General features: G+C 39.2%; 1 protein-coding gene and 1 long non-coding RNA gene across 2 annotated transcripts; one reads left to right on the top strand and one right to left on the bottom strand.

The window, feature by feature from the left end:
- Positions 1-16750: 16750 nt before the first annotated feature.
- On the bottom strand, positions 16751-67897 carry LOC115267280 (zinc finger TRAF-type-containing protein 1 homolog; the record flags this gene model as incomplete). Its single annotated transcript, XM_029874192.2, is given in 6 exon segments — positions 16751-17390; positions 24805-25007; positions 25129-25289; positions 25381-25772; positions 25881-25939; positions 67338-67897. Coding segments are annotated over 6 exon segments (1353 nt in total). The 3' UTR covers positions 16751-17362.
- Positions 45820-52847, top strand: LOC134291754 (uncharacterized). Its single transcript, XR_009999271.1, has 2 exons — positions 45820-46619; positions 52167-52847. It is a non-coding gene; the product is annotated as an uncharacterized LOC134291754 (long non-coding RNA).
- Positions 67898-72089: the final 4192 nt, after the last annotated feature.

Here is a 72089-nt window from a genome sequence, read left to right as displayed (position 1 = left end):
GAGAGGATTCTCCTCAGAGTCCTGAGAGGATTCTCCTCAGGATCCTGAGAGGATTCTCCTCAGAATCCTGAGAGGATTCTCCTCAGAATCCTGAGAGGATTCTCCTCAGAATCCTGAGAGGATTTTCCTCAGAATCCTGAGAGGATTCTCCTCAGAATCCTGAGAGGATTCTCCTCAGAATCCTGAGAGGATTCTCCTCAGAATCCTGAGAGGATTCTCCTCAGAATCCTGAGAGGATTCTCCTCAGAATCCTGAGAGGATTCTCCTCAGAATCCTGAGAGGATTCTCCTCAGAATCCTGAGAGGATTCTCCTCAGAATCCTGAGAGGATTCTCTTCAGAATCCTGAGAGGATTCTCCCCAGAATCCTGAGAGAATTCTCCCCAGAATCCTGAGAGAATTCTCCCCAGAATCCTGAGTAGATTCTCCCCAGAATCCTGAGAGGATTCTCCCCAGAATCCTGAGAGGATTCTCCTCAGAATCCTGAGAGGATTCTCCCCAGAATCCTGAGAGGATTCTCCCCAGAATCCTGAGAGGATTCTCCCCAGAATCCTGAGAGGATTCTCCCCAGAATCCTGAGAGGATTCTCCCCAGAATCCTGAGAGGATTCTCCCCAGAATCCTGAGAGGATTCTCCCCAGAATCCTGAGAGGATTCTCCCCAGAATCCCGAGAGGATTCTCCCCAGAATCCCGAGAGGATTCTCCCCAGAATCCCGAGAGGATTCTCCTCAGAATCCTGAGAGGGTTCTCCTCCAGAATCCTGAGAGGATTCTCCCCAGAATCCTGAGAGGATTCTCCCCCAGAATCCTGAGAGGATTCTCCTTCCCCCCCCCCTCAGAATCCTGAGAGGATTCTCCCCAGAATCCTGAGAGGATTCTCCCCAGAATCCCGAGAGGATTCTCCCCAGAATCCTGAGAGGATTCTCCACAGAGTCCTGAGAGGATTCTCCGCAGAATTCTGATAGGATTCTCCGCAGAATCCTAAGAGGATTCTCCCCAGAATCCCGCGAGGATTCTCCACAGAATCCCGAGAGGATTCTCCCCAGAATCCCTAGAGGATTCTCCCCAGAATCCTGAGAGGATTTCGCACAGAGTCCTGAGAGGATTCCGCTCAAAATCCTGAGAGGATTCCGCTCAGAATCCTGAGAGGGTTCCGCTCAGAATCCTGAGAGGATTCCGCTCAGAATCCTGAGAGGATTCCGCTCAGAATCCTGAGAGGATTCCGCTCAGAATCCTGAGAGGATTCCACTCAGAATCCTAAGAGGATTCCGCTCAGAATCCTAAGAGGATTCCGCTCAGAATACTACTTAAAGGATTCCGCTCAGAATCCTGAAAGGATTCTCCTTAGATTCCTGAAAGAATTCTCCTCAGAATCCTAAAAGAATTCTCCTCAGAATCCTAAAAGGATTCTCCTCAGAATCGTGAAAGGATTCTCCTCAGAATCTTGAAAGAATTCTCCTCAAAATCCTGAGAGGATTCCACTCAGAATCTCGAGAGGATTCTCCTCAGAATCCAGGAAGGATTCTTTTCAGGATTTTTCAAGAATTCTTCGGGAATTGCTCCAATTTTTTTTTGTCTTTATTTTTGAGATTTTCAGCCTTTCAGTTCATCTCACACTCCAAAAATACCTTGGGAGTTTCTCCAGGAATTTCTCGGAAACTCTTCCAGAAGTTCTTCAGGAATTCCTCGGGAATTTCTCCGAGAATTCCTCGGTAATTCCTACAAAAGTTCCTCTGGAATTCCTCCAGAAGTTTCTCTGGAATTTTTCAAGGAGTTTCTCTGGACTCCCTCCAGGAGTTCGCCTGGAATTTCTTCAGGAGTTCCACTGTAATTCCTCCAGGAGTTCCTCGGGAATTCCACATGAAATCTACCAGGAGTTTTCAGGAATTCTTCCAGTAGTTCCGCAGGAATTCCTTCAGCATTTCCTCGGGATCTCCTCCAAAAATATATCTCGGAATCCTCCCAGGAGTTCCTCGGGAATTTCTCCAGAAATTCCTCGGGAATTTCTTCAGGAATTCCTCCAGAAATTCCTCGGTAATTCCTCCAGGAATTCCTCGGGAATTCCTCCAGGAATTGCTCCAGAAATTCCTCAGGAATACCTCCAGGAGTTCCTCGGGAATTCCTTCAGCATTTCCTCGGGATCCCCTCCAAGAATACCTCCAGGAATTCCCCCAGGAGTTCCACGGGAAATTCTCTAGAAATTCCTCGGGAATTTCTTCAGTAATTCCTCGGTAATTCCTCCAAGAATTTCTCCAGAAATTCCTCGGTAATTCCACCAGGAATTGGTCCAGAAATTCCTCGGTAATTTCTCTAGAAATTCTTCCAGGAATTGCTCCAGAAATTCCTCGGGAATTCCTCGAGGCGTTCCTCGGGAATTTTTCCAAGAGTTCCTCGTGAATTTCTCCAGGAGTTCCTCGGGAATTCCTCCAGGTGTTCCTCGGGAATTCCTCCAGGTGTTCCTCGGGAATTCCTTCATGGTTTCCTCGGGAATTCCTCCAGGAGTTCCTCGAGAATCCCTCCACTAGTTCCTTGGGAATTTCTCCAGTAGTTCCTTGGGAATTAATCCAGGAGTTTCTCGGGAAATCCTTCAGGAGTTCCTCGGAAATCCCTCCAGGAGTTCATCGTGAATTTCTCAAGGAGTTCATGTCACCAGGAATTCCCTTTGGAAATTCCTTCAGAAGTTCCTTTTGAGGATGTCCAAGAAGTTTCTCCAGAGGATTGCTTCAGAAGTTCCCTCTGAAGATTCTTTCAGAAGTTTCTTCTGGGAATTTATCTGGAAGTTCTTTTTGAGGATTTCCCTGGAGATCTGCTTGGAAATCTCTCCTTCTGTAAGTTCCTCCAGGAGTAATTTCTAGGAAATCTTGCACGAATTCATTCTTAGAATTTTCCCAGGATTTCCTTCTGGGGATTTGTCCACGAGTTCCTTTTGGAAATTTCTTTGATTTTATTGTAGGGACTCCTCCTGAAATTCTTCCTAGGGCTTCCTCTATCAGTTTCTCTTTGGGGAATTTCTTGAGGAGTCCTGGATTATTCACTGGAGATTCCTCTAAGAATTCCCTCTCGGGAAGAATCGCCAACAGGAACTCCAGGAAGAATCTCTTGAATGAACATCTTCCAGCACTCCTGACCGAGGTACCCACCAGCAATCCTGAGCAACGCTCTAGCTTTCCTTTTCGGAACTGGAAATCATTTTTAAATTTATGTCGGGGAAGCTTCCAGCTATTCCTGCTGTGGAATACTCCTTACTGGGAAATTCTCCGACAAGTCTTTTCGAGTTTTCCTACAGCAATACCTTTCTGGAATCCTCCAGCAGTTTAATCCGTTAGATTTTTTTTTCGTTTAAAAATACACTTTTTAGCTGATCTACAATTTTAGAGTGATTGTATCGACTTTGTGATGCAAGGTCGGCGTGGTCGGAATCAACCGGATGGCAGTGCAGTGCGACAAGCTTCATTCTCTGTATTGTTTCAATCGTTTCAATCGACTCACGTGCGTGATATATCATCGCCTCGCTCCATCGTTAGATGGTGCGCGATTGTAGTAGGCGTATGATGATGATAGGTACCAACACCATCGGAAGTCAGTCGGATTGTGCTGATTACCAGAAATTCACTGTTTACATCAGACCAGCAACGAACGCATGACGCAACCCAAATTACGAGGAGAGCCGTTGATACCGAATTTTCTCCGTATCTTGAGGCCACTTTTACGCATTGAATTTTCCTCCAATTTTTTTTCTTATTTTTGTCATGCGATATTGATTTCCTAGCGCGGAGCGCAGAAGCGAGAAAGAGGAAAACACAAAGCAGGCCACACTATCTGCTGACAACATCACCACTGATACTCCGATGCGGCGGTATGGCATTGGAGGCTGTCCATAAACCACGTGGTCATGAGGGGGGGGGGGGGGGGGGTTCGGCCAATGACCATTTTGTATGGACGAAAAAAAAATTTTGTATGGACTAATGACCACGGGGGGGGGGGGGGGGGGGGGTGTTGAGAAGTCCCAAAAAAATGACCACGTGGTTTATGGACAGCCCCTTGCAGTATGCGGCGCAAAACAGCGTAAATAATTGGCATCAGCCTGCAATTCTCTGTGCTGTGTTCCATCAATATTTTCAACACAATTGCATCACCATCAAAGGTGGCTCTGGCTCTGGCTGCTCGCTCGCCACTGGGTGGCGTGATTCCCTTCTCAGCAGCGCTTGCTGCGATAGTGCGCCCCTCGAGACTGGCCCCAAAATATGTAGTGTGATTCATCGTCAATCTGCTGCAGCCCGATTGGAAAAAAAAATTAAAATTAAAATGCATCGCCGTCAACATAGCAGCAAGCTGTGCTGCGGTGGCGAATGAATGGAAGACAACTGGCGATGACCTTATTTCCTGACAACCGACTGACTACTTTCCCCTCGGTACACACAACACACATTCCACGAAGGAGTGTTCTTTCACATTTCCCTTTGCTGTTCTGAACCTTTCTAATGATAATTACGTCATATTCTTGCATATGAGAATTTGTAACCATCATCGAAGAAGCAGTAAAGATCCAATATTTACCTTGATTCGACGCCTACTCCGGTGCTGAGATTGTCCACAAAACACAGCTGTTCACACAGTATCCAAAACCTTTCCAAGGGCACTTCCCACAAAAGTTTTCGCTCTTCTCGACCGAGTTTTCTTCGTCCCACAAAACCACGCACAAAAACTCCGTACGACCGAAATCACTACGTTCCAAAAAAGATTCGACCGCGTTTTGTGTTGTCACTCGACAGAAATGCACTTTTCAAACCCGCGAACAACGGATTATTATCCTCCGAATAGTAGGCGATTCGATCTGGAAATTCCTCGCTCGCAGCGCACGAAGAAAGTCTCTGCTGATGTGATGATGATCAAAGCGCTCGCTGGCTGATGCAGAATCAAAAACACAAACCACGACGTCTGCGAACCTGATGCGAACGAAGCACTACTCGCGACGACGAATTTTGACAACTACGCGACTGCGACGTTTTGTTTTGTCGTGGCGTCCGTCCGCCGCACGACGATCGGTGGCTTGGTGGGCGGCGGAGCGCGCGAAAGTGTACGCGCGGCGAGTTGTTGGGTGGCGTAGCGTCGTGACGTCGCCTGATGAGGCATTTCGAGTGCAACCGTGTTGGTGTGGTAGTGCGCCTCTAGTTTCAATGCAATCAAGGAAATGACGAGGAAAACAATAAACCATCCTGAACGGAGATCGCCGGAAACGTGTCATCATTGTATGCGTGAGTGCGAGAATGAAATGCCTTGTCACGATGGGTGTGTTGCCAAAGAAACTGTTGTGGTCGGCGTCGGTCGACGATGCGGCTACGCGACAGGCGTCTGGCGATTGACCCGCCTCGACGCATTCAATCTGGTTTTCGAAAATGTCCGTTAAAATTAGTATAACATACCTATTATAATAAATCCGAACATAGGTATGTATTATCAATCCGAAATTATTTAACAAAACATATTATTATTTCGACCAAAATAAAAATCCAGAATTCGGTGCGAGCGATAATCGACTTTTCTCCAAATCCATGCGTTGGACCTAACTCCGGAAGTGGTGCGCTGTGGTAGCACTAAGTAGCGCATCACTTCCGACGCATGGATTTGGGGAAAACGACTTTTGCTCGCACCAAATTAGAGTAAGGTGGGGCAAGAGTTTTTTTTTTTTGTTTTTGAGCTCTATTCAAATTTATTCGGTCGTCAAGGTTGTTCGAAACCTTTTTGAACAAGGATGCGAATGAAATAATCAAAGATTGCCTTGGTGATCCCAACGTTTAATCAGGATAATATTTAATCAGCGGTTTATTAGGCGGTGTCCATAAGGCCGTCCCATATTTTGCAAAAATTGGAAATGTTAGGACATCTGCAGGAGCGTTTCAGTTCTAGTTAAAAAAAAAAAACAAAAAAAATTGTAACTGTCAAAAATAGAACTCAAACATGGGCGTCTTCAGCAGCAGTTCTGAATTCTGCATACTTTTTACGGAAATCGGTAAATTTATTTTTGCAATTTCTCATCGTAATAGGCTGTTTTACCTCACGCAAATCTGACAGGAAAAGGCCTAATTTCCCGCACCAAATAAACAGTGCTGTAATGGTTCATTACAGCACTGAATTGCGTTGCGTAATGAACCATCCCAAGCAACCAAAAGTTCGGATAAAACGGTATGTTTTGGCTTAATCAGCTATTCGAAGGAAGATGAATAGCGTTCTATACAGCTCACTTTTTAAGTAGTTAACCGAACTTGAGTTCACAAAAAGTACACTAGTGCCGCTGAAAGGAACGCTATTCAGCTTAAAAATAAGCTTCCGTAAAATGAAAAAAAGGCGCTTATTCCTCAAAAGTAATTTCTGATTGAGAGACATTACCATGTGTGGAATCCAAATTGACTAATATCTTGAAATACATCTTTGATGTCTTTTTTACTTAATGAGATTTGAACTCGGGTTCTCCTCGTTAAAAGCCGGCGCCTTACCACTACTCCATGTTTGGATTGTTAAGCACTGAGGGATTTTACCCAATGTGCTGAAATAATTTATTAGTGCTCAATCAGGTTCGCGTGTGAACTTTCTCTGAACTTGAAATACTCTGCGAGAAGTCGAAAGTTCGGAACAAGTTTACGTGGAACTTCTTGTGAACTTACACAGTTTGACATTTTCAGTTTGTTTTGGTTCGCAGTTTAGGCAAGTGCAAATCAATAGTGTCAGTGTAATTTGGTAATTTGGAAAAGATTATAAGTTTTCAGTGACTACGATCGCGTTGATCACCGCGCGCTGGTGAGACGGGATGGAAAACATCCATTAAAACTGGAAGACTTTTGTCGTAGCCGAAAAAAAAACGCCGGAAGACTGGGTGGAGCAGTTGCTCGCTGAGAGGGCAGCCTTTGAGCCACACAATGCGGATTCTTTGCGTGTATTTCAAGTAAGTACGTTGAAATATAGTAGTGAAACAAAGTGTACTTGTGAAATTAACACAAGCTGTGGCTGCTGAGCTCGATTGCCGAGTGATTTAATTGAATGTGAACTTCTCCCCGGCTCCGCTGTCGTCGAAGTTCAAGTGAAGTTCACTTTTGGTACGATTAATATTTATCAGATCTTTGAGTAGTAAGTTCAAAACAAGTTCAAAACAAGTTCGGAACGGAGCATTTCAAGTTGTTGTTATATGTCCATTTGAACTGTATTTGAACTTAAGTGGCACGCAAAAGTTCAACATGAGTTCGGTTTAAATTTGATTGAACTCTGCCCTAAAGTTCAAAGTAAGTTTTTTTCTGAACCTTTTTTCGACTTCAATGTCGTTTTGAAGAGAAGTCAAAAGCTTGCGTATGTACTTCCAAGTTCATAAGCAATACATGAGTAACTTTTTGGAGAATCAAGTTCAACGAAACCGAAATTGAACCAAATTTGAACTTCTGAGTTCGTTCTTCAAGTGGAATCCGAACTTTTGGTTGCTTGGGATTTCAGCACTGTTTTCTGGTTTTATCAACTTCTTGATGCTTTCTGGACGCGGTTTTGAAAATTGTGACAACTACACAGCATAACCTGCCATGATCAGATTTTCTTAAACAAGGCTATGAAAATCAGTGTGCAATTTGATGAGAGCTTTCGCATGGAAAACAATTTGGTTCGAGAATCACTCATTGCGTGGCGTTAGTGTTCTTTGGAGCTTCCAGTTCAGTCTAAACGTCCCTATATCTCGCGTTCTGGACCACTTTTAAGGATACTGTCATCGGCAAAGTTGCTCAGAAGACTAAGAGCTTTCACATGAAAAACAATTCTGTTCGAGAATCACTCACTGTGTGGCGCTAGTGCTCTTTCGAGCCTCCAGTTCAGTCTGAACGTCGTATATCTCACGTTCTGAACCACTAAGAACGATACTGTCTTCGGCAAAGTTGCTCAGAAGAGCTTTCACATGAAAAACAATTCAGTTCGAGAATCACCCACTGTGTGGCGCTAGTGTTCTTATGAGCTTCCAGTTCAGTCTGAACGTCGTATATCTCGCGTTCAGGTCCAATTAGAAAGATACTGCCTCAGTCAAAATTGCTCATAAGCCTAAAAACTTTCGCATAAAACAATCTAGTTTGAGAATCACTCACTATCTGGCGCTTGTATTGCTAAAAGCTTCCAGTTTAGCCTTTTCTTCGTGAATCTCGCGTTTTGGACCACTTAGAAGGATACGGCAAAGTTACACATAAAATTAAAGGATTTCACATATAGAATAATTTAGGTCGAGAATTACTCACTACGCGGCACTAGTCCTTTTGGAAGCTTTTAGTTTCATCTAAACCATAGACAAACAGACGTAACACCTTGAACGATTTTCATGGAATTCCATCGCCCAGTTCACACTACCATCACCTGGTGGAAAAGTTGCACGAATGGCTGTGTTGTGCAATATCGTCAACAGAAGGCGCTAGTGTGAAACGTCAAACGCATAGAAAAACGATGCGCGCGCCTCTGGTTAAAATGATCGTTAAAAGCGTGGTCGATGAAAATTTCGCAAGTGCTACGTCTGTTTGTCTGTGTCTAAACGTTCTGAAACACCTAGGTGGATGCTATCTTCGGCAAAGTTACTCAGAAGACTGTAAGCCTTCTCATGGAAAACAAACTTGATTCACTCCCTGCGTGGCACTAGTGTTCTGAATCACTTAGAAGGATACTGCATGGATACTGTCTTTGATAAAGTTGCTCAGAAGACTAAGATTTTTTCACATAGGATACAATTTAGTTCAAGCTACTCACTACGCGGCGCTAGTGTTCTTGGGGGCATCCAGTTTAATCTAAACGTCATATATCTCGCGATCTGCACCACTTAGAAGCATAAGTTTGTGGCAATATTGCTCATTAGACTGAAAACTTTCACATTGAAATCAATTTAGTTCGAGAGCCTCTCACTACGTGTAATTTTTTGGTCTAAACTTAGTATTTATATTTCACGCACGCTCTGGACCGCTTTGTAGGATACTGTCTTCGGCAAAAATTCTCAAAAAATAATAGGTTTCGAGAATCACTCACTAAATGATACTATTGTTCTTGGGGTCTATCAGTTTAGTCTAAACGTTGTGAATCTCGCATTCTGGGCCACTCAGACGAAAACTCACTTCAACAAAGTTGCTCGAAAGAATAATAGTTTTCTAGTAGAAAGCTAGTAGTTCAACATTTATTCACTACTTGGCCCTAGTGCTGTAATGAGCGTTGATTTAGGGCGTCCCATATCTCACGATCTGGATCGCTAAGAATGACAACTGTTGTTGCAAAGAAAGATGTCCAGTTTGGTGATATATCTCGCGTTCTGAACCACTTCGAAGAACACTCCCTTTGACAAAATTGCTTAGAAGACTAAGAGCTTTCATCTGAAAAACAATTCAGTTTGAAATTTGCCCACTATGTGGCGCTATAGTGATCTTAGCAGTTTCCAGTTTAGTCTAAGCGTCATTTATCCCACATTTTGAACCACTTGAAGGAATACCGCTTCTTAAAAGTTGCTGAGACGACTTTCTTCAAGAAAACAATTAAGTTCGAGATTCACTCACCAGTGCTGCAATTTTTCGACAGGCCTCTATGACAGCGATATTTTGTTTTCTCTTTCATTTTCTCCGTTTTGGTTTTCCTTTGGGGCTGTTCATAAACCACGTAGACCAAAATTTGGCAATGCCGGGGCCCGTGGCGTAGTGGCTACACGTTCGCTTCATAAGCGGATGGTCATGGATTCGATCCCAGCCCCTGCACCTCGTCAGTTGCTCTCCCTTCCCGTCATCATTGTCTCCTTCTCTTTCTTTCCTTCGGCGTCGGTCCATAAAGCCGTCCGATGATGTTAGGTTTTCGCTGCAAGCCTCTATTTGAATTTGAGTGCTTCAAATTCAAACTGTGTTTATAATATTAAATTTTCTTGAAGGTTTTTTTATTTGCATGAATAAACATTAATAAAGCTTGTTATTTATCTCAATTACCATATTTGTTGTTTTTTATAACTTCTTCTTAACAATAAGCATGAAAGGAAGCAATCATATACTGAATCTTGGTAATATTTTTTGCCGAAATTCTCGGCAATGTATTACCTAACTACTCGTCAATTTTTTACAGCTGAACTTTTTCAAGTTTGCAGCCTACTCGGCAATTTGAACTTTAATCGCGATTTTTATTGAGCCCCCAGCTGTTGCCGGCTTCGGCAAAATAAATTAAGTGTGTAGGTATTGAAGATATATCAAATTAAGTGCACACTTTTGAAAACTGAAAAAGAATCTTGGAACAATTTCAGATGAAATATTTTTCAATTTCTGTTGATAAAAACTTACAAATCCCTTATTGTTCGGTCTTAATATTGGCAGAAGTTTAAACATGTATGAATGAATTCGTTTTTCATCAATTATTTATAGGAAACAATTAACACAATCCATAACAAGATCTATAAGTTCTTCTAGATAACTTCCAGAACAATTAAATATTATTTTTGCAATTACGTTATGAAAAGTTGAACATTTCAGTTGGCTGAAGTATGCTGAAATGGCCTACTTTTCACCACTAATGCAAGTGTGCCAAAAAGTACTACTTTTCGGCACTCTTAAGAGTGCCGAAAAGTAGCACTTTTCGGCACTTTTGCTCGTACGCACTTTTTACTTACCACCGTGCCTGCCGTAGATTCAGCCTCTGCCTCTTAATCTAATGAGCAGTTTGAATCCGAATTAGGACGATTTCAATACGAGCTGCTGAATCTGCTTTTCCTTTTTCCTGCGGAAAACTGTTTGACAACGGGAGCTCGATAAATAACTATTATCATACCATTCAAGGATATGTTCAATGCCATCGAAGATTATAAAAGACGTTTTTTTAGTTTCTTCTAGGAATTAATTTGGGTTTACAAAAATCACAAAAAAAAACATTCTAAAAGTTTTACCGAGAGGTTTTTTTTTAGTATTCCTACCAAAACTGTTGAGATTTCTCCAGTAGTTCCTCAGGAATCCCTGTAGAAGTTCCACGGGAATTCCTACAGGATTTCATTGGGAATTGCCCCAGGAATTCCTTCACGAGTTTCGCTGGAATTCCTCAAGGGGTTCCTGAGAAATTCATCCAGGAGTTTATCGAGTTCTTTTTTTCCAGAAGTTCCTAGGGAATTTCTTCAGGAGTTCCTCGGGAATTCATCCAGGAGTGCCGCGGGAATTTCTCGTGAACTTTCTTGCACATTTCTCCAGACGTTCTTTGGGAATGCTTCCCAGAATTCCTCGGGAATTTCTCTACGAGTTCCTCAGAAATTCTTCCAAGAGTACCTCGGAAACCTGTTCAAAAAATGCTCGGGTATACCAGGAAAATCCTCCATGTATTCCTGGCGATCCTCCAGGATTTATTCGGAAATTCCTTTAGGAGTTCTTTGGGAATTTATCCAGGAGCTGCTCGAGAATTCCCTCTGGAGTTCATCGGAAATTCATTTATGGGTTCATCTTGAATTCTTCTAGGAGTTGCTCGAAAATTCTGTCAGGAGTTCCTTGGGAAATTCTCCAAGAGTTTGCATAGCATAGCATAGCCAACCGTACACATCCGGGGGAGGCTGTCGATAGAGACGTTTAATGCGCCAGAAAAGTTGCCTGGGACTTGACAAACTTTTATTTAACGAACTCTCGACACCTGGCCCGGTCCTTACGATCGGCGGGGATGGGGAGGAAATGTTGATTAGATATCTACTCAGTATATGTCCAAGAACTTGGCCCACTTCATAGATATAAGAGTTGAAAATTGGATAGGGTTTAATGGGGTGCTTTCCTTGGCGAAAAAGCGTACGAGCATTTCTCCAAGAGTTCGTCGAAAATTCATTTACGAGTTCCTTGAAGTTTCTTCGTATAGTTCCTCGGAAATCTCTTCAAGAGATTCTCGCGAAATCCTCCTGGAATCCCTCGAAAATTCCTCCATGAGTTTTTCGGGAATTCCACCAGGAGTTTCTTGAACATTCTTTCAGCAGTTTCTCGGGAATTCTTTTGTGATTCATCGGGAATTCTTCCAGGAGGTGAACGGGAATTCTTCCAAGAGTCCCTCGAAGATCATCTACACGCGTACCTCGGTAATTCTTCCGGGAGTTGCTCGGAAATCTCTGCAGAAGATTCTCGAGTGGCCTCTCGGACTTATTCGAGAATTCCTCCAGGAGTTCCTAGAGAATTCTTCCCGCATTTGATCGGGAATTCTTCGGCAGTTTATTCGAAATTTATCTGGATGTTCCTAAGAATACCTTCAGGAAATCCTCGAAACTTTCCGAGAAACTCCTGGAGTAGCTTATCGGGGAAACTCACGAAGAAAACACGCGAGAAACTCCGAAGAAATTTTCGTGGAAATCTTGGAGGGACTTCCGAGAAACACTGAACTCGTGGAGAATTTCCCGAAAACCCCCAGGAGGAATTTATGGATCCCGATGAACTCTTGGTGGAACTCCCGATGACTTTTGAAAGAATTCCTCACGAACTCTGGAACTGGAAGAATTCCCAGGGAACTCCTGCAGAAATTCCCGAGGAACTCCTGAACGGATTTTGAAGGATCACCTGAAGGAATTCCCGTGAAACGCCTGAAGGAATTCCCGTGAAACTCCTGAAGGAATTCCCGAGGAATTCTCGGAAGACATGTCGTCTATGTTGCCTACTCGGTACATACTATAAATACAATTCGCTCTCGCTTGTATGATTAGATTGCACAAGAGATGGAATTGTGAAAATTGGAGTGTTCATGGTGTGGGCTCGGAGTTAGTTTGGCATTTTATTCCACAGAATTGTTACCCGGGTTAAAGCGCCGGTCTAGCGAATATGGAGTCGCTGATTTGAATCCCAGCGGAACGCGATTTTTTTTTACAATTTCATCTCTCAATTTGCCAATTAATCAACATTCTGTGTATTCCAGTTTTCAAGTTTTTCCCAGTATTCTTAGAGGAATTCCCGAGAAACTATTGGAAGAATTCCTGAGGAACTCCTGGAGGAATTTTCGATGAAGTCCTAGACTGCCCCTATTCGCATAACAGTCCCATGTTTGCTGGGTTTCCTATTCACATGGGACTGTTGTGCGAATGGAGGCAGTATAGGAATTCCTTACGAAGAACTCATGGCAGAACTTCCGAGGAACGCTTGAAATTCTCTGGAAATTAATGGATGAATTCCCTATGAACTCCTGGAGGCAGGGATGTTTTCGATCACCTGACAATCGTTTGACTCATTTGTCCATAACCAGAGCCGTAGCGTGGTTCCACGGCGCCCTTGGCAAGCATCCTGATTTGCGCCCCATAGTAATGTCTATTGTTTTCATTTTTATAAAATTTCTTCAAAAGTTGTTTTGTTTTGATATTTTGGTGACATTTTTTGAGAAAAAAAATTTTTTTTCGAGAATTTCATAGGGTCTTGTACCATTTGGGCAGATGTACCTATTTTGGACACTTACCGCTATAACTAATTGAATTTCAAACCGATTGATTTGAGTTTTTGTATAGAGTTAGATACTGTACGTGAATAACTCTACACAAAAATTAAAATCAATTCGTTCGAAATTGACTTAGTTATAGCGGCAAGTGCCCAAAACAGGTACACCTGCCCTTGCACCATTTGTTTCGAATTTCCATTAAAAAACTGTTTTGAAAGCATTGTATTTAGTTTGTTGTATTTTAAACGTTATATTTTTTGAGATATTTAGACATTCATCTGTTTATTTCTTCCAACCTGTTTCACATGTTTTATTAGGTATTCATTCAGTTTTTTATATCACTTTTCAACACAACTTCAATAGCTTTTTTAACAGCATACTTCCTTAAGTTTATAAGTATCCTGGAGTCCTCTAAGAAGCCTCACATGATCCATTCTTATATTTCCGTGAAAAGTTCATTCAGTTTTGTGCGTACCACAGGTAGTAGTTAATTGCAAAAGTAATTGAGATTGGTAGGGGCTGTTTTTCGAATTAGTTGCTCTAATAACAAAATCTATCTTATCAACCTTAACTTTCATCAACTTATGTTGATTCGGGGTTCGGGGGCACAGACTATGGAAAGAACGCTTGGAATAGCCAATAAATTATTTAAAAAAAACATAACTTAGACAAACAACTTGTAGCCATACAGCTAGATTTTCACAGGAACCATATTTATTGTTGAGATCAAGTTTTAAAATGCAATCCTCAAGATTTTTTGAAATGGTTGAAAATATATTTGGAAGATAACTTGAGACATAGTGAGAATGCTGATGGATTTAATAAAACTTCTACAGAAATTGTGATTTTTTGAAAATTTACACAAAGCTTCCTATTTTTATTTATTATTTTTTAAGATTAAATTGCGAAAAATTTAGAATAATATCTTAAAACGGGTATTCCCAGGAAAAACTATTGTAAACATTCAAAAGAAAGTCTGAACAAATCTGTATATGGAAAAATGCTACAACAGCAAAAACATGATAACTGTGGGGAGTGAAAATATGTGTGTTTCTGAGATACAGTGCATTAGTTTGAATCTTGTTAAAAACACCATACCATTCCTTCCAGCCTTTGGCCAATTTGGCGCCCCTCTGAGGCTGGCGCCCTTGGCGGGGGCCAACCTGGCCAACCCCACGCTACGGCTCTGTCCATAACTCAGTTCAGAAACCTAATATTGAAATGTGGTGTTCAAAGTTGTAGATAAGTGTTTTTCCTACAATTATCACCAAAGACGCCATATTCTAACTCTTATAAATACGACGCTTGAGCGCTAGTATCACCTACTCATACTAAACGATCGAAAAATCCGATCGTTTAGTTATTAGTATGAGTAGGTGGTACTAGCGCTCAAGCGTCGGATGTATAAGAGTTAGAATATGGCGTCTTTGGTGATAATTGTAGCAAAAACACTTATCAACAACTTTGCCGAACACCACATTTCAATATTAGGTTTCTGAACTGAGTTATGGACAAATGAGTCAAACGATTGCCAGGTGATCGAAAACATCCTTGCCTGGAGGATTACCTGGGGAACTCTCGTAGGATTTTCTAAGAATCTTATGAGGAGGACATCATCGTGACCAGTGGATATGGAAATCGTGAGTTCGATTCCAATGGATCACTAAACGCGGCATAAGAGGCGTTATGGTTAGACTATAACATCGTTTATGTTGAGATGGACGAAGGAATGGGATACCTCCACGAAAGGTCCAAATTTGACAAAAGTAATTATTCTTCTGGAATATTTCGGATATCGTGCAATACAATGAAACAGCACCCCGTAACTAGAATAAGGGATAAGTTTATTACAAAAGACAAACAAAACGACCTACCAATAAGGTACGATAAATGGTAAAAGGATAAAAATTAGCGGAAAACATCTTACAAACGACATGCGTCCTTATGGCTAATATTACAGAGCAATCTATATAAATATAATTATTGTATATCTCTGAAGCAAAAAAGTGTGTAAGTGTTGCCTTTTTATCTAGGTACTTCGCGTACGGTGATAGCTGTTGTTTGCCATATAGGCCACTCTTTGAAATAACAAATCCTAAAATATACGATAGATGCCTGTTGCCAGGCCACGCGAATAGATTTTCGAAGAGAATTTTTAGCAAATTTGGATTTGAAACGTAGATACAGATATTGCATATACTAATAAGAGTGCTCATTGGCTGTTTGCTGCTGCGGTACCTGACCGATCACAATCAGAAGTACACAAAGCATGGTAATTTTCAAACGGGGAAAGACTGACGACTCACCTACGAAGGTACTTACTTACATTCGATTCATTGTATCGTTTTCTTTTATACACAATTTGCATCTGTTATTCGCGTTACAATTATTATCACTACACGATGGTGAGAGACCTTATACATAAAGTACATTTAAATATAAATATGTGTTTTGACGATTTGTTTTTTATTGAACTTTGTTTCACATACCGTCTTACATCTACGATGGAAACATGAATGGATCCCTTGCTTAATCTGAGTTTACGCCTTACAACCTAAAAAGTTTCTTTTTCTGTTTCGAATATGCGCACTGCCATGGGAGTACCACCGGTTCCACGCGTATCTAGAATTGATGATGGAAAACTCCCAGTTTTACTATTCGTCCGAATTATCACACAATTTGGTTAGCGAACAGTTGCACATGTGGCGTGGTAGTGGACAACTAAATTTAATATTCAACGCAGTTCAAACAATCAAACAAGGATAATACATATGGCGCTCTTGGTTGCATGCAGTTTTATTTTACAGGAGGGTAAAACTTACTAAAATCATTCCACCATTTCGATTTCGAATGATCGAAATCCAATGTAAACATGAATGTCATTTCCATTGACTCAAATCGATGAGTTCAAGACAAAGTGTAAATGGTGGAAATCTTTTAAGTAGGAATTACTCTGAATGGCAATCGATTTGGTTTTAATCGATAAAGGTTAAAAATGTACCGATTGAGATTGAAACCTCCAGAGAGGATTAGCATCAAAAGAGACATTTAGGGAGCGTCCATAAATTACGTCACGCTTTGAGGGGGGAGGGGGGGTTCAGCAAAGTGTGACGACCCATACAAAAATTTCAGAGGTCCTATACAAAAAGTGTGACATAGGGGGGAGGGGGGGGTTGAAAATGGTTGATTTTTGCGTGACGTAATTTATGGACGTTCCCTTATGAGAGATAACTAAATTTTTGCTAAATAGATTTTACTGTTAAACTACGATTGACCGTTTTCGGATTGGAATCAATCCAAAGAAAACAGTGCAATAAACATAAAACTTTGTCATTGGGTTTTTTCCTATGAAACAAATTAGATGTACATGAGATGGTGTGTGGGTGTCTGTTTGTGTTTGTCTATTTATATATGTGTAACTGTAAGAGTAAAATGTTGATAATTTATCCTAGATATTACTCGCTATGTTTATTTGATAAAAGATCTGTTTGCGGTGAGCAGTAGTTCGTATTATTCCAAATGCTTGATTTCATGTAGAAAATGAAATTTTGTGCGATAACAAAAGACTGGTTTCGATCGATCACAGCACTGCTGTGAGTAAAATTATATCTACAGAGTGAAAAAAAAACTTCTACCATAAACGGATGTACATTGTAAGCACTTAAAACTGACAAATTTGGTTTTTCCAATAGCAGAGACATCCAAGATAAATAAAATCGACTGATAAAACTCAAATCCAACGCCAAAAATGTTGCTAAGTAAGGTGCTGCGTAAAATTATCTAGAAATATGTAGTGAGAAAAGTTTCGAAAATATTTGTTTTTTTTTCTTCCTCTGCTGTGGCTGATGCTGCGCGTTTGTTCGCTAGTAAAAGAACCCATTGTAACACTAATAAATAGTTAGCAAATGTTGATGCAACACATACTGTTACCATCGCTGATCACGTTCAGTTTCCCTCGACGGGTTAATTACTTGGACGCCAGAAACATTATCAACCTGTAACGAGCGAGAAATGGGGAAACATGGTGTTAGTTTTATCGAACTTAAAAAATCAGCCTATCAAGGGCGTAGCCAGCTTTTCGGTCAGAAAGGGCACGCAACATTAGTAAGTTTGTACCTACTAGCATTTATAACTAAACGCAACACGATTAAATTGGATGTTGTATTTTGTACAATACGTTGAAAAAAGCTCTTCTACACAAATCAACGTGGTGCTGGTACATACTCTCATATATCTCAGAGCATAATCCTATAGACATGTCAATTGACGTATTCCCGGAAGGATATTTGGAAGAATTTTTTAAGGTATTCTCGTAAAAGCCTTAGAAGTATCGCTGGAGGAAACCGTCGAGTTGTTCATGTGAGAATTCCTGAAGGTTGCCTGGACAAATTCTTGAAATCTCTGGGAGAATGCCTGGAGGTATTCCTGAAAGTATTCCTAGAGAATTTCCTGGAAGTATCTCTGAAGTAATCATTGGATATAATTTCTGAAGGATGTCAAGGAACAATTCCTGGAGAAATTTCTGTAGGAATTCCAGAAGAAATTCCTGGGGTGATTCCTGGAGGAATGCCTGGAAGAATTCCTAGAGATAAGCCTGTGGGAATTGCTGGAGGAATCCCAGAAGGAGTTGCTGGAAGAATCGCTAGAGGAATTCTTTTAAGAATTATTGAATGAATTCTGGGATATATTTTTTTTTAGTTATGGATTTTCAGTTGGAGCTGAACTCTTGGATATTTTTATTTCTATTTGTAATAACTCTCTATTTCTGAAAAAAAAAATCCCTTGAGAAATTTCTGGAGGAACTTCTAGAGGAATTTCTGAAGGAATTCATGGAGAAATAATCGAAGGAATTCCTGAATGAATCCCAGGAGGAGTCCTTGAGGAAATTTGTGAAGAAATCCCTGGAGGAACCCCTGCAGCAATTCCTGGAATACATAATCTCTGGTGGAATTCTTGGTGGAATGGCTGGAAAAATCCTGGAAAATTTCCTAGAAGAATATCAGAAGAAATCTCTAGAGGATTTCCTGGAAGAATCCTAGGAGAAAATTCTGGAAGAATCTTCGAAAGATTTCCTGGAGGAATCCCTGTGAAAATCCCTGGATAAATTCGTGGAGAAATCCCTGAAGGAATCTTTGAAGCAATTCCTGGAAGAATCTCTGGAGAAATTCATAAAGAAATGCCTGGAGGAAAAATTCCTGGTATACCTGAAGAATTTCCAAAAAGAATTTCTGAAGAAATTTCTAGAGGATTTCCTGAAGAAATTGTTGGCAAAATTTCTGAAGCAATTCCTGGAAAAAATCCTGAAGGAATTTCTGAAGAAATTCCTGGGGTAATACCTGGAGATTTTTATCCTGGAGGAGTTCCTGGATAACATCCTGAAGAAAAGCCTGAAGGTATTCCTGTGGGAATTGCTGGAGGAATCTCTAAAGGAATTCTTGAAACAATTACTGGATGAATTTCTCTAGAGGAAATCTGGGAGAAATTTCTAAAAAAATTCTTGAGAAATTCCTGGAGGAATTTCTAAAGGAAATTCTGGAGCAATTCATGGAGAAATCCTCGTAGGAAACTCTGAAGGAATCCTAGGGGGAAACCTTGGAGAAACTCGTGGATAAATCCCAGGAATCCCAGGAAAAAATCTTGAAGTAATCCCAGTAGAAACTCCTGGGGAATTCCAGGAGAATTCCTGGAAGAGTCCTTGGAGCAATTCTTGGAAGAATCGCTGAAAGAATTTTTGGAGAAATCTCTGCAGGAATCCAAGGAGGAATCCCAGGAAAAATGCCCGGATAAATTCCTGGAATAATGCCTAGAACAATTCTTGATGGAATTCTTGGAGGAATCCCTGGAGAAATCCTTGGAAGAATTCCTGTAGGAGTATCTGGAAAAATCCTTGGAGGAAACCCTTGATAAATTCCTGCAGTAATTCCCAGGAGAATTCCTGGTGGAATTCTAGAAGGAATCCCTGAAGCAATTCCTGGAGGAATCTCTAGAGGAATGCATGGAGGAAGCCCTGAAAGAATTCTTGAAGAAATCCCTGGAAAAATCCTGTAGTAATTCTTGGAAGGATCTCTGGATGACATCCTAGTGGAATGCCTGTAGGAATTCCTGAAGAAATCTCCAGAGGAACACCTGAAAAAAAAATCAAGTGGAATTTCTGGCGGAGTTTCTAAAGAAATCTATAGATGAATTTCTGTAAAAACTTTTAGAGAAATCCCTGCAGGAACTACCAAAGGCATCCCTGCAAAAATTCCCTAGAAGAATTCCTGGAAGAATTCCTGAATATATTTCGTAGAGGCATATGAATAAGTTCGTGGAGGAATCCCTTGAGAAATTCCTGGAGGAATCCCAGGAAGAGCTCTTGGAGAATTCGCAGATGGAATTCTTGGAGAAATCCTGAAGTAATTCTAAGAAAAGTTCTTGGAGGAACTTTTTGAAGAATCCATATAGCAGTTCCTGAAGAAATCCTTGCAGGAGTTACTGAAGAAACATTAGCAAGAATCCCGGAAGCAATTCCAAGAGGCATTCCTAAGGGAATGTACTGGACTAATTCCTGGGGGAGTTCCTGAAATAAAAAAAAATCCAAGAGGAACTCATTAAGGTTGAAGGATTCGTCATTGACATAATCGTCATCATTGAAAATGCGAAAGCAGTTTTCTCACTCAAAACATGAATGTCCGAATTGAAAATGTATTCACTGTACTCCATTATGTACCCGCAATACAGTGAATACAATTTCACTGCCGAAATTTCAGCTTTGAATGAGAAAACTGCTTTTGTATTTTCAATGATGACGATTATGTCAATGACGAATCCTTCAACCTTAAGGAATTTTCAAAATAGTTCCTGGGGGAACCCTTGGAGGAATTTTTGAAATAATCCCTGGAGTTGTTCCTGAAATAATCACAGAAGAAACAATAGAAATTAAAAACCCCTCCAGTAGGAACGGTGCAGGCTGCCTTTCTCCCATGCATCACAAATGAAATGGTGACGTTTATCTATTTGTTTGGTCCTTATTTTTAAGGACCACGGAAATGGCACTTTGATTGTCGCAGTGAATTATGATCCCTTTCTCTATCTCGAACAAGCCTCGTAAACGCTTCCAACATAAGGCTTCTGGCACCGCTACCGATAACGCCATGTATTCGGCTTCGCAGGTTGATAAAGCAAAGGTTTGTTGCCGCTTGCAAGTTGCAGCACCACGATATGGCTCCTCCTTTAGCGGTGAGTACGTAGCCTGTAGGGGAGGAAGGGGTAACCCCGTCACCTTAAGCATTCGGATTTTTCAACATAAATGTAAGACGTAAATTGATATTTTCAGTACGCAGAATATTTGATTCATTGGTTTTTTATAAGACTTGTGCATTAGAATTGTCAAATTATGCTTATTCTTGCGAACAATGTACATAACACAACCATATTAAATATTGATGTTATTTATTCAGTGCGGGTAAGACCGTCACCCCTATGGGGTAAGTCCGTCATATATATTTTTATAAAGATACTTTTGAATATCTTAATTTTAAAATATTTTCAAGACATTTTTGATGTGCAGTGATGGTCTACAGTCGATACTCTTATAAAATCACTTGTCAGGGGTGCGGAAGGGGGGGTGGTGGTTAGCAATTGAAATCCGCTTAATAGGAGACTAAGCTTATGGGATTTGGACTTTTTGGGGGTATGTCCAATTATCTCGGGTGTGTTAAGAGATAGTGCAATACTTTAAGGGCTTGAACAGATCTACCATTTAGAGCTTTGGTTCATATTATTAGTTGGTAACGTGGCCACCAGAGGCCACAGATTGATGCTAAATTGCACTACAGGAACCATATTAGGTTGTTAAGCAAACGTTACGATATGCGACAGCTCAAGACCCTGATAATTAGGAATAGTGTCTTCGGAAAAATTATTGGATACGCCACAGATGATGAGTTACGAAGTTTAAAATTCCTCCACTGGGCGGCGCTAGTGAGCATGTAAATTTTCAAAACCTCATATCTTAGAATCTCAATAATTTAAAAAGTTGGTGTCTTCGGCAAAGTTGATCAGTATGACATAGACTTACATAAAACGGGACACGTGTTTCGGAATTCTGCCACTAGGCGGCGCTAGTGAATTTGCGATCTCTGAAAAAAATCCATAAATCATGCCCTTAGAAGGTCCAGAAGAAACAGGAAGAGTCCAAGCAGGAACTCATGGAAAAATCCTAGTAGATTTAGTTGGATAAATTAGGAACCGTAGGAATTACTGAAAGACGCCATAGAAAAACTCATATGGGGTCTTCCATAAATGACGTAGCATTCTTTGACGATTTTTGACACCCCCTTCCCTCCTATTTTCCAATACGTAATACATGGCTCGTAGCATAATCCTAAATTTCAACTCCCAGCCCCTCCTTAAATGCTACGTCATTTATGGACGACCCCTATATAAATTTCCCCGGCTGGTCATCGGTTTGTAGTTGTGTGGCATCTATTAGAAATTCCTAGCCAGTTCAACAAACATCCGGTTATCCGAAAAGCATGACGGTGTTACCCCCGCCGATGAGTGACGGGCTTACCCGAAAAGGCCACTTTTCTCAAATTACACCGTAACTTTTGAATAATTGTTGAAACTGACCATTCAATGAATCTTGGCACTGAAGTATAGTACAGATGAGAATACATGATTGATGAAAGTGAATTTCTGCACTTCTTTTGTAATCCAGGAGCTAAATTCTACCGACGAAATATTACATGCGCCGTTGGTGCAATGACGCGTGCGTTTGTTTTGTTTATTTTCTTCGTATTTGACAGGTAAATTTTGGTACCATTTGTCTCGAAAGAGTAAAAATGGTAAAAACAAATAAGGCGTGTGGCCAAAAAGCTACTAAATAACTGTTTTCTGGTAAAATCATTGGGGTGACGGGCTTACCCACCCTGACGGTGTTACCCGCTATTCCCCTAGTGGACTTTCGGTTGTCGTGATCGGAAGCCCAGTCTTCGTCGGAAAATCCGTTGATGTCCGAGGTCTTGTACCGATGGCGCACCAAGCGATTTTTGGACGTATCGCAACAGATGCTTCACCGCATCGTTTACCAGTCTAGAGTTGAATCGGCTAAGCACGTTCAGGGCGCAGTAGATATCCGGTCATGTGCTTTGAAAAAGATACATTAGACAGACTACAGCTTCTCTGTAGAGTACATCCTTCATACGCTCCTCTTCTTCAGCCGTCGACGGACTTCTCCAGCTTCCCACTTATGTTCATCGGGGTGTACCGGGTTGCACCCGGTCATTTGAAACCGGTCGAGCATGGCTTCAACATATGCCTCCTGGTCCAGGGTAACTGCTACGTGAGTTCTTGTTATTCGGATACCAGTACGTGTTTTGCTGGCCCAATGTCCTTCAAATCAAACTCTTGACTCAATTTACGTTTTATTTCGTCTTTCCAGAGCTTGCAGTTGTTGAAAATGAGGACATCGTGGACGTAAACCGCAATAGCACCTTGCCATCGCAGATGCGAAAGTATAGACGTATAGATACGTACATCGTATGCAGGAATGCTGTTCCATTTGATCCACCTAGAGGTCCCATCTTGCAGCTAGCGCGAAAAGATATCGCAGAGAACTACACCGGACCACCGGGGAATAGGTGTCCTGGTATTCAACTCCCTCTGGGGGCAAAGGTTATGAAAAGGCGCGTGTGGTCTGACAAATAATGAACATTTTATTTTCCTTTCAATCTTACGAACTCAACATGTGTTGCGAAGATTTGTTAACATGCGCCGGCATGCGTGGAGCGATGAAGACTAACTCCGACGATTTATCTGTCTTTTGACGACCTGCCTGACCAGGCACGCGTGATGCCGCAATCCTGAGTCGATACCTTCTCAGAAACGGGCACTTGCCCGTGGAAACACTTGTCCCGCATCACGAAAGGCGTCCATCGGTTCCTGTTCCATCTGGCCATATTTCAAAGTAAAAGGTTGATTGAATCTGTTAGGTACCGAAACACAGGAAGCCAACTGCTGCTCCTTCGGTGTACATGCCAGTCTATCTGCTAGACTGTTTGACGGTATATACCAAGAGATGGCACTGGGCTTTCGGACTACCAATGTTGGTTTCCAGAAGGGCCGATCAACTGTGAACGCTATAAGATCGATGAGAAAAATGTCCAAGTTAGCAGTTGTAGTAGACTCCATTAACTTTGCCGACCAAGAAGCCATCGTTAGATTATAGACCAAGAGACCATCTCCTAGACTGGGTCTCAGTTCGTCGTCCACATTGCCGCCATTTTGAACCCATCCACGACCTGATTACCGTTTTCGGCGGATACGCGATATGGGTCCGTTTTAATGGTATTGTCCGTCTCCCACTCAGTAACTGCATTGCACAATAGTAATACGACTGCGTCACAGTGATTCAGGTTCAACTGCGCAATCTGTAGGGTAAATCGGGGTAATTTGGCCACCTTAAGCAAAAGTCGACTGTAGATGCAGAAAACAACGTTGAATCTCTCGCACATCGTACGGTCAGAATGTTTCTGATAATACTATACTAGTTGTATAAAAATATCATAGTCTAATCGTGTTTAAATGCAAAAAAATGATTTTTGAAAAAAGTGTTGTTTTTGCGTCGATTTTGAACCGTCGGGGTAATATGAGCACCCTATTTTAAATGAAGAATTTATATCGTCTAATACAATACAAACTTAATATGCTTCGCTTGATATTGAATCATATAGTATCAACTTGAAGTATACATAAAACAAACTAATTTGAAAGTTATCTAAGGTATTTAAACAAGAGAAGTCTTATGAGATGTTTTTGTTCAACCCTCGTCGGGGTAATTTGGCCAACAATTTCAAATTTTATTTTTCTAAATTACTATAAGACTAAATTGCTTCGTTCTAATGTTTCAATCGCTCCAATATCAGGCCAGTATTAGAGCTCCTAGGTGAATTTCCAAAAATTACTAGATTTTAGGCGATTTTCCAGTGGTGCTCAAATTGCCCCATTGGCCAAATTACCCCGACTACCCCTACTGTGAGTAAACATATGGGAGGTTCGGTGCAGCTTTGTGCATTGCAACTATCACGTCCATATCACCAGCTGAGAACAGTTTGTTTCTGTCTGGGTCTTTGCAGTCTCAAGAGTTGTATCACCTGAAGGTCAACGCGCACATTGACCATGCCAGCTTCGACCTGCGCTACCTTCATGAACGTCTTTGAGTCCGTTAGCGGTAGGAGGACGTCCGTGAAAGCCGTCTTTACCTCACACTGTTGCTTTAGTGCCGTGACAAGTTCTTCGACATCCGTGATCTCATCTAGGTTTTTACACTGGAAAGTTGCCTCAGCGGTAAGAGCTCTCACCTCCACACCCTCACCAAGGACCCGCTCAGTCAAGCTTTTATAAACAAATGCCGAAGTTTCCACCCACCTGAAGTTGATGTTCTTCGCCGCCAGCAATCGATTGCACTCGGCCGTATCCGGCAACGGAAGCAAGTTGAACGGGCTCTCCGTCTCGGTTTCCGTAAATTCATGCATGTAGATCTGCGTGTTCACCTTCATGTCAGAGAATGGGCCCCGCAACACGAAGAAATGCATCGGCAGTGGGCTGGTGGTTTTCGATTTCAGAGTGAGCTAAAACAAAAGGTACGGTAGATAAGTATCTTTGAACAACGGATTAGGGAAATAATTTGGCATAGTTTGACGTTTCGGTTCAGTGTATTGGGCTCTTCTCGCAGAACGTATAAGATCTCACCTGATAGGTGATGTCCCGTATGGTGCTCTGATGGGGATCACGCTGGCTGTTGTTGATGATCGCCTTCACCACCCACTGGTGATTGAACGCGGAAAACCGCGACGTCTCGTAGAATAGACGGGGCAGATACTCATCTGTACGGTATGGCTTCATTTGAAGGTCTGTAACGGTAAGAAATGCGAAAAACACAAAAAAAGCAAAAGTAACGTTAGTTTGAATTGATAAGCTCTCATGTGTCACTCAATGCGCTACCATTGAAGATAATTTTCTCGTAGCTCAAGAGATCAATCAACGTGAGGAAGAGTTTCTTCTCTTCGGCCGCCCGAGCATCGTGTTCCTGCAGAGCAATCATAACTTCCGCTCCGGACTTCTTCGGATGGGTGCAATTGGTCTCGTGGGAGGGAACCTCGTGTATCGGACCGCGCCATTGGCAACCGATGCGGGCATATTTGCACTCAGTTGGACGCTCTTCACACTCATTGGCCTCATGGTAATCGATCGACTTGTTGGGAAACTCATTGCCACAGTACCGGCACCCACTGGGTAGCTCGGATACTGCCTTCTCTACGGCCAAGTTACGCGAAGATGGGTTCTTGCTGATATCAGTACGACAATTCGGGCAGGTCGCATTCTGATCGCGGAGTCTGGTTTTTTATTGGAAAGAGAAAAAAAGAAAAACCAGGTATTCAAGGAAAAACAGTTGCGGATGGAAGGTACCAGGTTAGTTTTGAGTGTCATGAGCAGATACTTACCTACCATCCGCCAGCAGATGAGTCAAGCATCCGGCGCACATCAGGTGACCCATGGTACACTAGAGGGAAACGTTTTTTTGGGTTGAAAAAGCGAAAAGAGAGAAAGAAACATAATTGGTTAGTGATGGTTAGATATTTCTTAGTCCAGTGGAGTACTGATTCCCTTCGGATATGTAAACATAAACTGTATGTACAGTATTGAAAGCAATTCCGAAATGTGTAAAGGGTAACAAAAAGCTTTATTTCTATTGAAAAGGGCAATTTTTGAAAATTTTGCTCATTTACAAAGAACATAGTATGCGAAGATAGCTAGTTCGGGAAAACTTACTAAAACAACCCAACCTGTAGGGGAAAGAAAAAGAAAGAAAAAGGAAAAATAGCTTTGATTAAAACACGTCAGATTTAGCTAGGTAGAGTGATCTTTCTTTTCTTTTCTTCCACATTACCCATTTCTCGTTGTGATATCTGAATTCTTTATTATCACTAGCCGTAGGAGAGTAGACAACCCAAGTCAATCGAGTAGACATGCTGAAGTGAAACAAGGTGGACCACCATCCCGATCAACTCCTCTTAATCGCTAATGAGTGGACGAAAATGAAAAGATTGGAGTTTTCAAATTTCCTCGAACATTTATTTCAGGATTTTTTTGTTCTGTAGATGTACACATTTTTGGTAGATCTTCTTCCGTTTTTCATACGATATTTTTTGAATTTTTTTTTTCTTCGGTAGGTAACACTGTCAACGAATAACTTGTAATTCACACTTCTTAACAATTAGAAAAAAAAAACTCTTAAATATATTTATGAAAATGAACTATTCTTCTCGTGAGTGCTTGAAAAATCTGCAAACTTTCTTCGACGTTAGATAACGATCTTACATTGTATATTATTATCAAACATTTTCAATTGATTTTCTAGATTCTTTATTATGCGATATTTTTACTATGAGTTTTTTCCAATTATCTATAAAGTCACATCAGTTGAAAATATTTTACATTCTTCATCGCATCAGTTAATGTGCAAGTCATGATCATTTCTAACACTGACAACTAAATGAAGTCTAATTGAAACAAAACGACGTCGGCTTTCAATTCACGGGATTTGCAGTCTGCTGGTTGCTACTAACTGACTGACTATCTGGACAAATTACGGGAACAGAATGCAAAGCCAGTGAGCCAATTAAAGCCAACGCCGGAGTAGCACTCTTCCTTGCATTCCGAAACGAGCATCCATCAACCACTGTTGTAGGTACGTACATATTTCCATTCTCATCGACAATGATTGCACACACAAAACGGTCGCACTCGTTCAAGCCAAATGTCAACCCGGCAGCAGCGCATTCATACACAATCACCAACTAAAAACGGTGCCATCTATTCAAACCATCCACACATTTCGGAAACTGAGAAGACTTTTTGCACAGGCAGCCAACAATAAAAAAACGCAATGGGAATGACCTCGTATCATGTTTGTGTTAGTTTGCCTTATAGCAGATTTGAACAGAATCCATCCCATTATTTTTATAATCAAAAATTGAGACAGATGATGAAATATTTCTACATATTAAAATAAACAAAGTCTTTTAAACGATCCTTCAACGATTTCTTTGAAAAATACAGAGAATTTTCTGCAATATTTTTTTTAAAAAACAAAAACCCAGTTTATCCTTCTAGTCAATTCATAGGACAAATGAGCCAAGCTAAAAAGATCTATATAGATCACAATCTAAGGAGACGATATGTAGAACTATGAATGTCATCTAAAACACACGAATCACTACTGCTAACGCCTTGAAACCATAAAATTTATGACTCTACAGAGAGTTTCGTTGGAATGTATTCATAGTTCCGGTTAATACTGGCTCAACAGTACTTTCCGCAAATTACGTCATGCGATCGACTGATTGTCAACATTTGTAGATGGGAGTCTTATTCATAACAACAACGAAGTTCCTAAACCTGCAATAGAATCACAATTCGGCAATAATCAGACTACACGTCTACGACATGAGTTACCGATCAACAATCAACATTACTGACGCTTGCCACACACAATCTGCCGTAATTCTGCAAAGTGACGTAAGCGCCATTCAAAACTTCGATAGTTTTTGGTATATTAAATATAATATCTGATGTAAAAATAACACTGTGGTATTCCTGATGTATAAGAATGCAAGATCTAGTCGTAATCTATCATCTATGGAAAGCAACTTAGAGGATGAGCAAGAGTTTTATGCATAATAACCAAAAAATGGGCCAAAACTATCAATGTCGCTTACGTCACTTTGAATTACGGCAGCAATGATCAAACGACTTCGCGCCGGAGTCACTGACGGACAGCCTCATTGAACAACGCAGCTGGATCATTTGATAATATCAGCGTTCATAACGTAGCTGAGATTGTCTTCGAATATGAAAACCTTGTCGCAAGTTGTCATACAATTGATTTAGGGATTGGTGTATGTAGATTTGAAACAACGTGGTGTAAATTCCACCGAGATCGGAAAAAGGCACAGGCAACGAAATCGTAATTTTTATCAGAAAAAAAAACGCTTCGAAGAAGAAACCAAAGCCAAAGAAACCTAATACATATTTAAGTGAGAAAAAGAGCGAGAGCGAATTTTTTTTCTATTTCCCATATAGGGTATCGCGCCACTTGGGCGGTGGCTTCTATATTCGTCTGTTTTCCACTATAACTCAGTCAATTTTGAACCAATTGACTTGAAATGTTGTAGGGTAGATACTAAACCTATCTCATCACATTCCAAAAGTTGTGTCAATTGGTTCAAATTTGACTGAGTTATAGCGGTAAGTCCAAGTGGCGCGATTCCCTAGTTGTTTTTGATCCCCTAAAATACTGAAACGCCACAAAAATACCCAAAAAGTCTACCAAACAGTCGTCGTCAAAGCTGTGTACTTCATATCGTGACCAGAGCACATAGAGAGGCAAATAAATGTCACCATCGTTCGAATGATAGTTTTTAGCAGTACGGAATATCTCTATAGTTGAAATAAATACCTCAAGACCTGCTCTTCTTCTTGACGTAACGTTTCAACTGGGGCAAAGCATGCTTCTCAGCTTAGTTTACTGTGAGCACTTCCATAATTGTTCAATGAGCGTGTGGTGAATCCTTGAAGGCACTCCAAAGAAACCACTGACGGGTTTTCTAGAGGGATTCCTGAAAACTTCTAGAACGATTTCAAGGAGAAATTTATTGAGAAATCGCTGAAGAAATGTCTGAAGAAATTCTCGAAAAACTTCCTGTATGAACAAAGAAGAAACCCCTAGAAATATCCATGGAGGAGTTTCTCAAGAAATCCATCAAAGAATAACAAGAGAAACAAGGAAGAGTAATAATCCAAGAGAATTTTTGGAGGAATTCCTGAAAGACTTCCAGGAGGAATCCTTGTAGAGTTCCTGTGGGAGTTTCTGAAGAATTTCCTGGAGAAATCCCTAAAGGAGATTCTGAAGAAATTCCAAAAGGAATTTCCGAAAAAAAAATCACATAAAAAGTTCCTGGAGGAATTCCTGGGGAATTTTCTCCAAAAGTTTCAGGAGAAGTCTCTGAAAAAATCCAGAAGGAATCCCCTGAGATAGTTCCTGGAGAAGTCCCTCAAAGAATTCCAGCAAAAAATACCTGAAGAAATTCCTAGAGGAATTTCACAATAAATTCTTAGAGAAATCCTTGAAAAAATGCCTGAATAAATCACTGAAGAGTTGCTAGATTAATCCACGAATGAGTTCCTGGAAAATTATTTGAAGAAGTTTCTTAAGTATCGTAAGAAGTTCCTGCCGGAATCCCTGAAGAGTTGTTTGAGAAATCCCTGGAAAAGCCCCTGGAGAAATCTCTAAAGGAGTCCCTGGAGAAATCCCTCTAGGAATTCAAGGAAAAATCCTTGAAAAATTTCCTGGAAGAATCCCAGAAGCAAATCCTGGAGGAATTCGTCAAGGAACTGCAAGACAAATTCCCCAAATGGAACTCTTTGGGGATGGAAGAAATCTTTTAAGGAATTCTTAGAAAAGTTTCTGGTCGAATCCTCGAATGAACTACATTAAGAATCCCTTATGAAATTCCCAGAGGAATAGTTAAATAAATGCCTGGAAAAATCCATGAAGGAACTCATATTGGAATCTCTGAATTTGTTTAGGAATCCTTGAAAAAAAAAACTTAGAAGAATCCCTGGCTTAATCCTGGAGGATACCATGATTTAATTTTTGGATGAATGTTTAAAGTAACTCCTGAATAAATTCCTGGTGGATCTACCAAGAAATTCCTGAACCAACTCCTGATGGACTTCCTGGACAAATCATCGAAGAACTTTTTATAGAAATTTCAGGATAAACTCCAGGACGTACCTATTCAAGGACAGTATTTAAAGAATCCCTGAAGGAAACTCCTGATGAAATCCGAGAAGAAAATCATAGAGGAACATCTGGAGGAACTCCTAGAGAAATCCTTGAAGGAATTCTTGGAAGATTGACAGATTTCCTTCTAGGGGAACACCACACTGCGGACAAACGTTGCAGCTGACACTTTTATTAACCTTCCGGCACACGCGCGGTTGGCCGCCCTCAGCACCACGCTAATGCTGAGTACAAAAATACAACAGTTAATTGAATATCCTCTTTTTATGTTCGCTTGGGCCTCGCTCAATTCTCTTGTTAAGATTGCCCTTCAAAAATTTCAAATTGTCGTGGTTATTTTTGTATCGAATGCAGTAAAAACATTGCGAAGGATATTAAAAAGCTGAATGGATCCATAGCCAGCCTGTTAAGTCACAACAGAAGATCAACGAAACGGCCAATAATCTGGCGAAGATCACGGACTGGAAGACGGAACTGCAAGCAGTAACGGAAATCAACGGAGATCTGAGTAAGGAATGGAAAGAGTGGACGCGATCGTCCGACGAGACGGATATTGGTGAGACCTTTCCGATTACTTATTTGTCTATTAGATTGTTATAATTATGTTCATACATCTTTTGACTATTCGCTATTTTCACCATCCTGTCATCTATTGGAAGCCGTTTCAGTTCTGGACGCTTTCTAAGTTGATGATAAGATTTTAAAAAATGCTTGCAAGGACTTGGCCAGGTGTGTGGAGATGAGTGGAACTGTGTGAGAAGTCCCAAAAAAATGACCACGTGGTTTATGGACAGCCCCTGATGATCTACCTTCAGTGTAAAAATCCAGTAATTCTTACAGCTCTTCGTGGAGTAAATTTAAAATTTCTGCTTGGCAGAACATACAAAAAATGAAATTGTACACAGACAGAGTGAACTGTAAACCATTTCATAGAATCAGCGAAATATTTTAGTATTGATCTAGATGATGAACATTTCAAGTTTTCCTCATCGCCGTCAGATTTCTAACTTCTAACCGACTCATAGTAACAATCTGTGAGAGAATTGAACACGTAATTAGAAATACGGGTGTTGGAGGATTCAATTTTATGTAGATGAACCTGATCGTCGTTTTTCCAAATCACATTCACTCTGGTTCACTCTGTATTTTAGAATCAATTTATTGTCAACAATTCAAAAATCAACTGGTTTTGAATACCTGCGTTATGTCGATACACCTTATACTGATACTTTAACACAGAAGCCGTCATTGAACAACAAGGATAATCTATCTATCTATCTATATATATAAAAATGAATTTCCGTCAGTCTGTCTGTCTGTCTGTCTGTCTAACCGCTATGCATTCGGAAACTACTGAACCAATCGGCGTGAAACTTTGTATGTGGGTACTCTTGGGGCCGGGGAAGGTTCTTAGCATAGTGTGAGACTCCTCCGGTCGCTAGAAAGGGGGACTCCCAAAGGAATGAACCGGAAATGAGCTGAGAGAGAAGTTCAACACGGTCGCAAACAAAACCAATCTAGAGTGCGTTGCTGCAATGAGCCCCGCACGCCCCGAAGTTGTCAAATTTGGAATGGAAAAATAAAGTTGGCGCCCTATGTTGCGTGCATTACGAAAGCCCCTTCCCGCTCTGGCCCACATCAACTTCTCCACGGTTCAAGCTACTGCTAAATCAATGATGGTTGTTTCCGTCGTCCCGGTTGTGGTCAGAGTCGTGGTGGGGATCTCTCAGGCAAGTACGCATGAACACCCAATTCTGTTTATGAAATCGTCTGAAAGTTGCAGCCATCCATACCTGCTTTCACCCATCCGCGCGCTGGTCGTACTTGAGAATGTCCAACCAGATCAACCGAAAATCACCAGGGACACACACTTCAGGCATTATACTCCCGCTAAGAAAACTATCCTGTGATTCTCTTAGGAATTCCTCATGGGGTTTCTTCAGAAATTCACCCGGGAATTCCATCTGTGATTTTTTTTTCAGAAACAACTTTCGGAATTATTTTAAAATGACTCCAAGCATTCTTTTTGGGATTCCACCAGAAATTCCTTCAGGAGTTGTTCCAGGATTTTTCTGTGAATTCCTTCAGGGATTCATCTAAAGCGATTCGTCCAGGAATTCCTCTATAAAGTCCGCCAGAGATTCCTCTAGAAATTCATCCAGGTATTCCTCTATATATACCTTAAGCAATTCCCCTAGAGATTCCACCAGGGGTTCATCCAGTAACTCCTCCAGGAATTCTTTCAGGGATTTGTCCAAGAACTCCTCCAGGGATTCTTCATGAAAGTTCACCAGTGATTCTTAAAGAAAATCCACAAGAAATCCTCTAGGGATTACACTAGAGATTCCTCCAAGAGTTCCTTAGAAGATATCTCAGGGAATATCTCTAGAGATTGCTCCAGAAAATCTCTTAGGTATGTCTACTGGAATTCCTTCAGGAGCTCCACCAGGCATACCTTCAGGAGTTCCTCTAGGGATTGCTCATGCAGGGTTGTTACGAGAAGCGTGGAAAAAAATCCGCGCCAAATCCGCGCGAGCAAAATTTGAATCCGCGCCAAATCCGCGCGATTTTGAAATTAAATTCGCGCCAAATCCGCAAGAGTGAGAAAGTAAAGTGTAATTTTTCTACATTGCGTATACATTAAACATAAAATTTTACAAACTACAATAGTGTATAAAGAAAAGGCACTTTCAACTGGAATGGACTAATTGAGTGCCATTTGTGAATTGTTGATACGTAAATTAACGCAGTTCATCTAAAATGTTCTAAGCTTTCTACAATTTGAAGACGTTTTGTCACAATTCTATTTCAAGTATTTTTTCAGCATTGCAATATACCTTCAAGAATTTTTATTAAAATCGCTGTGTTCTTGGAAATATCTGCCAGAGTCCGTGTCATTCAGGAGAATATACCAAAAGATTTGTGTAGAAAATTTCTAGCAAAGAAAATATTGGAAAATTTAAAAAAAATCATGGAGCAATCCCTTGAAAATCCTTGAAAAAATCGGAATGAATCGGAAAGAATTTCTGAAGTTTTTATACAAAGTACTTGATACAAACTTTTTCGAGGAATTCTTAAAATAATGAGCATGAATTTGAGTAGGATATTGTGAGGGTAATTCTTAGAAATGAGAAAAAATAGTAATGTCTGGAGAATCCCAGTGATACATTATAGAAAGAAACTTAAACTTTAGTCTTATCCAGGGGGAATACCTTAGGCTCGTCTACGAATTATGTAGACTGTTAATACTAATTTCGAAAGTTTTGTATGGACAAAGTCTATGTGGGTGGTTCTGAAATGGTAAAAAATGAGTCCACGTAGTTTATGGACAGCGTCATGAGGAAATATTGAAGAAATTCCAAGAGGAACATGGAGAGATGCCTATAAAAACAAAAAAATACCTTCCTCCGCAGTTAAAATACTAAAAAATCCCTACAGCAATCATTGGAGGAAACTCTGGGAAAATTCCTGAAAGACAATGTTGCATTTTATTTATACATTTTCTTACTGGTTTGAAATTCCTCCAGGGTTTTTTTTTCTAGAATTTCTCCAGATACTTGTCCAGTTAATTATCCATGAATTCCTACAAAGATTCCTCAGGGTTTTTCTCCAAAGTTTTCACCATTAATTCTTATAGGGATTTATATGCTTTTTTATAAATTTCCTTCACGGTGCCTTGACAGTTTTTCTAAAATGATCTAAGGATTTCTACTAGAAATGGCGTTATAACTATGTGGTGCACCACTCTAAAAATTCCAATGGTAAAACTATTGTTACGGGAGCTCTTCTAGTGGCTTCTGATGAATGGATTACTCCAGCCATGGATTTCTGAGTAATATTTGTAAAGAAATTCCAAGAACCATTTTATTTATTTTTTGAAAAACTTGTATTCAAAAGAACAAAGGATCAATCAATCCATGCGCATAGCGGATTTGTCCCATCTGTTCCAATGCCGTGCGTGCTTGTTATACAGTACAGCCAGCGTGCACGACTTTGGAACTAAAAAATATTATAGTTTTGTCAGAAGTTTTTCGGGAATTTTCCTTTTCTTCCGATATTTTTAGCAGATTTTACTACAGAAAAAATCAGGCATTACGAAACAAATTACTCGAGAATTTTATAGATAAAAGCATTAACCCAAAAAAAGATGATTACTTGGATTTTGTTATAGAATTTCTAAGAAATATTCGGAGTAGAGCTCGAAGTTTAGTTCATTCCTCTATATCTAAATGTCGGATGACCATTTATAAAGGTGAAAGAGTGCTTGCATGTTTTACTTAAATACCTATGTTGTAAAAATTAAACATGCAAAATGAAGTTTATTGCTACGACAATTAACTACATAGATGTAATGTAACTAACCTGGTTTAGTTCAGAGCTTTCTAGATCAATTTCGTATTGAATTATTACTGAAACATTGCCCAAGATCCAAAGGCTCTAGGATTCAGATCAACGGGAATAAAAGTTGTTTCAAGCACTAAAATGGTTTAACTCTCAGTACGTTCATATACAAGATTCACAAAACAAAGTTGGTCGACGGGATTCGTCAAGCGCTGGTTGGTAGATCAAAAGAAGGCAATCACAAAAAACTATGGAGCAAATCAGAGTAAAATCATGTACAAAATTTGCATGACAGCAAAACCAATTCCGCGCCAAATCCGCGCGAGGGTCGAATTCTAGAGGCAAATCCGCGCCAAATCCGCGAAAATCGCGAAATCCGCAAAATTCGCGAAATCCGCGCAGTTGTAACAACCCTGCTCATGGAATTCCTCCAGGAATTCTTTTAGAAATTCCTCCAGGCATTCCTCCAGGGATTTGCATAGGGATTCCTCCAGGGATTCATCCAGACATTCCTTCAGAATTTAATTCTGGGACTTCTCCAGGAACACCTTTAAGAATTCCACCAGGAATTACCCCAGGAAATCCTGCAGAATTTACAACAAGAATTCTGGATTTATTCCAGGCATTTCCTCCAGGATTGCCACCAAGAATACCTCCAGGAATTATCCCAAGAATTGATCCAGGAATTGACCCAGAAAATTCTCCAGGGATTCTCTTTTGAAATTCTTTCAAGAATTTCTTTAGTATTTCCTCCAAGTTTTTCCAGGGATTTTTCCGGGAATTCATGCAGGGTTTCCTTGAGGATTTTTTCCAGAAATTTCTCCTCCAGCTATTCCTCCAAGGATACCTCTAGAGATTTCTTAAGGAATTGGTTCAAGGGATCCCTCCAGGAATACCACCAGCATTTCCTCCAGGAATTCCATCCGGAATTGGTCCAGGTATTTATTACAAATTCCATCAGGGAATCCTCTAAAGATTCTTCCAGAGATTCCTCCAGCAATTCCTATGAAGATTCCTCCAATAATTCATCCAGAAATTCCTCCAAGAATTTTCTGTGAGATTACTAAAATATGCATGAGATGCAACAACACAACAAACAACACAATAAAATTAATATTAAATGCGGTAGATAATTGCAAAAAGAAAACTACACCAGCCCATTTAAAATGGGCAATACAAGGTTTGCCGGGTCAGCTAGTAAGAATAATAAAGGTTGAAAAAATCAAACACTTGGTTTGCTTTGGCTGATCGAAAAATAGCGTTTTCACGAAAACCATCCTTGAGAAGAATGTTTAGAACTTGATTCTGACTTAACTACTGACCTTTAGCTAGGTAAAATGACCTAGAGGTAACGCGCTTGGTTATCACTCAAATGATCCAAGTTCGAATATTTGTTTCGTATTTTTAACATTTGTTTTGTCTTGGTTCACTTTGGCAGAACATTTTCATGGTTTTCTTTGACCAGTATAAATTTGAAGTACACAAATTGCTCCACATTCACATCGCAGGACCTCAGGGCATGCAAGGACATCGTTTGACATAATCACTCTTGCTCTGTGCCTCCATATGCACCGCTTAAAAAGAAAAAGCATGGGTGAGAAGGGCTGAGCTGGGAGGGCTTCCGCCGTTCATATCTCTAACTATTTTGAGACCTCCGTGCTACTTACTATACGCGTCCTCTCTGATTCATGACAAGGAATGTGTGTGATATCAACTTCAACTTCAGACGATGAAAAATCGATTTTTTTTCCAAAATCCGACTGGTTTTCTCTGAAACAAAGAAACACAGTCAGCCACACTGAACTATATACCATATTCCAATATTTTTGTTCAGCCAAAGTGAACTGAGTGCAAAGTACTGACAAATTAAATGTAATTATATCAATGATTTCAAATAATTTACATGTATTCTTCATCGCTGATGGTTAATAAGGGCTTGTAAGCTACATGTATGTGAAAAAGTTTCAAATTATCTTAGCTGTTGTTTATTTGTGAGTTGTTGAACTTTAAACTTAATTATCTCGGAATAAACTTTTTGGCGCTTAGTTCGGTTTAGCAGAACCCCGGCCAAATATCAATAAGTTTTATGTATTCAGCATGAACTATCAGTTCCGGGTGTATGATAATGTTCACGAGATTTAAAAAAGCTGGTGATTCTGCATACAAAACCTGAAAATAAATTTTCGGCAAATATATAGAAGAGAGGAAATTTCGGTAGGACTTCTTACAGGATTTCTTAAGAAGTTTCCTAGGGAATTTCTCAAACAGATTCAATGGAAGTTCCATAAGGAATTTCATTGTGAAGTCCTCCTGGAATTCCGCCAAGGATTATTTTAGATGTTTTACTGGGGAATCATGTGGAAGCTTCGTAGCAAATGCCTCCCAGATTTCTAACGAGAATTATTCTTCTAGGAATTTGACTGAACGCTTTTCTAGGAGTTCCACAGAGGGGACCTACCTTTAGAAGATCCTCCAGGAATCGCTTTGAAAGTTTTTATGGAATTCTTCAGAGAATTCTGTAGAGAACTTATTTGATACTTTCAATTCGAATTCATAAGGAGTTGTCCGAGAATTCCTTCGGGAATTTCTCCAGAAGATCCTCCGAAAATTTCTCCAGGTGGTCCTACGGGAGCTGCTACAGGACTTCCTGTGAAAATACCTCCAAGATTTTCTCCGGGAATACCTTCACAAGTTCCTCCGGGAGTCTCTCTAAGAGTTCCTCAGAGAGTCTCTCCAAGAGTTCCTCCGGGAATTTCTCAGAAGTTCCTCATGAAATTGCTCCAGGAGATCCTCCGGGAACTTCTACAGCACTTTCTCCGGGAATTATCTCAAGTGTGCCTCCGAGAATCTCTCCAAGAGTTCCTCTGGGAATTTCTCCAGGAGCTCCTCATGGATTTTTTTCAGGAGTTTCACCGGGAATTTCTCTAGCAGTTCTTCCGGAAATTTTTACAGCAGAATTTATCTGGGAATTGTCCCAGGTACTCCTCCAGGAGTCCTTCCAGGAATTCTTCCAAAAATTCCACCAATAATTCCTCCTGGAATTTCTCCTGTAGTTCTTCCGAGAACTCCTCCGTTCATTCTTCCGGGGATTGCTCGAGGAGTTCCTCCGAAATTGTTTCAGAAGCTCTTCCGGAAATCTCTTCAGGAGTTCCTCCGGGAATTCCTGCAGGAGTTTCTCTGGTAATTCCTCCAGGAGTTCCTCCGGGAATTGCTGCAGGAGTTTCTTCAGGAAAACCTGCAGAAGTTCCTCCGGGAATTTCTTCAGGAGTTATAACATAAATCCTTTGAGACATCCTCCGTGATCTGCTCTGAAAGTCCCGAAGGAACTCCTCCATCGAAGATTGCTTCACGAGCAATGGCTCTAGTAGTTCATCCCAGTTGCTTCAGGAGATGCTGTGAGAATCGCTCCAGGAGTTCCTCCGGGAAATTCTGCAGGAGTTCTTTCGCGTATACCTCCAAGAGTTCATCTGGGAATACCTCCAGAAGTTCCTCTAAAGTATGGAATGTTCCATCCAATTGGGTCGATTCTAAGAAGAATAAGAATATATATCGCATAACTGGAACAACTTGAACAACAAAAGACAAAGCCCCAGAGAATCTGATCTCACCAGAATTACTTTTGATTTATTGTTAATGTTTTCAATAAAATTTCACAAAGAAAAAACAACAGACTATACGTCTACCCAACCTACGCTTCGTTCGACTGTGTATACACAGCACGCGCATCGAAAGATTACTCTAACCCAAACAACGCAGCCAGCAGAACCACCATTACATATTGGGCCTGGCATGCCTTCGGACGTCACGTGTTTGCTTACCGCAAACATTTATAGATGGCCTCAAATGTGTACAAACCCCGTTGGTACCAGGATTGAACTGAACGGTAGCCAGAACAGAAAAAAATGCGAATGTAGGCGATAATGATAGAATGCGACATTCGATAGTAGTAACTAATGAAAGACACGTGTATTGAGTTTTATTATAATAAGACTCTTTATTATTGGAAGGTATGTAAGAAAACCTTCCATTTTGTTCAAGGCAGTTCCGATTTCTCGATCTAGCAATTTGAAACCAAGAAAAAAAAAGGCGTATGATTATGACATAACCGTCTGCTGTAAGACCACGAATGTCACACATGACTGGTGTGAAATAGAAACGATTTTCTCGTCGAGCTGGGTGTCCTTGAACACTTCTACTAGTTCCATAGAACGACGCAAGAATGACGGATGTGAAGGCGGCTTGACTTTCCCAAAACTGGAAAACCAGTCCCAAGCGGGCGGTACGTTACCGTCTTACCGTACCCCACAACCAATCTCGATTAGGCGTCATTTATTAACTTCTCTCGGATATCGTTCGACTAGCGGGCGATTCGAACGAATGTTTTCATCGCATTTCAAGTGGCTCAACTGCGGAGCTAGACGGTTCTCTATTAGATATACAAACACTTGACGCCGATCGTTCTGTTGTGGTCCGGTAGACAGTCTGGCGAACGGCGCTCGTCAATATTTCAAAACAAGGCGGCCGCCGGATGATGATGCTCAGCAGAAACGAGGAGCTGCTGCTTGATACAACAACACAACAACGACGGCCTTATCGCTAAAATTATCTTCACAAATTTCAAGTGGCATGTGGCGGATCAGTGGCATTTGGCGCACAATGATGCTGGCTGATGATGATCAAGATCATGACGCTATACGGTTCATCTTTCGTTCTTTTTGGGACTGACGGACGATTCGTCGAATGCAATCAGAGCGTGAAATTCCTTCACCCACTTTATTTTTCCTCGCATTGCCATCATACATAATGCCATAAGGTACCTATAGAACTTCTCTCGAATCTTTCGTTGCTGTTTATATTCTTTGGCAGCGAGACTCGCCTCGTTCGTTTAGTAGAGAGACTAAGGTCATTAAACTAAGCATCCGTTAAGAAACACGGGCCAAACTGCATCAAGCCGATGACTGTTGAACACGGGTTCTAAATTTAGACCAAAAAAAACTGATTCTTCACTGATGGGCGAGTCTGCATGTTACTCAGCCAACAGTGCATCCGTATATGAGCATCTGCTTTGGTTCAGACTAGCTAGACACACCGCCAAATAGTTGTAAATAACTCTAGTAGACTGAGTAGACTACGCCCGCCAATAACCAAGGCTCAGCCTTGTTGTCTTCAGAAGGATTAGTCTAGCGTATCGCACACGCATCACTCTACTAACAACTGCTGTGCTGACTGCAACTGCAATAGCAACATACAGTTGTTGTGGACTTACAACCGTCGGGGTGCAATTATATCCACCAATAACATTGATTCCATTGGAAATGAGTTCGAACGATGCGGGGTACTACTGTGTTAAACTGCTTCGATCTGAATAAGTTGTTAATTGTGGGTTTTCAGAGGGTTAGCAATAGCATTGTTCGTTCGATGACGGACAGCGGGATGGAAACAGTGTTCCTAATCTAGTTCAATGGACCATCATCATTTCGGCTGCTTTGGGCGAATAGAACTGGGCATCGATTAACGGTGCTTAGTTATAGATTTGTTTTCTTCTATTTTAAGTTTTTGTCCACCGCAACTACACGTACGAGTAGGGAAAGACCCAAACGCTGGCAGATGGTAGATGTACATCAAGTTTTATAGACATATGAGGACATATTTTTAGATTGGTGACGCAGTCGTTTGAAACATGGCAAGATTTTGCCAGTGAGGCGTGGTTTACCGTTCAAAAGTTGAGTCCATGATTGGTAGAATCTTCATAAAATAAATTTAATCTCCACACGTTTCATACAGATTTGAAAAGTACACTTTTTAACATATCGGCACCAACATTTCAAAAGGGCGTAACTGCATTTACAACCAATGCCTTCTCTCAAAGCTGTGGAGCGTATCCCATCCCTCTCGAGCAATCCACTAGCACAAATAGAAAGATAAAATCCTCCTCTTTCGATTAATGGAGGTGAATTGCGTGTGATGATAGAAATACGACCCACACTGCCGGTGGGAGCATAATTGTCCCATGTGCATTTTTGGCAATATTGAGATTTTGCCGCCCATGACCATGTATCGTGGGGTACTATCATATGGGGAAATAAAATTAGGTAGTTTGTTCCGAAAATTGTTGAAAAAATGCATGGCCGATTTGTAACATTCTTAAAAGTGGACGCATAAGCGTCACGTTTCAATGGAAATCCTATGGAACTATAAAATCGCTCTAAAACAAAAAATAGTGCTCAAATTAAAAATTGGTTGATGTTAGAACACGATTCAGCACTTATACTTCATAGTTGAGACAATTTACTTTTTTCGAACTTTGGACGCGTTTTTCTCGATTGTCTGTTTTTGCACATGGGACATTTATGCGTCCACCGGCAGCACAGCTCTGTGAGAAGGCATTGGTTGCAAAAGCAGTTACGCCCTTTGGAAATGTTGGTGCCGATATGGTATGGGTTGCAAACATTCACAAGCAACCATGCGTTCTCCATGGATTAGAGATGATACGATACTCGCAATCCAAGTTAACACATACTATTGATAATCTACTTGAAATCGTAAAATAAATATAATAAAGGAAAACTAGTTAAACTATAATATTTCAATTTGCATAAACAAACAAAATAATCAGATTTAAGGTAACCTGGAAAATTTTCAATCCAAGGTTTTCGACCTGAAGTTTTTGCAGGCTCACCCATAAAAGAGCCAAAACAAAGAAGAAAAATCAATTCCACGCAGCCATATTCCCTCACTGACTCAGTCAAAATAACCCAATCATCCACCTACCCTGCCTACCAGCCTCAAACCCATCAAGAACCCACAAGAGTCACAGTAAAGCCTCGAGTTCGAGTTGGGTTTGTTGTTGTTATTACGTCGCAACTTTTCTGCAAACTCGTGGCCTCAGCCCAGCCCAGTCCTATAGGTACATATAGTACCGAACCGAGGACGAGAGTTCGTTCGAAACCGTTCAGCTCAGATGATTGCCTGTTCCAACAACAGCACAGTAATAGCCAGAAACAGACCAGCGCAAAACGGTTCTTCTTCCTTGCTCTCTCTTCTTCTGATTACAGCAATATTCTCTGCGTATATTTTTTCTGTTTTCATTCATACTAACAAACACCAAGCTCATGAACGAGCACACACCACCAAATAACTCGAAGTCAGCTGTTCCGTTGGAAGTCATCGGCCATCAGTTTTTACAGCGCTACCAGGCTTTGAATTGCATTCTGTGAGCAAGAATACAGTATGTACCTAACTGTGTTCTCCATCACTCTCATTCTCTTGCTGTTGAGTCGCGAATCGAATATGCGTCGACGAATCTCCCGATGAGAGAGGTTTGTTGTGGTTTTCCACAAGCATATGGGGGATTTAGGAACAAATGCTCCTTTGGTGTGAAACGATGCACTCACATACAACGACCTTTTCATAGAAAATAGCCAGGTTTGACGATGTGATGCTCGGTTGCTAGTAAACCAATTTTTAAAAGTGTAGAATTGGCTTTTAGTTATTAAAATACACATTAATAAAAACAAAAAAATGGTCCAATTTAGCTGAAATTTTGACAATCATCACGGAATCACGTGAATTTTGAATTGTACATATTAAAGTGATTGAGTTCTGTTCACTATATCAAAAGTTACGGATATGTGATTCGACAATAGTAGTTTACGCAACAAAGTGCAGAATGAAGATTTTTACAGCACGAGTTGTACATTTAGGATAATTACGACGAGTGCTGTGAAAATCGAGTTCTGCACCGAGTTGCGTACAACATTTTTTGCAATTTCATAAATTAGTTTTTAACAAAACTTTTTCATCAAACTGCACAGCAAAAACAGCAAAAAGCTGAAACACGACTGCGGCAACGAAATGAAGGTAATGGAAAGTGTCGAATGTTTACAAGACTGGACACAATATCATAGAAGCAGTTGTAGATAATACCGGATAATACTGCGCTGTACTGCTTAAGTGCTGATACAGGGAAGCTGTCTACTCCGGTTGCTTTAGAGCTGTCTAACGTGCCTATGATGTTGATCACTTCTGATTGTGTAGCAGGTCTGAAGAAAATGGATCTATCAGATAAATCCACGGTATTGAACCTGCTGATTTTGCCATCTGATTGCAAACAACTAGCAACGTTTTCTCCCACGGATGAAAAGAAGCTGTTACATCACCTACATCATTGGGCTTAGTAATAAGAAGACCATCCAAGATAAGATTGTCTTGCTTGTGTTCGCCGGTTTTGTTTCCAAGTGCGTCATTGACTCGGGTCCAGAATACTTTGGGATTACTCCTAGGGAAGAATCGTTGGTGGTATCAAGATTTTGCACGCCTTTTAGCTTCTGCCAACTTGTTATTGACATGTTTTAGGAGATCCTTCACATGTTGATCCTGACGATTCCTTTTCAACCTTTGGAATAGATTATTTGATATTCGTCCGAGCTTCCAAATCTCCAAATTGTACCGCGGGCAAACATTTTTCTTTACTTTCACCTCTACGATGATTGTCTTGGAGAAGGAATCTTTGAGCTGCTTATAACGGCTGGTAATTGCTAGCAGTCGATCGTTGGGTTGCATGGATGAGAAATGGATGATCTCCAGAAACAATCCATTGTGCAGTTTGTAATGCGTTTGGAGGTTTCAGCATGTCAAACGACGTGATCAAGTATGTTGCTGCGTGTTGAGCGTGTAACATGCGTATTTGTGACAAACATGATGTAGGAAGCCAATAACTGAATATACGTTCGCGCACCGCGCAGATCAATGCTGTTTATAGGCAAATTGATATCCCCAAGGATGAAGCAAGGGTTTCTCGGATCCGACAATGATATGATGCTTTCCGTGAAGTTCATAGAGTTTTATACAGAAGGAATTCTCAGCAAATTTTACATATATCACTCGATCTTGACCAGGCCAAACGTAGCGATATTTCTGTGAAGTATTTTTTTGTTTTTAGCTCACGAAAGATTTCCAGAAAGAGTGGGGACAGCTCATCTCTGATAAAAACCATGTTGGAGCAGCCAATGGGCCACCTAACCCCAGCAATCATCGAAACAGTGACTGTACCAAATTGCCTCTTCCTAGCTATTAGACGTTCTTTGGCCTGGGAAGTTTTGAACGCAATTCTAATCGGGTTGTTTTCCGCTTTGTTGGAAATTAGTCTGGTATATGAAGTGATAGCTTCATCCTCATAACCGCAACCGAGCACACATTCACATGTTTTGACAACTCAAGATTTTGTATTTTCTTTCGGTAAACGCGGTATTCCTAGCAGGATGGCGTTAGAGGCTAATTCCGAATGCAGGGATGTTACAGATGGCGCGGATTTAGCGTTTTTCGCGTGTTTTTACTAATTTCGGCGCGGATTTTGCAGAAATGGTTTTTAAATGCACTTACATCAAACATTTAGGCAAGAAGCTCAACGAAACCAGAAAAAAGAACGTGTTAGCTTGGAATGCTAAAGTTGCTGAAACGTGCTAAAGTTGCTAAGTGCTGAGAAGATACTCTTTTCAATTTCTTAGTCAAACTATTGAAGTTATTTCTGTTTTAACACCGAAATCAATTTTTGGCTAAAGTTTTGGATAGAATGGTAAGATTTCTGAAATAATTGCTTCTTGGTGATTCTGAAATCTTTTTTATGGAATTTGCAAACATACGTCTACCGAAGGTTTTGGAGAAACATTTGGTTGAATTTTGTAGTCAAATTTTACATAATTTTGTAAAGAAAATCATTGGTTTGGTAGACTGTGTGTGTCGTAAGAAATAAAAAAAAAAACAGGTAAGACGTCCTGGAGCTTTTCATAATTGCATTCTTAGATAATTCCATAGAAAAAGTTTAAAAACTCTGGATAGAATGTTAATTATAAGAAATTTCTAGCGATTTATTAAACATGTAAGAATTTCTTGATTCATTACACAACACTTTTTTGTCTCAAGAGCAAACTTATGTGTCTCTGACAGTTTTTGGACCGTTGAATCCGAATCTGGGCTCAGATTTGCTCCAGCACGTCAGAATTGTGAGCTATACCTAAATTTATAGTGCAAAATATTTAATTTTGGGCTTTTTTGACTGCCAGCCAGTAAGCATCGAAATATTCTTTTATGCAATCAAAAGTTAAATTGATCAATTAACATCTAAATTAACGACTCATGCAAAATATTCCGTTTTACCAAATCGAATTTGAAAGTTTTAAGCGATTTATGATAGGTACACAGAGAAAATTTTCTACTCAGTGACTGAGTTGGTCTTACTCAGAAATCGAAAAATCCTTTGTTTTCTTACTCAGTTTCCGTTAAAAGTGGGACAACCCATTGGCAATGAGTTGTTCCACTTTTAGCTGAAACTGAGTAAGAATACAAAGGATTTTTCGATTTCTGAGTAAGACCAACTCAGTCACTGAGTAGAAAATTTTCTCGGTGTACGATATTTCCCATACAAGTTACCCTCCAAAAGTTGCATGCAAGTTTACTTACTATCATATCATGCTTAAATCTATCAAATTTGATTAAGTTAAACAAAATATTTTGCATGAGTCGTTAATTTAGAGGTAAATTGGCCAACTTATCTTTTGATTGCTTGAAAAAAATATTTCCATGCTTAATGGCAGGTAGTCAAAAAGCCCAAAATTGCATATTTTGCCCTATAAATGGGGGTATAGCTCAAAATTGTGACGTGCTGGAACAAATCTGAGCCCGGATTCGGATTCAGCGCGCTCAAAATCTGTCAGTGACACATAAGTTTGCTCTTGAGACCAGTGTCGCGAAGCATCAGCGTACAAGTCACAAAAAAGCTGATAAACACCAAGCTTGTATCACCCTGTCTCTGCGGTTTCTGATTCGCTCTCTCTACAGTCGCTAACACCAGAAAAGACAGAATCCCATCATAGTCACCCGGTCACCTTTGTTTTGCTACAATCATCCTGACTTTGATACGGCTCATGTGAGTGTCATGACTCTCTCCGTCGCCTCAAGCAGATGCACGCGCAACAGCATGTAAAACTATGCATGTGTATTATCACAAGCACGGTACTACGTCATAAATCCTATTCGTTTTGCATAGCTCAGTTTAAACGCACACATTGAGCGCACCCCGAGCAGAGGAAAATAGCAAATTGATAACAACAGAATCACATAGCCTGTTTTTAAATCATAATTTGTTATTGTTAACTTATCAAAATATATCTTTTCAATAACATGTTTTGTTGGGCAATCTTATTTTGTTATATTCAAATTTTTGGGATATACCCGCATAGACAAATACACTTTGTCAAATACTAAAAAAAATAAGTTTCCTCCATCTGGTAGTGTTAATATAACACAAGCACTTGCTGTTTTTTTGAACAATGAGAGGCCTGAAAATGTCTACTACAAAATATGATTTGACTCATGCATACCAATTTGTGACAATATGTGTTTGTGTCCAGATTTTGTCGAATTATAACGTATAGCAAATCGCGAGAAATCGTTGCAATATACGAGCACCTTTTCTCAAATAGTGCATGCTTACATTTGAGCAACACGCAATTTACTATAAGTTACTATCTTTTAACAAATTGGGATAATGTTGCAGCCATTATTATTTATCATACACGCTTGAAAAAGTGAACCAGCCAGTTTGTGCAAGTGTCACAAAATGATCGCAAATTATTTTGTTCTTTTTTGTTACTTAACTGTATAATACTAATTAAACAATTTAATCTAAATCATGAATTTGCGTTATTTCGCAATTTTGTTCGAGGTGCGTCAAACTTTTTTTAAGACTTTGTGATAACTTTTTGCAACCAAGTGTGTCAATTTTTTAGAGAGTGTTTGCCGTCTTAGCGGCCTGCCTGCAAAAAGCTGTAACAAAAAATGTAACGGGTTCGGTGTTTGTGGTGGTCCGTGATGCTTTTGTGTACTTTGTGCGTTGTTAATCCACGAAATGTGTGGCTATCTCGTTGTTCCGTCCTCTGTTCCGGCGAACCACGATACGGCGAGACGACCATCGACAGGAGCAAGCAGCAGCTAGAAAATGAATCGAAATCCATCGCTGCTGCCTATTTTGAAGAAGGTAATGGTAAGTTTCCAGTTCCCAAGTAGAGCGCTCAAGTAAAATTCCTCCTTTTTCCGTAAGTAATTTTGACATTTGTTTAACCGACAGCATTTTTACGAAACGATGCTGTAAGAATAGGGCACTGCATACGGCGGTTGCTAGATAAATTGTTCGTTGTTCGTGTGGCGTTTCGTGGCCTTGTTGTTTACGATTTGGACTTAGAGAAATTTCGTTCGTTTCCTCAGGAAGTGTGATTGAAATTAAAATTTAATTTTTGCGCGCGTATGGGGAAAATCCAGATTGTGAGATTTCAACGGAGTTCCAAAGGAAATACTAATGAGAGACATTGCACTGGGATTCTAAAGGAACTTTTAATGGTATTACAGCGAGAACTATGGTTGGATACTAATTATAAATTCTGCAATATTGGAGTTCGGACTACGGTGGGAGGAATTCTGCTGGGACTCTGACGGTTACCTTGTGGAGTTTTAGACGAAATACGAGGTAGGACAAAGCATCACGGGGAATTTAATGAAGATCCACGAAAGATTCTTTGTGATGAATCTTTTGGCATTCCGTACGAAGGTTTTTCTTTGGGGTTTCGCAGAAAGTCCTCTTGAAATTCTTCCAGATGTTCCACCGAAAAATCCACCAGAAGTTCGCAGGGGATTCTCATAAAATGTCTCTGAGATTTTCATTAGAAGTTCTACAAAAAATCCCTCCGTGAGTTCCTTCTAATTCAGGATTTATTTATTTATTTTGTTTTTTTTTGGGATCTTCTAGGAGTTCCTTCAGGGTTTTCTCCAGAGGTGTTTTCTAAGATTCTACCAGGAGTTTTTTCGAACTATTCTACAATAATTTCATCCGGGATTTCTTTAGTATTTTTTATCCGGGGTTCACTCAGATATTTATTCGGAGATTCCCGCAGGAATTCCTTCCGGGATCATTTCATGAGTTCCTTCAAGGATTTCTACAGAAATTCATTCTTAGATTCGTCCTGGAGTTCTTTCAGTGATTCTTCCAGGAGTTCTTTCTAAGATACAACTTTTTGAGATTCCTCTAGGTTTTATCTGGACGTTTCTTATGTGAATCCTCAAAGAATTCCTTTTGTAATGTCTATAGCTTCTTCCGGGATTCCTCCAGGAACTCCTTCTAGGTTTCCTCTAGGAGTAAATTTATGGGTTCCTCTCATAGTTTCTTCTGGTATTTCTCCAGGATTTTCTTCTAAGATTACACCAGGGGTGGCATCAGAAATTTTACCCGGGATATCTTCCGGGAATTTTTCAAAAGTTCTTTCCGGAATTTCTTCAGAACTTCCAGACTCCTGGAAAATAAGTCAAGGTTTTTCCAGGAGTTCCTTCTAAGATTTGTCCAATAATTCATCCAGGATATCCTTCCGGGATTCCTCCAAGAACTTCTACTGGGATTCCTTGCAGATTACATATTCTGGAAATTTCTTAAATTTTGCTCATAGAAATACTCCAGAAGTTTTTTTTATTCTTTATGGAAGTACTCCAAGACTTGCTCTTGAGTTCCTTATAAAATTCCTTCAACAGCTTCTTAAGGAATATCTCCAGCAGTTTTGCAGGGAATATCTACACGAGCGATTTTAGAGATTCTTTCAATAGTTTCTTCCCAGATAAAAATCTGAAGACATTCCAAAAGGTTCTGGAGAAATCCTAAAAAAAAGTCGTGAAGGAATCCCTGAAAGAACTTCTAGAATAATTTCATAGGAATCTTCTGGAGGAATCTCTAGAGAATTCCATGAAGGAATTTCTAGAGAATTCCATGAAGGAATCTCTGAACGAATCCCGTATGGAGTTACAGGAGTAATCCTTGAGAGAACTCCTGGAAGTTCTGAACAAACCCTAAACAAATTGCTGGAAGAATCTCTGAGGGAACTCTCTTTGGTATCCCAGAAAGAACTCCTGGAGCAATCCTGAATTAATTTCTAGAGAGATATAGGAAGCAGAAATTCTGAGGGAATCTCAGAGCAATTCTCGTAGGGATCTCGGAACGAATTCCTGGAGTTCAGAAAGATTTCCTAATAAAATGGTAAATGACTAATTTTTTTTTACCAGGAATAGTGTATTACGTCAAGCTAATACCATACAAATTTAATCAAAATCGGTTAAATATTGGTGGAGATATCGTTGAAACAAGAATTTTGCCATTTGAGAAGTTTGAGCAAACGAATGTTTTAAAAAATATCACTTCTTCACTGTTATAGCTCTAGATCCATAAATACTGAACCGATTTCAATCTGTTCTGTATGTAAAGTATAGATGTAGAAATATTGTGTAAAATTTCATTCAATTTGATCTAGCCGTAATAAAGTTATAGCCGTATATGTGGCACAAAGTCACAATAAGCAAAAATGTTTTTTTTTGTATCGTGACATTCAAACAGTTATAACTTGAAAAGTTTTCAAGCAATTTGGCTAAGAACAGTTTTTATAATGGATTTACAGTTTCAAATGTTAATAAAAATCGGAAGTCATGACAGCTGTACAAACAAAATAGTACACACGGAATAAAATGATTAAAAAGTACTAGTAGGCATATTTTAGCCTTGAAGCGATTTGAGTTTTGAATACTAGGAAAACGTATTGAACCGATTTTGAGATTTTTTTTACCAGTTTATTGATACTCTGCTAAGAACTTCGAGTCAAATTTTCAGACGTCTTGACGAGTTACATCAAAATTATAGCCTACACAATTTTTAAAACGGGTGAAAAAATTGGCTAAAATCTTATTTTATGATATTATAAGGATATGCGGTATGGGATTTTTTCAAAGCGAAACGAAACGAAACGATATATGAAATTTCTGATGCAATGCGGAACGAAACGAAACGAAATTCAAAAATGTTTCGTGAGATCGATACGAAATCCGAATTCACTCGGTATTTTTCGAAACGAAACGAAATTTTCGAAAAAGTTCCGCGGAATTTTGCACTTATATATGAAATTGATCAGGAAATGGATGCTGCGTGTTTGCTTTTTTTTTTCTAGCGGTGGCTTGGCGGTGTTTCCGTTTAGTCTCATCTTCAAGACTTCATTTGCTACAGCTTAATTAGGTTTGTTGCTGGGGCTGCCGTTTTTCTACCGTTTCTCACATCAAACCCGACATTGGATTTGTGTTCGGTAAGCTAAACTGCTAAAATAATAACATACACATGAAAAATAGAACTACTCACAAATTCGGTGATCTAATTAGGAAACATCTCCTCACAAAACCAACAATTGAATTCCTATTAGCATGCATCTTATGCAGAATGAATGACTAGAGGTGTTCAAATATAATTTGAAATGTCTAAACATTTCAGATAAGTACCCAACTTTGCGTGACAAAGGTGGAGGACCATTTGGGCTCTGGACCGATTCTGACCACTTTGAGCTGTAAGTCAGCCAATATTGTAGCAATTTACTTGGAGTTTTGCACATCTCACTGCGTAAAAAAATCAAGTCATTTGGTTCAAAATTAACTGAGTTAGAACGCAAAGTGCCCAAATGATCTCAGATATTTTTTTTTTAATTTTTAGCAACACATATTGAAAATTTCAAAATTTACACCAATAACCGAATAAGATTACTCCAATGCGTTGCATCATTGTGATGATGCTATAAGATGCTCGAACTACAAATAAGCCACAATCTTCAAACCTCCACTAGATCCACTGCCTGGCTCAATGCAATCCCAAACGAAAAAAAAAAATCCAGAATTATCCCCTGAAGAAGACTATAATACGAGTCGAAACGTTGGGAAATAGGGAATCGCGCCACTTGGGTGGTGGCTTCTATATTCGTCTGTTTTCCACTATAACTCAGTCAAACTTGAACCGATTGACACAACTTTTGGAATGTGGTGAGATAGGTATAGTATCTACCCGTGTACAACATTTCAAGTCAATCGGTTCAAAATTGACTGAGTTATAGTGGAAAACAGACGAATATAGAAGCCACCGCCCAAGTGGCGCGATACCCTATCTAAAACATTCATTTAACTCCCTAAGACTGCAGTGCCAGAATTAGTAGCTCTGTGAGATGACCTAATATCGATTGTTTATCAGAAACATGAACCATATGATGTGGAAACATCAACTACTAGATGTTTACCAATCAAGCTAGAGAAAGCTTGAAATCTACAACTTTAAAATAAATGATAGATGATTGAATTTATCAGAAAATACAATACAGAAACTTCAACGAGATTTCTTATTAACGAAAGAAATAAGAGCTTAACCGTGAATAGCGTTTCGTCATAGACAGGCCCGGATCAAGGATTGCCCAAGGCCCGAGTAGATGCGAAGGTCCCTTAGTGATGAGCATACCAAAATTTCTCTGTTTTCAAACAGTATTTGAGCAATATGAAACATAAAGTGGATGTATAATAACCAAAAAAGGTCTTTGTAGGGGGGCCTAAAATGTGGGGGCCCGGAGCCCGAATAGCCACCCCTGGCCACCCCCCTCCACCCGTACATTCAGCCCTGGTCATGCAGATGTAATGGTAAATCCCTTTCAAGAGTTCTACTAAAAATTTAAACTATTTCAAAAAGGGCATTTACACAATGAACTTGTTTTCGAAATTTATTAGACATTTCGCGGAATTCCGTTTAATTTCGTCAAAATCTATTTTTTGAAGGCGAAATTTTTAGAATTTGACGAATCGAAACGAAATACAAAATCATAAATTTCGCCTGGTTGAATTCCGTGGAATTCCGCGGAATTTCGTTTCGAGGTGTATTTGGCGAAACTTTTCGGTATACCGCATACCCTTTATATTAACAATATCTGCGCCAATACCAAACTGAATTTGCTGCGATTGTTATGGTATTAGCTACACGTTATATATTATTCCTGTTCAAAAAAATATTTGATTTTGTGAACGCAATGAAAAGCTATACATTATTTTCTGTGTCCAAATTTCATCGAATATAGTCTTTATTTCCCTGGTTCTAGTGCACCATAGAACATTCAACAAACGAAATGAAATGATTATGATGCAACAGTTTTTAGAATCATTGTTTCCTCATCAGCTAAACTCAAATGCTATTTCCTTTTTTCAACTGTCGAACTATTTATAAACAATTCAGTTTTGGGGTGTCTTTATAATTTTTTAAACTACGTAACGGAAAATTATTCAACCTCAAGAAATTAAATCTTGTGTTCTGATGCAGCCATGCTGAGGGACGACGGAGTACACATTATAGAGCGACACGGCTAAATACTTATGCACACTGTGAACGCGCAGGCGCGAAAGAAGAAACACAAAGAAAGAGAAATATGTTCCTTTTACTCACGGAATAATACATCGACATATTATTCCGTACGGAAAATCAACAACATGACTGACAGCATCGCACGACAGTGCCATCTGTTGGCAAATAGCTTTCTGGCTGCGAATTACTTATCAACTGCGAACGCTTAAGTAATTTTGATTGCAAAAGTTTTACGTGAGCATTACTTGTCCTATCCTTTTACACAGTACTTATCAAGTGGAAACTAGCCATAAGTGATAAATATATCTTCCCGGATGATGACCTAAGGATTCTCTTGAATTTCAGTTTTTGATCATCTCCCCGAAGAAGATCCAAACGGAACGGTCGATTCGGGAACAATTTCTGGCTTCGGAAACCAACCAGAACTAAATCTTCAGCCCTGAGTAGAGAAGTGAGCGCCACGAAAAAATCAGCACCGAGGAGATGTTGCTGAATCACTTTGATGTCTGCCATCGGTTCTCGGACTCGGAAGCGAACCGGTCGAGCCCGGTGCCGATTGTTCGAATAGCAACGATTGGACCATGACGACGACACGGGAAAGGATGTGCCAATAACCCAGGCTGCGTGAAAGATTCATGTAATCTTGCCTACCCAAAGAAAGGAAGTTTCCGGGACAAAATTATTGAATATTTTTAATTCATAACGGATATTGAATATGTACTTGTTGCGTCTGATAATCAATAATATTTTTCAAGTGGATTGATTATTTTTTCCCTCAAGAAACAATAAAACAGGTAATTACACAAAAAAAAATCATTTTAGTTTTTACAAGCTCAGGTTGACTATAGTTTCCAACCCGATGGTTCACTTGTTTTAATTCAAATGATACTTTTTCGTACGTAATTACTTGTTTTATTGTTTCTTATTGAATTCATTGATCATTTCTTCACTCTAGGTAGAAACATAAAAGAGCAATACAATATAGGGTAAAAATACCATAACGCACAATAAACCAACACTACTGCATGCGTTGTTTGCTTTTATTTTAGCGGAAAATGAATTATATGTACACAATTTAGCATATTGTTTTGCGAAAATTTTGTTCGAGAAAAATGCTGATTTTTTATTGTAACCTAACTTAACCGCCTATTCATCATATTGTTAAATAGCCCATTACAATTTACCAAGTGGTATACTACAATATGCTAACAGTACCATTTGAAGTGATGATGGGTATCATGTCGTATTGTTCAGGAATAGTCGCAAGTGGTTTTGGACAACATGTGAGATAGTACGCTTTTTGTTCACAACTATGCGGGTATCCACAAGATAACATTTCAATAATATATTTTGTTGTAGAACATGTTTAGTTATTATTCTGCTATAGAGAATGTACAAATATGTGATGAAGAATAACTCAACAGTAACAAGTTTACAAATTTCCTGTTATTAAGTTGTAATTGATCTAACAAAACATGTTATTGAATTTTTCTTCTAGGAACATTTTTTTGTTATGATATTTGTTATTTTGCCGCTTATGACAGACAAGTTTATAACATTATATGTTATGCTAATAACATAAAAATTACTGATTCCATTATACAGTTATTAGGCCAAAATAACATATTTTATTATGCTGTTGATATTTTCTTCTGCTCGGGACCACGCAGTTCGCCCTGGCTACGGCAAACGCTCTCACTTCGCCCGTTATGCATCGTTGCTCAGGAAGATTGATTCTCTCGCAACCCGCCTGAAGCATACTCAGCAAGTGCTATCGCTGCAAAGCTGCGAAGGGTGGAACCCACAACATGCTTGTCATTCCAGGCGTGACATCCCAACTAACAATCACTCATTTTACAAGCACTTTTACGACGAATTGATTCAGCATGATGCTGAAAAACATTTGGATAATTTTCAGACACAACCTTTGTTCGGGGTTTGTTCAAACAAATTTGGAGAAACTATAAAGCATAGTGTTGTGTACCAACTGAACTGTTTGTTGTTAAATCGTTTTACAACTATATAGTAAAGCTGATATTCAGCTTTAGCAATAATGATCAAAAATAAAAAAAATGCAAATTTTTTCAATTTCCACGAGAGTTTATGATTGGAACTTAATGCTGTGAACTAATATTGTGAAATAATAACTACACATAAATTTACCTAAATCCAGATTCGAACTCGAAACCCGTCGATTGCCAGCCGCATGTCTTCCTATCTGCGCTATCCTAGAGATGATGAATTGCAGCGCTCAAATCAAAACATAAACTTCCCGTGGTTTATTAATGGTCAGACTTCGACTCCTGTTCAGCAGTGGTGAATTAGCACAACATTATGGTTAACGACTGAAGAACAGATTAATTCAGCTGTTGTTCAGGAAAAACCACGTATTTTTCATCATGTACTCTGAGTCGAAGTATGATGAAACGAAAGCACTTATTTGACGAGTGAAAAACACATTATACAGATACATGCGCTAATTTTTACATGAACTTAACAAGAAGCACAAAAAAGTCTTGTTAAATTATGTTGTAAAGGAATTATTGCGAGTCGAATAAAAATCTTATTGAAAGCTTGAAAAACGTTTGAAATTATGATTGTAAATACCAATACGAAAAGTTGAACATTGGCTACTTTTTCAATTGCAATAGCATTTGTACAGTAATGTGTACAGCATAATTTTAGTTCAGCTATAATTACTATTATAAAGCAACAATTCAGCATGCATGCTTGTTTGCGGCTGGCGATTGTTAGTTGGGATGCTAGCTGGTTCGTATCACCTTGCGAAGGGTGACTCCAGAAAGCGGTTCAAGTGATTGTCTCGTGATGGTCGCGATTATTCGCAAGACTGCTTGGGACAGACCAAAAGTTAATTTTTGTTGCGCTGTGTTATGGATGAGTTTCAGAATGACGGAATTGGCGAAATTCCTGAATCAGTTATTACTACTTGCGAAACGATTTGTTTTGCTAAAACTATGATTTCCGATCGGAGCACCCGTTGAGGGAGGCACAGTTATTAAAGGGTTTCTTGGTAGAATTTTTAGATTTTTTTTTTTTTGAAAATACTTGACAAAATTGTTGAAGCTTTTGAAATTCTTAGACTAAGAAAATTTTGCTGAAATATCCATCCAATCCTGATTTCCAAGAGTGTGGTGTGACCAGAAACTCTTATCATAAATGATCCAATGAATTTATACTTTTCTAAGTATCTCTTGCTTAATGTTCAGAACATTCCATAAATATTGTCATAAAGAATAAAATTTAGTGGTGATTCAATCAAAAAATTTCATTAGTATTATTCCATTTGTATCTTAACAAAAAAAAAAGTTTCTGCAGGGAGTAATCCATGAATTTCTTAACAAGTTTCTTAAAATTGTCTTGCTGTTCTCTCAAATGATCTTTTGGAATTTCAGTATTTCTACCATAATGTTAATTATAATTTTTTTCAAACTTTTCGTCAAACTGCTGCTTTTTTCTCGTAAAATAGTAGACACCCTGATTGATAAGCAGTCAAAGAATTATTGATCCAAAACCTTTTATTTCAATTAAAAGACAACTAGCCTATTTGCAACATGTTTAAACTTTTGATTCATGTAGAATTAGTTATACAAAGTCATGGATTAATAATAAAAAATAAATTTATTAATTGATCAATTGATTTTCCCTTAAAAATCCTGGCTTTTTATGAGTGGAAGTCATCAAAGCTATATGTTTTGTATTGGCGCGGATTCGATGACCTCGGCGCGGATTTCACATGGCTTGGCGCGAATTTTGCGGTTTTCAAATCGACATTTTTGTAACAGCCCTGCGAATGCCGTTGCATATCTCGTTCAATCTTGTTAGTCAACCGCAACCGATACTACTTTGGTTTTAGTTGAAAGATCAGACAACATTCTCTTCAAGAAGGTATTATTTTTGCAAGTTACTGAAGCCAAGATAACCCTTTCGTGACAAACCAGCACGATTGTGCTGTTGAGCGGTAACAGTATTGCATATTTTTTTCATCTGTTTAGACTTCGTTTTTTGTGTCGTAAAATGTTTCAATAATTCAGCCATTACTTATACTTGTATGACTGCAAACAAATTTTTGTTTACGTTGCCTGTGAGATTTACCACAAGGTAAAAAAATGTGGTCAAAAACCGTAAAACATGTCGCATATTTATTTCCGATTTATCTAGGTAGTCAAAGCAAGAAATCGAAAAATAAAGAGTAGTTCTTTCAAATGAGGAAAAATAAATACTGTTTTGTTGGGAAATCAAAGAGTTCTGGAAAGCCAAAGTTCAGCCATTTATATAGGGTATCGCGCCACTTGGGCGGTGGCTTCTATATTCGTCTGTTTTCCACTATAACTCAGTCAATTTTGAACCAATTGACTTGAAATGTTGTACACGAGTAGATAGTATACCTATCTCACCGCATCCCAAAAATTGTATCAAATGGTTCAAATTTGACTGAGTTTTAGCGGAAAACAGGCGAATATAGAAGCCACCGACCAAGTGGCGCGATTCCCTATAGGGATTTTACTGTTTGAACTCCGTCCCGAAAGGGATAAACAAATGCAGCATGGTTTCATGCTTCTTTTGTCAAATTTGTGCTTTTAAAGTTTGTATGCAAAATTTAAATGGGATATCTTGATGTTCCTTGAATGCAAGAGTGAATACGGATTACGATCAAACGATCAATTCTGACTATATGTCAATGGTTGCTTCTCTGTGATTGATCTGAACTGGTACCAATTACACTGAAATTCTACTGAACAAGGGGCTGGGACATTCCGCTTATTCGCAAGAGTGCATTTTTAGCAGCTCATGCATTTTTTATCAATAACGGCGCCGGCCTAGACCTTATAGTCATCTGGGAACGGAAAGGAATGTTAGAGTGTACTGGTAGTTGCTACTAGAGACCGAGATCACCTCTGCGTCCCCATAACCCGCACGGACGTAGACGTATTTGTAGACGGAAAGGATGGGAGATCTGGGAGTCACCGTTGGGTCGGTGATGCGATCCATGGGTAGGGGTTATTTATAGTGTTCGTAAGGTGATAGATTGTGTGGTGAATATGAAAAGGTCAAGTGGCACAGTTTGCTTTAGATGCATAATTTACAAGCAAGAGTGAATATGGATTATTGTATTCATGACTTGTTTGATAATCGGAAACAGACAGAAGAGAAAAAACGATACGGTGATTTCAATAACTTTAATTTAAGTCCTTTTTTCTTGGAAGAACGATTTCTTAGAAAAAGCATTTTACCCCAATCTTCTCTCTACCGTCTACCCCCGTTCGTTTGAACGACACTTCATGCAAACCAACGAGGTTCATTTTTAATTTGAACGTCTAGCAACTCTGTTAGCATCGAAAAACACACCACTGGCAACCTGATTTGGTGTTTTGTTTTGGTTCTGCGTTCCGTTTCACACCGTTCCATTAGCAGAATGACTTTTGAACCATTTTTAGTTTGAACGATGTGCAGATTAGAGGGGGTCAAACTAAAAAGTGTTCAGATTAGATGAGGTCAAACCAACGGGGGTAGACGGTACCACTTGCAGTGATCAAAACATCAAGGGGCAAAGTTCTCTCTCGCTCTCAACTCAACCTATCTTTTTGTTGACTCTGTGCGGGTTGTTCCGCCGCCGCCGATGCGAAGCATACACCTATGCAGCACAGCCGAGATAGTCCACGGTCAAAGCCTCTGACTGAATGTGAATCGTCGTCTGTCTATTCGAAATGCACCATCGTCGTCAGTCAACAACGTGATTGCGTTGCATTTTTCGTAATAAAAATTCACTTCCAGCAAACTATTTGTATATGTGGGTACCTTTTTTATTCCGCAACAATTAATGGGTTCTCGCAAAGTATGAAAACGATTGACCAACAAAGCAAAAGCGAAACGTGACAATTCGAAGTGAAGGAGACTCAATTTTGTTCGGATCAGCTGAGTGGGAGAACGATGATGAAGGCGACGATGGTCGTAGTGGATGACGTAGTCATTTCCGCTGAGGGTTAACAGCTTTTTCAAGCATTTTATAATTGAAAATGATGCAATTTTGGTTTGGTATTCTGAATACGTTGCTAAGAGTATTTGGTAAAAAAAAAAGATTATAACATTTCTAACGATTAGTTTTATTACAACTTTAAAACAGTTATAAAACAGTTGTTTATCGTAACAGAAACAAAACTGTTTATAAAACGTTGTACGTGAGTCTTCCAATTGCTATAAAGCATAACATTATATGCTTTCTAAAGATAAAATTATAAACATAATATGTTATAATAATATATTATATGGCTTTCATGATTCTTATGGAGAATTGTACATATGAACGTCTAGCAACCGTTGATTGGGTTTCCACATACGACATACAGGAGATTCCTTCTAAAAACTTCTACGATTTCGAACCACAAGACAGACCAGGGGGAGGACATCCAAAATTCAAAATGGTGGACGACTATTACTACTCTTTTACATGAAGTAGGTATGTAACAAGCAAACAACTTCGGGTGGATTCCGTTTGTCACCCAGCCAGGGATCGACCTGCTAGCGTCGCGTGTTTGTGTGCGAGTTTGTTTTTATTTTGTTTACGTTGTTCTCCCTCTGCTTCTGCTCTGCTCTTGTCGTCCATGCTATGGCTGGGGGACAACAGAGCGGTATTTATATGCGGAACGCGAGTATCTGCGCAGTGTATTATTTTGATTTCGTCGTTCCGAAGCCAGGGATTTCTCTTTTTTCTACTTCGCTCGCACAGCATATGTATAGTAGGGCATTATCGACCTGTGCTACGTCGTTTGTTTTGTTATTGCTACTGAGCTGGGAGTTCAAAAATGGGGATCTTTTTGTCTCTACACTAGTGGCCCCGGCCATGACACGCGGCTGTTTCTGACGAGGACAGTATCATTGAAAAATTTAAATTTAGCCCATTAGAATTCCCACTACGCACCCGATCGACGTTCTCTAGAGGTATAGCTCTCGCACGATTCAGAACAAACTGGAAGTGGAACCCGCTCAACGGCGATCAACGAGCTGCAGCAAATTCCAAGGCCAGATTTGTACATAGATAGAAGTGCGCACGTTAGATCTAGAGGAGGTGATAGTCCACCAGCAAGCAGCAAGTAGCGCTCGGAAGGGCCTCGTGTCGGTCGGAAGGGCAAGCTCATACACGTGGCACTTGTCGTCGTCGTCGTGCGATAGAAAGGGTAGAATCTAGAATTGCATAAGACCTCCTACAACATCTGGGGGCAAGCACGAAAACGGTCGAAAAAGGTATCGTACAGTTCCTACTGAAAATTCAATAACCCAGAGAGGAGAGGTTTCTTTTTTCTATGCAAAATACGCATACACGGACAGGTTGAAGTGCTCTGTGCAACTCTTGCACAGTTGATGAGAGTGAACATATATGGTGGCCAAAAAATTACATACCATAAGTCACAAACCCCAAATTTGTGCCTAAATTCTAAGATTTTGGAACAATTTTCAGTTTTTCTACTAAAGGTCCCAGTACACAGGGTACGAATCGAAGTGTGCCGCGGTAGCGAGCAGGCGTGAAAACTTGTGCTGCTGTCAATTTTTAGATTCAAGTTTTAAATTTCAAGAGTTTGCAAAAAGTTTTCTTTTGGCAGCGCAATTCGTGCAGTTGTGATTAAATATCTTAAGTGAATGAAGAAGAAGTAGTTCCGAGCAGTAAAACGAGTGTAATTTGTGGTGATTCACTGTAGGGAGACGAAAAATAGGGACTATAATGCATCACAGAAACGAGGCATCGACGTATTGAAGTGGAAAAGGAGCATTTTCAGGCATCCGGTGAGTCTGTTCCGATTGAGGAATGCTAAATATTGACACCATTGTTTTTACAGACTGTTTAAGGTTTTAGTTTTATTGCGCATTGCGCGGTCAAAATTGCGACGATGAAGTGCGGAATTGCAAATATGAAAGTGTGATTTAGCGTTGGATCGTTCCTGTGTCTTCACTGCACACCGTGACCGAGATTCCGTACTTCTGTCTCAATTGAAATGAACTATACAAATATTTTTAATAACGTGGTCTATGATCGTGTTTAGTTTGGTTTTGCAGCCCTTGATCGTTTATTTCGTTTTTGTCTTGTAGAGTGTACTCGTATTTTCATGCTCGTTGAACTCTTTCCTTCTCACGACTTTCCATGACTATTTCTTTGCATAGAAAACATTTTCGAAAAGAAAAAAGTGCCTTAACAAATACTTTTGCTAGTCTTAATTTTTCTAAATCAACGAACAAAGATTTATTGTGAATCAATATTTTTTTTACATTTTAGTTCTACTCTTGAAACAAGTAGTTGGCATTTATGTTTACCCAATTAGGTAATAATAATATTCTAAAAACAATTGCATCATATACTGCCGTGAATCGCATATCAGTCCCATCTTTGCTGGATTTCCTATGCAAATGGGACAGATATGCGATTCACGGTAGTATACATCTAATTTAACCTGTTTTGAGTTCGACGAAAAACGTTGATGCTTAATAATATAAACAAAACATAATATACCAATTCTGGGGGGATCATTTGGTACTGTAATGTTAATTTTAATGTTATACTTTGTGATAATTTTGAAATATGCTGTAATAACGGGGGGGGGGGGGGATTAGTATTTTTTTTTCGTTTCAGAGAGCGAGTAAAGGCGCTTAAGCCTAGGCATAAGGGCCAGGGCATCAGGGGTAAATACCTGTGTCCCATCCCAGGATTTCAAGGACCAAGGAGTGACAATAACCTGCTTAGCAACTTCACTCCCACCGTTTATATTTCTTATTCATGCTTCGTATACGGAACGGTTGGTACGAGATGTCCCCGTTCTTTGATTTCAATAACAATAACAACACTGCACAGTAGGCCTGGCCGCTTTAATGTTTGTAATACATCTCAGATGTGCTGCAAGGATTAATAATGACAAGAAAAATAATGGAATTAGTCGATTCCACCATTTTCCAGGATTCTTTCAATGAATGGCTGTGTATGTGTAGACTAGACTAAAGGTCCCAGTACACAGGGTACCAATGCTCAAACATCTTGTTTGACTCGATCGAGTTTTTATTAGTGTCAAAAAGATGTTGCTTCTTGAGCTCTTTCCTTGTCAAATATTTGACCCTGTGTACTTCAGGCCTAAGTTTGTATCTTATTTTGTATGTTAAGATGTTAAAAACCGTATCAAAAAAAAAATAGATTGTAAATATTCTTCAGAGGTGAAGGGTGTGGTCTCCATTTAGCAGTGATTAAGGCTATGGATCGCCAATCCGAAGACGGCTGGTTCGATTCCCGTTTCAGTCGGGAACATTTCCTCGACTCCCTGGGCAAAGTGTATCATTGTGCTTGCCTCGTAATATACAAACTCATGCAATGGTAGGCAAAAATAGCCCTTCAATCAGAAACTGTGAAAGTGCTCAATGAACACTAAGTTGAAGAGAGGCAAGCCAAGTTCCAGTGGGAACGTAGAGCCATATAGAAGAAGAAGTTTCCTCTAGGATAAAGGGTGTCCACGATGAAATTGGCACACACAAAATGTTGTATAATTTTTGATTGCGTTCGCTAAAATAGCTAATTTTTTGACCATGAATAGGATAGGGTAATGATCGAATATTCCTAATTATCTAATCCTAATTACTTGATTGACAAAGGCTGATTAGACGAACTTTGCGAATTTAATGCGCTAGAATGAGAAACGTTTTTGTTTACATATGCAAGTTTCCCCAGCACCATTTTCTCAAGCCGCGACAATCGCACGGATGACGAGATTAACAAAACATAATTTCAAGGCAAATAAAGATATTTCCGGTGAGGAAATGATTGCTGCTCGTACAGGACATTCTTAGAGAATGATTCTAAAAACTTTTGTCATCTCTTCTTTAAATCTGTGAAAGTTATGATAATACGGTCCAGGGGGTCCAAAATATATGGGGGTCCAAATTATATTGGTTACCCTATTATGTGTAGTTAATACCATAAGATTTTCATTAAAATCGGTTGAGTATTGGCGGAGATATCGTTGAAACAAGGGAATTGCCACTTGAGAATCTTGTGCAAACAAACATTTTGGAAAATATCACTTTTTTGCCGTTTCAACTCTGGCGCCAAAAATACTGAACCGATTTCAATGAAAATTTTTATGTACATAAAGTATGTATGTAGAAGTAATTTGTCAAAATTTCATTCAATTTGATCATACCGTTAAAAAGTTATATGGTATAACTTTTTAACGGTATGATCAAATTGAATGAAATTTTGACACTACACACTTAATTTGGAATACCGTGTTCGGTAAATTTTTGACAAAAATAGAACAGCTGAATACAAGGGGAATGACATATCCTTTTCTAACCGGAATATCCGCATTTATCCGTTTCTAACCGTCGCTAACCGTTGCTAAGCGAGCTGCTAAGTGAGCAGCGGTTAGACACGGTTAGCGACGGTTAGAAACGGATAAATGCGGATATTCCGGTTAGAAAAGGATATGTCATTCCCCTTGGCTGAATACGGCTATACTGCATTGTTTACCTTTTGCACCAGGTTTTGATAGTTGGTGTACTGAGCCTCAGTAAAATCGATTACCGAAGCTACCGAAATAGTTCTGTTGTTCTATTTTCGTCAAAAAAAATGCTGAACAGGCAATTCAGGATTAAGTGTGTATGTCACAATAAGCAAATGTTGTTTTTGGTATAGAGGAACTCAAACTGCTCTTAGTTTGAAAGTATTCAACAAAAATGGCTGAAATTTTCACTGTAAACAGTTTAACCCTTTATAAGGCAGTGGCAACTATATTGCCACCTTATATACATATTTTTTTCCGTTCGTTTGGATTTTTTTTACAACTTCTGTTTTAACTGATGGACACATTAAGCCTTTGTGAGCACTCATGATTTTTTGAGCCATAACAAATATGAATGGGCTTTTTAAGAACAAAATGTCTCTCCAAAAACTTCCATTTTTGAGTTTTTGAAAGGTTTATAAGCTCGAACTTCTGTTGTGGTGAGCGAATTAAAAATAGAATGATGGGGAATGAAAGGCCTATGTTCCTTTTACTAGTAGACAAAATTTCAACTTGATTGCTTCATTACTTTTAGAAACTCAGCCTTTTGAAAAATGTACTATAATAAATGGGCATGTACTAAAATTGCCATATCGTCCAAAATAATTTGCCAATCGAGTTCAAATCCACACAAATAACTCATGAATATTAGGGCAATAACCTGTCATAAATCAGCATGATTGATAAACGTATCACAAAATAACAACATTTTAAACTTTGTTGACAAAAAGTTGAAATTTAGACCATTTTTTTCATACAAAATCGACCATTGATTTTTTTTAAAAATAAAAACGTTTTTGTTCATTACACCACATGTACTTTATATTCCAATGTAGAACGAGTGGATTCCGTGCCTGAATCTCTCGGCCTTATAAGGGGTTAATACAACAATTTTACACTGTCAAAGTTTTATAAAAATCGGGACAGTGTTACCAGTTCTACAGTCAAAATAGTGCACGCGGAACTAAAAATAGTCAAAAAGTTCCTAAAATTTACTAGAAAAAGTACTGAAGCGATTTCGATCAAATTTTTACCACTTAATTGATACTATGTTAAGAATATCGAGTGAAATTTTCAAACGTTTTGATGAGGTAACAAAAAAGTTATAGCCTAAGCAATTTTTTGAAATGGATGCCCAAATTTTCTAAAATCTAATTTTATGATATCGACAATATCTGCGCCAATACTCAACTGATTTGAAATAAAATTTTATGGTATTGGCTACACATAATACAGGGTAATTTTCCAATTGTTGCACGGCTAAAAACTCGCCTATTGTTGCACACCCCAAGTTATTCTTATTAGCCGTGCAACAATTGGAAAATTACCCTACTATTCATTGTCAAAAAAATAGCTATTTTGGCGAACGCAATCAAAAATTCTACAATATTTTCTGTGTGCCAATTTCATCGTGGACACCCTTTACCTTTATGAAATCCCAAGGAATCAGATCCTTAGAACTGCTTTTAAGTTTTTCCAAGGGTTTTCTTTTCTGAGAATGTTTCTGGTATTCCTCTAGGGGGGCATCCATTAAGTACGTCACGCCCATATTGGGAAGGGGGGGGGGGTCAGGAAAGTGTGACAAGTAATGCATTAGATATACGAAAAACCCATACAAAGGGGGGAGGGGGTCTAAAATTCTCAAATTTTGCGTGACGTACTAAATGGATGCCCCCTAGCTTGTCTAGTATCATTATGCTTTGATAGAAGTTTTCAAAGAATGATTTTTTAGTTTTCTCCAGGAGCTTCTTCTGAAATTTCTTCAGGAATTCTTTCTGAGATTAACTCAGATCTCTTTTCAAATTTATTTTGGAATTTTAACGGGGATTTCGCCACCAGGTATCAGAAGTTATTAAGGAAATTATTGTGGGTTTTAGCTAAGAGATCCTCTTGAAATTCCACTAAGAATTGCTTATCAGATTTACCAAGATTTTTCCTCTGAAACACTTCTAGGAATTCCTTTGATGTTTCCTTCCGAATTGGCTACGGCAATTCTTCCAAGAATATTTTCTGAAATCCGATTACAAGTTCCATCTCATACTCTTCCAGAAGGTCCTTCTCGGGTTTTCCCCAAAATACCTTCCTGGGATTCCTCCAACAGTTTTTTTTAGTTCAGGAGTTCCGGAGTTCCTTCTGGGATTCCTTAGAGCGTTCTTCCAGAAAATCCTTCTGATACTCGTCCACAAATTTCTGTGGGAGTTCCTTCTGGAATTCCAGCAGCAGTTTTTGGTACTTGTGCACTGCCGTTCTACGCAACATTGTCCCATGTACATAGGGAACTTCAATCTTGAACACTTCCAAGTGCATTTGCTGAATCATCTCTATAATCGACTATAGAATTTCTCCAGGGTTGCTTACTGCTGTTTCTCCAAGAGTATATTAGTCCTGCAGGAGTTTATTCTGGGAAGCCTCCAGTAGTTGCTTCTTGGAATCCTCCAACAGCTTCTTCTAGGAATCTTCTAGCAGCTCCTGCTGGGAATTCTCCGGAAATTCTTTCTGGAAATCGCCAGGCGTTTCTTCGGTTTTTCCGGCATGCTTTTTTCTAGGCATGTTACAAGGATTTCTTCTGAGAATTCTTCAAAAGTTCATGCTAAAAATCCTCCAGGAGTACCTCGAAGAGTACTTTCTGCACATTCTTCGGTAGTTTCTTCTAAATTCTTCTTTTGGCAGCCCTCTTGATGTTCCTTACGGAAATCTTCTAGAATTTATTTCTAGGAATCCTCCAGTTCGTTCTGAATATTCTCCCATAAGTTAGGAATCCCACTTCCTTCGAATTTCTTGTTAGGAGAAATCCCAAGATCGAATTCTTGATCCCAGTATTTCTGTTATATGTCATCTTGAATTGTTACTTCCAGTTCATTCTTGCAAAAATTGCCTCAATATTAGTATTGAGCTTTGTTAAGTAAAGAGTACTCGAGGGGAAACTTGTGATAAAACATTCAGTGTTGACAAATACGAAATAACATAACATGTGAAGGATTTCCTTAAACAATCAGTGACGAAATGCATTAGAGGAATCCATCTCTAGAGGAATGAAGAAATCTATGAAGGGATTCCCCCAAGAATCTGTTGAGCTCATACATTTGGCACGAGTATTTTACCCATTTTGCTTAAACTCATTCTATACACGTAATCTAGTATGCCGAAATGTCAGCATTTTCTCTTCGCCGCACAGCCGAGTGATCGGCAAACAACAGCATTACCAAGATCTCAGCAATTTTGGTAATTCATAACTGAAATTCGGCAACTGTTCCGCTGAGAATCAAGTAACAAACGTTATTTTTACTGAGATATCGCTGTGCGCCAAAACCAACGAATATTTCAAGCCTAACTTTACCAAACACCGTATGTAACATATGCATATGCAAACAAAAGAGCGATTTTAACATGAGGCGCTGAATTTCGTTGAGGACTACTTGCATCACTCACCTTTGGGGATGATTTGTGAAAAATACTCGGACTTTTCACGTTTCCGAAATGTTCAATGTATGAGTTGCTATGAGAACAGCGAATTTCCCCTTCGATTTTTTTTCCTTTCGTCGATTTTGTTAGATACGGTGTTTGGTAAAGTTAGGCTTGATTGTTTTAGTGTGTACAAGCTAAATATCATGACAAACTTGTACGTAGCGTATTGTATATGTGTCATATGTCCTTTAATTATCATGCAACGCATCAAATCAAACCTGAATCAAATAAATTCTGCGTGGGAGGGTTAGTATCATCTAATCATACTAAACAATCGGATTTTTCTTGAATATATGATAACCGTTTTCAGTTTTTCACAGCCATTTGTACAATAATTTTCTATTTTATGTGTTTACAATCTATTTTTGATACAATTATCGTATAAACTGTTTTAAAATCTGTGATCCTATATATTTAGGAGGATATTATGCAAAATATACCATATGCATATGTATAAGTTTAGTCATAACAGAAACACTGAAATTTCAATATTGTAAGTGCAAAACAATGTGTGAAATATCGTTCTCTAGATTGTTAGAGAATCTTGTTTGAAAGCTTGTTTATAAACATACAAGATTATTTGAGCACACCAATTAGTAATTAGTGTTTTTCAATAAATTTGAGCTAATACACACCCAAAATGCCGTGAATCGCAAGTCAGTCCCATATGTAAAAAGTGGGCATTGAGAAAATGAACTCTGAAGTTTTTAAATTCGATTTCTATGCGAACTTTCAAAAAATTGCCAGAAATTTAATACTTCTGCGATCATCATGAAATTTTCACAAATTGTTCCAAACGTGAAAACGTAACTGCGAAAAATATAAAACTGGTTAAAACAGTGTTCGATTTTGTACTGCAGGGTACACTTACAATCTAACACTACAATCATACTACAGGGTACACTACAATCTGACTTGATGTTGTTTTTCTTTACTGAACAAACTATATATTTTTATTCACACAGCTGAAAGATCATCCGAAGAAAGATCGAAAACTGCCATTAACTCAATTTTGCCCAAAATGCAGATGGGACTGACTTGCGATTCACGGCAGTAAAATTTTTGAAAAAAAGTAGTTAAATTTTGCAAAATATATAATTTTCTCTCTCAAATTTCTTCGATTTCTTTCATAACTATTTCTACGTGTTTACGTCAGTACCAAAAACAAATAAAAGAAAACAAAATTTTGACCAACAACAGTTCTCTTCAGACCATTGTGCATTGCCCATCACATCCCGAGAATACGAATGAGAAAACAAAAGAAAAGTGTTACGACGACCCAAATATTCTACTCGACCGTCGCAACCTAGGACCGACGAACTGGGAGGGATCGTGTAAGTAGTAAGCACCAGGAAAGAGAAACAATCCCCATTGAGATACTTCACAACACAAGTCGCTTGTGCAAGGCCTCAATTTAATACACTATGAAAAAATACGAAGGGGGGGGCAGCTGTTGTTGTAGCGTGCCCCCGCGGAAGGCAACAAGGATCGATAAATTTACCTGGTACATTGCGGTCCTTGGCAGATCCAGACAGACGGCACAGCACAGGATGCCGCCGAGGCGAGCTTCCAACTTTTCGATCATTTTGGTCTCGGGTTTATCGATTTTCTTTCGCTTGGTCTCAGGCTCGTCCTCATCCGAGTGCTCGGATGGGCGTGTGGCCTTCGGAGATCCCCCCACTGGCTGCTGCTGTTGGCTATTGGCACCGCTGTTGCTATTGTTGTTGCCCAGGCTAAGGTTCAGCTCTTGGTTGCTGGTCATGATTTGCTCGGACAAATTCAGCCCACCGCCGTGCGCTGGCTGGGTGGCCACGGAAATCAATAATGTCGAGGGCTGTCCACCGGAAGTGGACGACGAGGATGAGGATGCGACCACCGAGGCGGTCGAGGAAGAAGGAATGGACGAAGGCCCGGGCGACGAGCTCGGCTGCAAATCGGCCGACATAAGACCACCCAAATTCATCAAGTGACTCGAACTCGGAGCTGGCGCCTCTACTAAACTATCTGCCATTTTTGATTCACACTCTTTGATACTTCAAAATTCACTAAGAACAAGCACCAACAAAAGTCACTATCAAATAAAAAGGTCTCTTCCACTTGCACGGATTCAATAAAAATTCAAAATGTCAGCCACCTTCCTCACTCAGAACAGAACTGCACTGTCGGTTCTCTATTTTCCAACGATTACTTCGATTCTAGATAGGCTCAACCTAACGTGAGAACAAAGAACAGCTTCTTCACTTTAAAATTCTGCACCCCAAAAACCAAATTTTCATGCACTTTTCTTCCACTGAATTTGTCACTGATTCTAAAAAGGATCCACTCGGAAATTCCTCACAATTTTCTTTCCGTTTTTCCACCAACTCGAGCTGGGCCCCACTGAGGCTCGAACTGCTGATCAACCCTTCACACACCAAAGCAAACAAAAGCAAACTATGATAATATTCCCTTTAAAAGGAACCTCAGAGAGCTGCTCTCCACAAAATTAAACACTTTGAGCAGCAGGAGCGAACCACAAAACACGTCTTGATCCTCACAGTGACAATTTGTAACTACGCAATGCGCCTAGCTGCTAGCTATAATATTGTGTTTTATGTGTTGTGTTATATAATGCACAGACACACGAATTTCAATATGATTTTTCTTTGTTCTCCTCGTCCCGTCGCGCGATTCCTTTGCGAGCGCGCGAGAGAGGAACGAGTTTTCCTCCATCATCATCATCGTCATCCCCGCAAACGCGATTTCCCGTCCGGGGAGAGAGCTTTGTTTATTTACCTCGCTGCCCACTACTCTCGTAGCAATCTTGTTCTTCCGATCTGAGCCGAGCCAGCTCAGCCTACTAGGGGAGAGAGCGGTAACACGTGCCCCTCGATTTTAACGACGATACGCACATGTAAAAGCTTAAAAATGTCCAAAGACAACTGTTGTCGACATACAACAGTTCACCATGTTTTATTCCACGATAAAGTATTCTTAAAGAAAATTTTTCAGGGGCTCCATTGGAAACTCCTCTTAGATTTACATTCAAAAACCATCCAGGAAATTCCAAAGAAATTCAGTCAGAAATTCTTTCACAAAATCTTCTAGACAGTCCTTTTTACTTTAGAATGTCCTCCAAAACTTCTTAAAGAAAGTTGTTGAAGCGGGAAGAGTGATTCAATCACATCACTAATTTCTCGTAGCAGATCTAAAGCCGTTATTTGGTTGTTGATCAGCTCAAACTGAAACCAATTTTATTTCATATTAATTCTTTCCTTAAACTATAATATAAATGCACTTACAAATCTTACCATCCGTCGTTCGCGCGCCAACAAAAGTCTTGCCCGGACAGCTTCCAAAAATGTTGCATGGATTTCAAAATACTTCAAGAATTCCTTTCAAAAAATCTTGCATATTGTTCCAGAAATTCATCTACTAGGTAATTTCTTAAGATTTTTTTTTTCCATAGAGATTCCTCCAAAAAATTTTTAAAGCATTGGTTTAGAAAACCTTCCATGAACTTTCTCAAAAATACTCCATGGATTTTTTTTTAGAAAATGATTCACGGATAAATTAAGAAACAGTAATACAGAACTCCTTCAAATTTTTTTTCAAAAGCTTTCTTAAGATTTTTTTTCTAGAGGAATGCTTTAGAAATTCTACAAGTGATTATTAAAAAACTTCCCAAGATTTATTCACATTCCTTTAAATATTCCTTTTAGACATTTCTCTTCCAGAAATTTCGCCTAGGATTTCTTCAGAAATATTTCTACAGAATTTTTCCGAGATTCTTATAAGGATTCTTATGGAAAGGCTGGAAGACATTCTTGCAGATATTCATGCAGAAATTTACACAGATATTTCATCAGAAATTCCGCCAGATATTCCTCTATGTATTTTCTCAGAAATTCCTCCAATTTCTCTATGAATTCCTGGAAGAATTCATTAAACAAATTGTTTAGGATTTTATTAGGAGATTTCTCCAGGATTTCTTTTTTACAAAAATACCCCATGGCATGGTTTCCCAAACTGTGGCCGGCCTTCATTCAGGGGGTCGCGAGGGACAGTAAAGTATTTTACTGTAACAGACAAAAAATGAGGGAATTTCTATGGGGGGTCGCGAAAACTACGTCTGCTGGCAAAAGGGGGTCGCGCGACCTGAAAGTTTGGGAACCTATGCCCCATGGGGTTTTCTTAGGTATTCAGCCAGCGATTTCCAAGTGTTTCTTCAGGCATTCTTTCTGAAATTTCTTCAGAAAATTCATTTATGGATTCTTCAGGATGGCAACACAAAATGAAAATTGAAATTCCCGCATTTTTATTTTCCCGACTTTTCTATATACAGGGTTAATCGGGTAATTTTGGCCACCTTAAGCAGAAGTCGAATGAAGGAAACAACGTTGAACCTCTCGCACATCTTATGACCAGAACAGGCCTGGTAGCGAGTCACTTTTTAGTGATTTGGTCACTATTTTTGAGTCGGTCACTAAAAAGTCACTATTTGCATGAAAAAGTCACTAAAGTCACTTTTTTCAGTAAATTGGTCACTAAAGTAACTATTTTCGTTAATCTGACTACATTGAAAAACATTTTATGCAATTCAATATCATAATTTCAATTTTATATAACTCATTTCAGTATCATAATGGCCATTTTTTCCGAACTGGTTCATTATGCAACTGAAATGAGTTGCATAATGAAAAATAGTTGTATAATCTTCATAATGCAACTCATTTGAGTTGCATTATGAATATTATGCAACTCAAATGAGTTGCATTATGAAAAACATCATTGCATAAAATTTTGTATGGAACTCGTTGCAAAACTCGATTTTTTCAGCACTCTTCGTATTTATCCAACTCGGCAAGCCTCGTTGGATAAATGTACGACTCGTGCTGAAAAAATCAACTTTTTGCAACTAGTTACATAAATAACTATATTGTCAAAATTAATGGACAAACTTTCCTCAGAAACCTTATCCTTTAAAAAAAAATTTCGTCTGCGCCGCTTATTACACTATTATTGTTCTTGTATTTATTAACCTTCATCACGTTGGAAGCAGCTCGCTGACGTAGTTTACCTACGGTTTGGATCGAAAATTACCTAAAGGAGGGTTAATGCGAACTATTGCTACAGTTTTCTCGTATTCCGAAGAAGTAAATATGAATGTGTGGCTATGATCATAGATGAATTTCTGAAATATTATACTTTTTCAATAATAACATTGCAATGTTCCATAAGTATTTTCATTTCAGTTTAATTTTATCACCCTATATCTTCGCATTATTTCAAACTGTTAAGAATTAGATGTTTGGATGGAGTTCAGCGTATCGCAATACGATAACACATACCCAGCTTTAGCATCCTATTCAACATCATATGCGATTGTGTGTTGATTGGGCAGTGCCATGTATTACCTGTATCAGTTAATCTTGGATAAATCGGAAATTTACAGCTCAAGAGCTTTTATAGTAGGTAAATAAAAGATTCTTTTTTTTTCAGTAGCTTGCAGAATTATTTATGTTACAAAGGCGAGATGAATTTCTGATGAAAATATTGGAGGTAGTAGTGACATCATTAGATCATCATTTTTTTTACTGAAATCCGGAAAAGTTTATAATGTAGTTTATTAACTTCTGATGAAAATATTCATAATTCTTCAAATATTTTTTTTAATTAATCTTTCATTCATCTCTGGAGCTTTTCTTGGAATCTAATTTTATCAAAATGTCATCATGTTTCTTTCGCAAAATTTGCTCAACTTCTGTAATTATTTTCATAATATATAGATCAGTTTTTCAACTGCGTCTTCGAGAAATCGATTAAACAGTTTTTTTCAGTAATCCAGTTTCTGGGAAAGTTTTCCAGAAGTGGAAAGAATTAGATTTTGGGAATCTTGTACAAACAAAGAATTATGAAAACATATATTTCTTAGAAACAGAACAGGTTGCAATGAAACATTTTTGTAATATTATCTATGTATGTAGGAATATTGTATGAAAGTTTCATTTGATTTAGTCAAACCTTCAGAAAGTTGTGGTCGTATGTTTGTCTCGGGAACCTATATTTTTTGTATTTGTTCTTCGAGGAAAATGAAATTTTCGTACTGGTAGGCAATGACACAATATTTATTGTAAGAACGTGTGCGTTAGAATTCGTCCACAGTAAAATAAAGTTAACAACAGATTCACCCAGGTGTGCGCTTTAAATTGTGCCAATTACATGATATTTCGGTGTAAAATAAAATTCTTAGAAAATAACAGGGGTTTCGAAG

This window comes from Aedes albopictus, chromosome 3 (genome assembly GCF_035046485.1).
Source record: "Aedes albopictus strain Foshan chromosome 3, AalbF5, whole genome shotgun sequence".
Taxonomy (NCBI): Eukaryota; Metazoa; Arthropoda; class Insecta; order Diptera; family Culicidae; genus Aedes; species Aedes albopictus.
This window is presented reverse-complemented; position numbering and strand designations above follow the sequence as displayed.